Genomic DNA, 61056 nt, shown 5'->3' with positions numbered 1-61056 from the left:
TTTTTGTTCTTTCACTCTTTTTTTTTTCTCTTAGTCTGCTATTTAAATCATTAAAGCTCCGTTTGGTTTCGCAGTTAAAATTACAAAAATTTTAACTTTAACTTTAACTCAACACACTACATAACAAAAATACACATTTCCCAAGTCAAAAATTTTAACTTTAACTTTAACTTTAACTCAACACACTACACAATCATTTATCCTTTTTCACAATCAAAATCAAAATTACTTTAACTCTGGAACCAAACACACCATAAGGGTATCATTCATGAATCTTTTGAAGTTTGTTCCGTCGCTTCCTTCCCCGCCCCCGCCCCCACCTACTACAAACATTATTCCTTTTGACTTACTCTACTGGAGTAGCTATATATGGTATGATAGATCACTTCGGTTGATATATACTCCCCCTTTAGCAGATGAAAATAGTTTCCATCAGATTATGTGAAAATGAGCAAGTTGAGGTCCAGGTGCGAGGTAAAGAAAAAAGGGTAAATTGCACCAGTGGTCTAAAATGTTTTACAAATATTTCATGATGGTCCAAAAAGTTTTTTTCGTTACATGATAGTACAAAATGTTTCAAAGTTGTTTCATGATGGTACAAACCGTCAACTCGAGCTGACACCATTAACATTTTACTGACGTGGCGCGTCCTATGTGTCACTTTTGTTACGTGGAACCAATCATAGTGCGCCACGTCATTTAAGACAAAATAAAATTTTAAAAAGTCCAAAAAAATACAAAAAATAATTAAAAAAATACAAAAAAAGAGTAAAAAATTTTGAAAAAAAAAAAAAATATTTTAAAATTTTGAAAAAAAAATTTTTTAAATTTTAAATTTTTTTAAAAAAATAAAAAAAAATACAAAAAAGAGGAAAAAAGAAAAAGAAAAAAAAAAAAAAAAAATTATTTTAAAAGGGGAAAATTTTAAAATTATTTTAAAATTTTTAAATAATTTTTTTAAAAAGGGGAAAGGGGAAGACGAAAGGGGAAAGAAGGGGAAGAGGAAAGGGAAAAGGGAGAAAAGGAGGGAAAAGGAGGGGGAGAAAAAAAAAAGGAGGGAAAAAAAAAAAGGGAAAAAATTTAAAAAATTTTAAAAAATTAAAAAAAATTAAATTTTTTAAAAAGAATTTTAAAATTTTGAAAAAAAAATAATTTTTTTTTATTTTTTTTCTAAATTTTTACTCTTTTTTTTATTTTTAGATTTTTTAAAAAAATTTAAAAAATTTTAAATTTTTAAAAATAATTTTAAAATTTTCAAAATTTTAAAATTTTTATTTTTATTTTTTTTCAAAATTTTTACTCTTTTTTTTCAAAATTTTTACTCTTTTTTTAATTTTTTTTGTATTTTTTTGTACTTTTTAAAATTTTATTTTGTCTTAAATGACGTGGCGCACTATGATTGGTTCCACGTAACAAAAGTGACACATAGGACTCGCCACGTCAGCAAAATGTTAACGGTGTCAGCTCGAATTAACGGTTTGTACCATCATGAAACAATTTTGAAACATTTTGTACCATCATGTAGCGAAAAAATCTTTTTGAACCATCATGAAACATTTGTAAAATATTTTGGACCACCGATGCAATTTACCCGAGAAAAAAAGAAAAGTCTCTTTCACAATTCACTTTCCCAAAGGGCTGTGAAGGGAGAAGTTCCCAGTGAGCAGTAAACGGATTATAATATTTTATATATATATATATATATGTCAGACATTGACTTAATTAGCATGGTGAAAAAATTATCTTAGAACAAATACCGCTTTGTTTGGTTTTAAAATTTAAATTACTCTATTAAATTAATTCTATTTTTCTCTAAATTTAACTCTATAATAATTACTGTTTTTATCTTTTTCTTTATTTAATAATAATTTTTCAGTCATAATTTTTTAAATTAATTTTTTAATAATAAATTCGTCATTTACTTTCATATCCATATATACACATATATATATATATATTCTCACTTATCCATATATTTATTAATACTTGCAATCATTATACAAAATCAAGTTAAGTTAAATCACGATCCAATTCGAAAACCAAACACAAGCTAAGTAATATTAAAATAAAAAAAAAGTTTGTTTACAATATCAAATTTAACTTAACTTAACTTTTCTCTCAATTTAACAACACAATTATTATTATTTTATCTTTTTCTTTCTTTCTCGTACTTTTTCTTATATATATCATTATAATTAATTTTTTAATATTAAATTCTCTCAACTATTCAATATTTTTTTCTCAATACAATAATATATTTTTACTTTTTTATCTTATTCTTTAAATTCTTTCACATACTTTTTCCAACTACTTTTGTCTTTATTTTCTCAAATCAAATTAAATCAAACTTAATTTCGTTACCATACGTAATATAATAATTTAATTGAATTTGATTAATATGGAACATTTGATCCTACGAGTTAATTTTTTTCTATCCTTAATTAATAAAATTCTACATTATGCTCCATAAACTGTATTTAAAATTCAATTAAATATATATTATTATAGTTATGAAACAATTAATATGCTACCCATAATATATAAAATTTTCATTGAATAACCGGCATCAACTTGATGAAAAACTTTAATTGAATAAGATGAAGTAAAACATTAATAAATAAGTAAAAATATATTTTGCAAAAGAATTAGAAATAAAACTATAATTGTAAGTTTTTAACACAAAATAGTAAAATACATTAACAAAACAAGTTAAATGAAAAAACAGCACGACGTATAGGATAAATTTAAATTATTTTAAGTTGAAACAATTAAATCCAATTTATTGTTGTATAAAATATGTAAAGAAAATAAATCATTAAAGTATTATACAGATTTCGACATTTCAAATTAGAAATTCCTTTTAGAAACCACTATAAGTTTCAATAAGTTTCCCTAATTTTGATTATAATAACTTTATTGGTTTGATTTTACTAATTTTATTTATAAAATATAAACAATAAAATATTCAGTGTAGCTAACTCCAACACAATAACTTCAGCAGGATGTGATTTAGGACCATGTCAACGAGATAAGAAAATGAGTGCTCTCTGCCCCTCCCCCTTCTCCTTGTCTCTTCTCAGGAGCCCTTACCTTCTAAAGCTTGGGTTACTGAGATGGCTGCTTCCTCACGAAGTCACTCTTCTCCTCCTGTGCATTCTGTCTCCCCCGAAATCACTCCACCAACTGCTGAAGTTCCTCCTCTAAAACCCCCCTCCTTCCTACCATTTGAAGCTGATGGTGCATTTGAAAATGCCTGTTGCCTCAAAAGGGGACTAGATGATGATGACTCCGACGACGACGTCGATGACCCAATGGATGATGTGAAAGCCGGCGAACTGAGAGTCCTGCTGACTCGAGAAGAAAAGAGGCTATAAGGGCACCGTGGAGACACTATCTGACTGTGAAGTTGCTCGGTCGCGCTCTCGAACTGCAGATGGTTTACTCAGAGGCTCAATGACATCTGGAAAGGGTCCCTATCCTGTGTGGATTTGGGATATGGCTTCTTTTCAGTGACATTTGGTCTGAAGGATGGTCGTCAGGGATGGCCCCCGGTTTGTGGGCCGCCAGTTTCTTACCATTCGATTATGGGAGCCTTGTTTTCAACCGGCCGAAGCCACCCATTCCGAGGTGGCTGTTTGGGTGAGACTCCTTGAACTTCCGATGGAGTTCTACTCGGAGAGGGTGCTGCGTAAAGTTGGAGATCAAATCGGCCCTCTACTCAGGATTGGCAGTCGTACCTTCCTGGGAGAACGAGCAAAGTTCGCCCGATTGGGTGTTCAGGTGGACCTTACTCAACCTCTTCTTCCCCATGTCGTTTGGATTATGAGGGCGTTAAGAAAATCTACTTTCAATGTGGCATTGCTGGCCATGTCCAATCTCCCTGCCCCTCAAAGTTCTCGGACGTTCCACAAGACTCAACTCTGGCCTCTTCGAAGCCATCTTCGTCAATGACAACCTCTACTGAGGGAACGGATAGCCTTGGGCCCTGGATGCTGGTTTCTTACCACCGTAAGAGCAAACAACAGAATGCTCACCGTTCGGAGGGGTAGAAACGAAGTGAAGGTTCCCCAGAAAAGGTCCTCTGATGGTTACCGGTGGCCAAAGAACTGGGCCGGAAAAGACTAGTTCTTCATATATCCAGCTGCAAGGGGAGAAACCCGCCGGCGTCGAAACGGGGAAGAAGATGACGACTGACGTCAGCAAGACAACTGTCCACCATGTCCCGACACAAATTTTGTCCCGGGCGAAGGGGAAAGCGTCATTATCGGGAGGTATTCCCACTAAAGACAAGGCAGTTAGTAGTGGGCCCCCCTCTGCAAATTCTGCCCCTGTACGATGATCCACGTCGACCCCCATCACCCACATTGGCTAAGGAAGGAAAATGGTGTCCCCTCAGCGCAGACAAAATTTCATTACTATCTTCTCCAAAAGTGAGATGGTGAAAACTTCATCTCCGACCACCGCTAGCGGAAAGGGGGCAGAGATCTCAACGGAGGTACTGGGACCGACAACTACGCAACAGGACACTAGAATGGTGGACCGACAATTGCGAGGGACCTCTCCTCGTGGTAGAAAAGGAAATCGACGCCCTGCTAGGGGTACCAATAAGGCTTCAAGCTCTCACTCGCCAGATATCAATGATTCCAGTTGCTCGGGGAGAAGAAGGAGCAGAACACCAACAAACTCTCGGAGAATATGTGTGTCCAACTCTTGGCGCCGGCGGTAGCCCTCATGAACGACAATGTGCCCAATCTATGGAGGCCAGCGATATGCTGCAGGCTGCGCGGGGACTGGATGGATGCATAACACATGATGGCCAGACCCGCCCAGTGGGATCATCAAACTCAGTTGACGGATCAGGCGACTTCTGGAGGCACCCTATGTCAACTCGACAACCACCTCGAAGAACAATCTTGCAATGCTCCTTCCGACGATGTTGGTCGAGAAACTTCGAATCTTTGCCATGGATTGGCAGGTGCAGTGGTAGGAGGTGGAGACCTTCCTCAGAGTTGCCCCCATCCGTAGCTCTGTGGCCTCTCTCCCCCCATTATGATCAGGAATATGGGACGGAGAGGACCAACTTCTCTTTTAATGGATCTTTCCTTATTTCACATTAACATATTGGCATGGAACTGTAGAAGTGCTGCAAATGTTGCGTTTAGAAGGTCCTTGATGGACTTGATTCATCAACACTCCCCGGATATTGTGATGCTCACAGAAACAAGCATGTCCCGCGACAGTGTTCAGATAATTGCTAGTCTATTTCCTTTTTGGTAGTTTCAGTTGCTCCCCCACCCGTGGTTTATTTGGCAGAATTTGGATGCTCTGGCGCTCGGACCGGGTTCTCGTGGATCTACTGGAATCAACAGAGCAAGAGATTCATGCACTGGTCAAGGTTAACTCATCTGGTTTCTCTTGGTTAATTTCAGCTATTTATGGTAGTGCACGGTTAAATGAACGTGTGAACCTCTCGGATAATCTGCGTCAGGTGGCCTCTACTTATCAAATGCCATGAGTTGCATTAGGAGACTTTTAACGAAGTTGCTTCTAATCAGGAAAAATTAGGTTGTACTGCTTGCTTCGGCTAAACGTATATCTCTATTTAATTGCATGATGGACGACTATGCGCTATTGGACTTGGGTTGTACGGGATCGCGGTTTACATGGTCTAATCTCCGGGATTTTCCTGATTTAATCCAAGAAAGATTGGACCGGGTACTGGCTAATATCTCTTGGAAACTAATTTCCTGGAGGCACGGGTTACCCACCATCCTAAACCGCACTATTCTTCGGATCACTGCCCTATTCTTCTATCCTTGAATCCGGGTAATAACCCCAGTTTGCCCAGACCCTTCAGATTTGAATCCATTTGGTTATCCCACTGGGAGTTTCGACTTTCAAGGACGTGGTGCTTCATTCTTGGGCAGGGGAGGAACTTTGGGCTTTGAAAGCACGAATGAATTGGGTGTCGGAAGGAGATCGAAACACCAAGGCCCTGTTTGGTTTTAGGGTGTTATTTTAGAATCACAATTCTAACTTAACTCCACCCACTACAAAACAAAATAACTTATACAAACTCAAATAGTGAGCCCCATTTATATTACTTTTTTTCACAACAAAACAACATAACTCATACAAAGTCAAAGAGTGGGTCCCATTTACACCACTATTTTTCAAAATTAAAATTTGATTTTAAAATTCTACTATGAAACCAAATGCAACCCAAATTCTTCCATGCCTCGGCTATCCAAAATAGGAGACGAAACTAGATTTTGGCCATTAGGAATTCTGTTGGGGAATGGATTCACGACTCAATTACTACTCAAAATCTGATCAGAGATCACTTCTTCTCTTTTATATTATGCTGAATTTTTTTTTTCGATTACAATGGGAGGCTCATGGCTTAATACAAGGAAATAGAAATGAAATCTAAATAAAGGGGCACGGGTAGTCCCACTGATGAGAATCGAACTTGAAACCTCTATGTTAGCAGGTTAGGGTGTTAGTCACTGCACTACACCCCATTTCTCATATTATGCTGATCTTTGTCTCATCAGCTTGGGGTTATTCAGGTGGGCCTTATTGGCGCTGGGCCTTATCAGACAACTGGGCCTAACAAATCTCCTGACCTGTTAGTGCGGATGAGGTTAAGCGGGCCACCTTCTCCCTGAAGCCCTTTAAAGCTCCGGGCCCGGATGGGCTACATCCGTGTTTTTTTATCACAGATGCTGGGATATAATTCGGCTACATCCGCCTTTTTAGGTAGACTTTTATCTGGTTATGCTACAGAGATAGATTAGCCTCGGCCACTCTTCTTCCTAGCCGAGGAGTGCAAGTTCAACCGATATGTGTAGTCTGGAATGGAGCACCGGAGACGGTGAAGCATATCCGTCGGGAATGCCTAAATGCCAAGAACTTATAGGGGTAGCTTCGAGGTCCCACGAGTACTTTGGGGATCCTTTTCTCTACCTTTAAGTTCCTGGTCGCGGGCAAACTGTACAACCGGCATATTGGGTAATCAGAATATTTCCATGGGGCACCATCTTTTCTTATGCTATTCGGTCTCTATGGAAAGATCGAAACTCTCGAATATTTAATCGGAAGCCTCTTCATGGAAACTTGTGGCAATTTATTATTCAACTCGCAGCTGAATTTCATGCCACTAGACGCGCCCCCAACCCTACTAGCTCGATTTATATTCATGTCAGCTGGTCTCCCCCTCCTCCGGGGTACTTCAAGTTGAATACTGATGGGTCCAGCTAAGGCGGGAAATTGGAAGCTTGGGTGGTTCTCCATGAACCGCTAGCGTAGTTGCAGAACTAGTTGCTATTCGTCAAGGTCTCCTTTTGGCCAAATCCCATGGCACTCAAAAATTGATTATTGAAAACTGATGCCTCTTTGATTTGTGGATGGATTTGGGGTTTTGGTTCAGCTAATGTGCTCCTTGAAGCAATCATCCTTGATTGCAGGAAGCTATGTGCCTCCTTTGAAGAGATTCGACCAACGCATATCTACCGTGAGGCCAATTTCTGTGCAGACCACCTCGCTCGTACAGGCGGAGGATTTATCCATCTATAGTATTGCTCCTATGTCTCTAGGTCTTGATGTAATAAAAAGACAGAATGGGATCTCCATGCCCCGAGTTGTAAAATCTGTTCCTTAGTTATCAATACTATTTTCCCCGTTTCACCAAAAAAAAAAAAAAAAGGGAGCCAGTATACCATTCTTTGTTTGTTTTTTTAAAAATTTTCAACTCAATTTAACGTATTTTCAACTTAACTCAACGTATCTTTAATTCAACATCACAATCATTACTTTTTTTCATTTTTAAATTTTTTTCAACCATTCAATTCAATTTTTAATATTAAATTTTTTCAATTATTTATTACTTTTTCACAATTCAATAACACAATCATTACTTTTTCTCAATTATTTATTACTTTTTACATTTTTTTCATTATTCAACAATACGATCATTACAAACTAATTAAAATCAAAACTCATCTCAACTCAATTCTAAATCCAAACGCACTCCTAATCAGTCGGTCAGTCCTCGCTTTTGTTTTGCTTGACAGTCCACACCTCTGGAATGCTTCTCCCGAAAGTTGAACCGGAGGCAACTCGGTTTTCCCACTGACCGGTTTGTGAATCCAAACCGAACCGGCCGTCGACAGTCTTCCGCGAGACGTCTCGGCAAACCCCCCAATTTTCTTCAGCCACGGGGCGGGAACTCTCCTACGAAAGCCTTCTTCCTCCATCCGTTTGCGCTCTGGGAAGACGAAACATCGCTCTGGGGAAACAAGAACAGTAGCCCTTTTAGCTTCGGCGAGCTCTCCGTCTGAAGAAGCTTCTCGGAGAAGCTCCTCTGGCCAGTAATGGCTCGAAACAGGGTACCGTCATCTCATCTTGACCCCCTTTCTCTCTTACGCTTGTTCTTTGCTTTGTGAGCAATTTGCGTTGAGGAGCCTTGTCACTGCCACCGTTTGCTTCGCTTTCCTGTCGGGTTGCTTTGGAGGGCTCTCTGCTTTCTGCAGTAATTTCAGGGTCAGTGGTTGGTTTTTAGCTCGTTTCCATTTCATGCAGCTGTGGAGATGCAGCCATCCCATCATATCTGAAGTAATGGAAAGCTTAGAGCCAAAAAGTTTGGATTTTGGAAACTGGTTGCGAGGAGTTCATATTTTTCTTGATGCCCAAAACGGGGAATAACGTGCATTGTCGTATTCTTGAGTTTGTGACAAGTTACTGTTTGTAGTGGTAGAATGTGTTACCTTCTCTTCCATATTGCTCCAGTTGATACCTTCATGGTTTGCTCGTCGGAAAGAATTCTCATGGCATATGTGGATAAATTATTGTAGAAAGGATAAAGCTTTTTCTTATTCATGTGTCAATGTGTGTGTGCTCATAATACATATTTATGTATGCATAGCTTGAGTTTGTTCTCTTCTTCTATTGGGAGCAGGAAGGCTTGGTGTTGTTGCTTGATGTTGGCCCGTCGATGCACCATATTTTACCTGATGTCGAGAAACTCTGCTCGATGCTTGTACAAAAGAAGGTAAGTCTAGTAATAGATGTCTTGCACCCTCTGTCACTTCCTCGCGGTCAATGGCAATAGGATGATTTCCTTCTTAAAGGAGTAAGTGGATCAATATTGGGAACCTTCTTCATTGTGGCATTAAAAAATGATGTGGTGTCTTCTCTTGCTTCTTGGCTGCAGCTAATTTACAGCAAGTCCGATGAAGTTGGGGTTATTCTGTTCGGAACTGAAGGTAATTTGATCTTTATGTATAAATATCCTGGCAAAAAAGTTTTTGAACTACTTTATTTTTATTTTACTTAAAAAAAAGGAACTCTGTCTTTGGCGGATGTACTAAAGTTGTTTTGTGGCATCCTGTCGAATCCATTACTTCTGTCTGAAGTAGCTATGCTGCTTTTCTTGTTTTTCTATCCAGCCCCTTGATTTCTGTTTAAGATAAATCTCTTGCAATTGACATGTTACTAGGGAAAATTTGCCCCCAAGTTTTTTGATAGTTTTTTTTCCCTGGTTAGCTGGTTCTCTTAGAATTGCTGTTTATAATCTCTTTCTCATATTTGAAATGTTGTTCCCTTTAATATTTTATTATTTATTATAAGAAGATGGTAATCTCCCTTTGCATTGTTCAGAGACTGAAAATGAGTTGACGAAGGAAGTGGGAGGATACGAACATGTGGTCGTTATACAAAATATCAAAGTCGTTGATAGAGATGCTGTTCAAACTGTCAAGAAACTTGCTCGGGGGACTGTTTCTGGTGATTGTATCCTCGTATAATATTTCCTTATATATATATATATATAGATATATTCCTTGAAAAACTAAATTTCCGTGCTTTCTTACTGCTCTCTCTCTCTTTTTTTTAATTCCACCCACTCTCTGAACATCAGAATAGAAAGTGATGATTCGCTTAGGAGAGTTTATGTTGCCTTTCCAATGTTGATCAGGTGTTAACTTGCTCTAGATTTTCTTGGAAAGGAAATTAAGTCATAATTGTAAGATAAAGTATTTGAGTAACCTGATCCATTCCTAGGATGGTGAACCCTTAGAAAACTTCTTACGCGAATTAGTTTCTTCATGTATTTTGTTTGTCCAACATGCTGGTTTTATTTTTATTTTTCATTCCTTGACTATCTATAGTTCTTGATGCTATTGTTGTTGGGATGGATATGCTTATAAAGAAATATGGAGCAACTAACAAAGGAAAGAAACGGATGTGTCTTATAACTGATGGTCTCTCTCCAATTAAGGATCCTTATGAAGGAAGCAAAGAAGATCAGGTTCACACCATTGCTGGACAGTTCACTAAACATGGATTGAAGTTGGAATGCATAGTTTTTCGGGGGAATCTTCCCCCTGATGCTGATGAGAAAATAATGGCTGAGAACGACCGCATCTTGAATTTATTTCCGAGGGAAACACGTGCGAAGATAATTCATGTTGAGAGTCCAACTTCACTATTGGGTGCAATTAGGACTCGGAATATAACTCCTGTCACAATATTCAGAGGTGATCTTGAAATCACTTCCGAGTTGAAAATTAAGGTGATATTTTTATTTAGTAGTTTCTCTTTTTTATTCATTTACAATGGTGAAATTAGATAACCCTTACTTCCCAGCTGCATTATGGGGTTGAGAAATGCTTTGAATAGAACATGAAATTTGTTAAACACTATCTTTGAAACTGATAGTGTTAAAATTTATGGCGACTTTGTCTAGACTGAATCAAATAAAAATTAAAAACTTGGAACGATTTTGAGGATTGGTGATGATCAATCTCTAAGAGATAACAGGTAGATAGTTGCTTGAATTACTTCCCCATTTCTTGCTTCATCTCTCTCTCTCTCTCTCCCGCTTCTGCCTTTTTACATTGATATTTATCGTTATACTTAACCCTTCTTCCCCTCTAATATCCTTCAATTAGCAAATTATGATTTTCAAGTTATTGTTATATATAATTATGATTTTCAAGGTATTGTTTGCTTCAGTATGTGACATGTATTTAGTGGACTTTTATAGCCATTGTGAAGCCTCAACGATTACCCAACTAAAGATATGAGAGATTTATTTAGTTAGAGATAACAATTTTCAGGTTTGGGTTTACAAAAAGACGTCAGAAGAGAAGTTCCCCACTTTGAAAAAGTATTCCGATAAAGCACCTCAATTCGACAAGTTTGCTAAGCATGAAGTCAAGGTAGACTATGAATACAAAAGCTATGATGGAAGCAGCAAAGTTGTGCCCCCAGATCAAAGAATTAAAGGTTACCAATATGGACCTCATGTAGTTCCTATATCTTCTGATGAATGGGATGCGGTCAAGTTCAAACCGGAAAAGGGTGTAAAGCTTTTAGGATTCACAGATGCGTCAAATATCATGAGGTAAGCATGTATTGGACTATTTCAACATTTGTAACTTAACTTGAATGATGGTAAAATTTTCAATCTTTGAGCCTGTGTATATGTCAAGGTATCATTACATGAAGGATGTGAACATATTCATCGCTGAACCCGGCAACATGGGGGCAACTGTTGCAATTTCCGCTTTAGCTCGAGCAATGAAGGAAATGGATAAGGTTGCCATCTTGCGCTGTGCTTGGAGACAAGGTCAAAGAAATGTAGTAATTGGGGTGCTAACACCAAATGTCTCTGACAGTGATATCATTGTGAGTTCTTATTTTAATGTTCTAACACGCTAAAGTTTGTATGCTGACTATTTCACCTCTTTATCTTCACCTGCGTCAATTGACATTTATTGTTTTGTTTTGCAGCCCGATTCATTCTATTTCAATGTACTTCCATTTAATGAGGACATTAGAGAATTTCAATTTCCTTCCTTCGGCAATCTTCCAACTTCTTTGCAGCCCAATGAAGATCAGCAGAAGGCTGCAGATAACTTTGTAATGATGCTTGATCTTGGACCATCTGATGATCATCAGGAAATATTGTCACCTGATTTTACTCCAAATCCTGTCCTTGAGGTACAGATTTGCGAAGCTGGTGCTTTTCGAGCTCTAACTGCTATCCATTCATGTCATAGCATCTCAGTTTCCTTGTTCTTTTGGAAGTAGCATTTCTCTATGTCTATATGGGCTAATTGTGAGATACTTGAAAATTTATGAGAGTGAAGGAAGGTATTTTTATTTGATTCTGAAACACATGAAGTTCTCCAATTTCTACAGATCTTGTTTCATGAACTAGTGAAACGGGCCGCCGGGGGGGGGGGGGGGGGGGGAGCAGCACCACTATTATTTTGAAATGTATCTTGAAGTGTGTTCTGTTGCGTTCGTTTTCTAGCTTTGTTTTACAAGATTTAGAAAATGGGAAACTGGAAAACTAAGCCAAATCCGAATATGTCATCATATGCTCTGCCCTGTTGGATGTGCCTCTTGTAGGGCCAATCCACTTGATATTGAATTTTTCTTGCAACCAACCAACTTAACAGTCTGCTGGCCCCTGACACTAAGACCCTGGCTACGATGTATTTATTGGCAGCGATTCTACAACTGCCTTGATTTGAAGGCACAGAACCCAGATGCAAAGGTGCCTCCGCTCGATAAAACCCTCAAGAAAATAACTGAACCTGACCCTGAACTTTTTGTGCGCAACAAGTCTGTTATCAATGCGTTCAGGAGGCACTTTGAAGTCAAGCCTAATCCCAAGGTCATCCTTTACCCAAAATTTCCATGCTTAAAGTCTTAATATTGTTTTAAATTTCATATTCGGTTTGGTGAGCATTGTCTGTACTTGCAGCTGAAGAAGTCATCCAGGAGATTCGTGCGAGAGAAACCATCTGGTTCAGATGATGAAAAGGAATATAATGGCATTTCAGCATCAACTGCAGCGGATGCCACCGACAGCAAAACTGCAGTTAAGGTTGAGAAAATTGGGAACTTGACCCCTGTCCAAGATTTTGAAGCGATGATGTCATGCAGAGACAGCCCTGAGTGGGTCAACAAAGCCATCAAAGATATGAGTAATAAAATTTATGACCTAGTTGAGGATTCCTTAAATGGGGATAATTATCCTAAAGCCATGGAGATGCTGATGGCCCTTCGCAAGGGTTGTATCCGTGAGCAAGTATGTATTTCCTTCTCCCTTTGACATTCACCGTGCAATTTACTGTCAATTTTGTTATGTCTGCTTGTCAAAAATATAGCCCCAACTCCTTAGAGAGCTTTCTCGGAATGTCTTCATATAATAACAACAGAAATCACATTGATTTGCAAAACTATGCATCTTATTGGGATACGTAAGTTTTAGCAGCACCACTTCATTGACAACTAATCCTCCTGAACATTTACTTAGGCTTTATTTATCATCTTTGCATCCTGTTGCTGAAATCTTCAGGAAATGGTATGGCATGAATAAGTTACCTGTCCTGTCTAGTGCATGTCGATGAAGCTGGGCTGTCTTCTCAGCTTTTTTAGCCTTCATGACTTCAAGAATAGTCTTGGTCTCTCGGTCCTTTTTGTCTCCAAAAATGGAGAACAGTTGCTTGACTCGTGAAAGTTGCACCATTCAGGAGCCTAAACAGTTCAACGATTTCATGCGCCTTCTTTGCGGATTCTGCCAGAAGAATGATCTCCAAAGTTTCTGTGATATGCTTGCTTCGGAAGGGCTTACACTTATCTCCAAGACAGAAGCCGCAGACAGGTAAGAGTAGTATCTCTTACATATTTTCCTGTCCTGCGACCTGTTGAGATAACATCCTTTTCTCATCTCTCTTTAACTGCCTTTTCTATTGTATATGCATATGTTTCTCTGATCAGTGACGTCTCGGATGAAGAAGCTCGCTGCTTTCTCGTTAAGAAAGAACCCAAGACTGAATGAGCATGTGATCTGTGTTAGGTGTCCCTTTTTGCTCTTTTGCAATGATGTACATAAGCAACTGGCTGTTCATGGAGGATTGAGTGGAATTCTCTTGGGCGAGCAGGCCTGGGTATTTTGGTTTTGGCAGGCTTGTCTCGGGTTGATTGACCTAGTCATATAGTACATAGGGTGGTATTTCGATATGTTCAATCGCTATAAAATCGAAAACCTTCTGTCCCTTTTTGAGATGGGATTTGGGCTGTTGATGCTCGACTATGTTTCTCCTCCTGATCTCAATGGATTTTATTTTTATATGGTGAAGAAGCTGGTGAATGAGAAGTTACTCGAAGGTTTTGATTTCATGCTCTGAAACTGAAAGGCTTTGTTAGCAACGATCTACCTGTCTTTGTGGCAGGCATTGATCTTCAAGAATGACTACTTTTTTTTTTTTGGTTAAATTAGTTTACTATTTATTTATCAATTTATTATTTTCACAAGTAGATGATTTAAGCAATCAATTGGTTCTTTCTGTTAACTGTTGGAAATGGTAATATAAAGAGATGGGCTTGATTAAGGTTTTGGACAATTTTGTTGATCTTATTTTGGGGCTTTTGTCATTTTTTACTATGGACTCTGAATGTTGGAAAATGATTGCAAGTCTTGGAATGGTGGTAAATTGAGATAAGATGTAGACTTTTAAATTAATCTACTAGGATGCAATCCGCGATTGTGCGGTCGAAAAGACTTTCATCAATTTGTATGGTAATTGATAGAGTAAAACGAATGATGCTCGTGTGCAAATTATGAATTCTTGATTGTTAGTAAATTAGCTATATTTTCTAAAATATTATACTAATCAGTACTTTATATTGTATAAAAATTAATATTTTTCCTTGTGATCTCATTTTTTAAATTTAAATTTTATTTAGAAAATTACGAGGATTATATAATTAGCCTTAAGTGGTCTTGCTAATTTTAAGTGGAGGGCATTGTAATTCATTTAGAGCATTCTTGATTATGATTAAGTTAATGCCCATGTGAGGACTGAGGATTAATGAATAGGCTAGCATAAATGCGAGGTTCTCCTTAAAAATAATAAAAGACATAACAAATAAAAAGATGCTATTAAAATGGTGACCAATTGAAATAGATTTTTTTTTTATCTATATCTATATATTAGGCATAACAAAGATTTCCAAGGAGATTTCTCTTTTAGCCATGTGTTATTCGATGAGGACCTTTATAATAATATATTTTGACTCCCGTATCTCTTCTTTAATCACAATAAATAAAATGAATTTTTATTCAAAGGGGCATACATGCAATAAAAGGATCTACTCTTAATAAGCTGAAGGAGGGTTTTTAGAACCTCTAATAAGGTGTCCATGTGTAAAGATATTTATTAAAGTTTCTTTCTTTGTTACTATTTTTAACAAAGAGAGAAGTGAAGAGCAAGTCTCCTTCTTATAAGGAATCAACCAAAAAAAAAAAAAACTCATTGTATCAAGGAAGAAAATCTACATCTAAGAGAAATACCTCGACCTGAGCTGGAACAATTTTTCTTACACCAAAATTCCTGAATTCCTAGGTTCACTCTCTATTAATTTGGTCTATCTTAACCTTTCCAATGCATGCTTCGCCGGGAATGTCCCACTTCACCTAGGGAACCTCTCCTATCTGCAGTACCTTGATCTCAATAACTTTCTTCTGTATTTCGGCCGTAGCGCTGGTTACTTAAACGGTGGATAAACTTGAATCGATATCGAGTATTCCTGCTTTGAAACACCTCGACTTGTCCGGCGTCGTTGTTCGGGATGCCCAAGGTTGGTTGCGGTCAATATCCATGCTTACTTCTCGTCGATTCTTGGGATTAGCAGACTGTTTGCTGCCAAACACTGACCCAAGCCTTGCATGTCAACTTCACTTCTCTTGAGTTTCTTGATCTGAGGGATAATACTTTAGGCTCTGTGATTCCAAATTGGTAGCTCAATCTAAGCTCCATCAGTCATGTGGATCTTTCTTCTAGTTTTGATGGAGCCGTCTCCTTTCCCGCTGAGATTATCGATAATAACAAACAGCTTGCCTTCCTTGATCTTGGATTCAATTCCATGGGAGGTGAACTGCCAAAGAATATCAGCAATCTCTGCCACTAGTTTGCATTGAGATTGGCCTTCAACAGCTTCAACGGAGATATATTTCTGCCGTATTAGGTATTCCTTGCTGCTTCCAGCATAAATTGAGATATTTAGATCTCGGCTTGAATAAAATCCCTGGTCATTTGGGGTATGAAATCAGGCATTTTAAGAATCTAGAGCATATCAACCTTATAGTTCGAACTTGCTCGAGGGTCCAATTCCAGAGTCGGGCATAATAGATTCACAGGTCGCATTTTAGAAAGAATCGGGTAATTGTCGAATCTAATCATCTTAAACTTGGACGACAATCTCTTGAAAGGAGTGGCGAGTGAACTTCACTTGGCTAATCTCATGAGCTTGACTGTGTTGGACATTTCATCAAATGAGTTGGCAGTCGAATTAATCGGTCCTCGCCCTCAACAACTTACCTCGAGCCGGTCTCTCATCTCTTCCGAACTTGGGCCTTAACTACTTCGAGGTGGGATTCTTCTTCCACACTCGAGCGAGGGGATCAAATAGTACGGGCCGGGCTTTTACTTTCGGACTCGGACTTCATTGGCGTGGTGTGAGCTCTTGTGCAGACGTGCCCGGGGATCATTACCATGGGACTCTGATACCATCTTAAATTTTACCGGGCTTACATGGGTTTGAACTCAACTTTCAACTCAAAAGTTTGAGCTAATAAGTTGCGAGACTCAATCCTATATAAACCATCATATTTTCTTTTATGTTTCCGATGTGAGATTAACTTTTCTCAATTGACTTTTATATTTCCAATAGACCGCCTGGAACACTTGCTCACTGTTGGAAAAGCTTACGGCAACTAAAAGCATTAAACTTGGGAAACAACCAATTCAACGGCCAGATTCCAGCATCCATGTGCTACCTAGAGCAGCTCTCTTTTCTTGGGCTACACAGCAATAACTTTAATGGGAATCTTCCCGAATGCTTAAGCAGTATGACTTCTCTGGCAGTGCTTGATCTGAGCCGAAATAGAATTCGCTGGTCAGATACCCTCCCGGATTACTCTGATAGATAAGCTCAGTGCGTTGAATCTTGAGTCGAATTTCTTCAGCAGAGAAATTCCAACAGGTATATGCAAAGTGGCACAACGTCCATGTGTTTTAATCATGATCAGCCTGTTACTCACGAACAACATGGTCATGATTCAGAAGGTGAAGATGAGTTTGATATTCTTTGGTTTTATGCGGGCTTTGCACCAGGTTTCGCCATGGGAATTATAGGGGTTTGTAGCTCTTTATCCTGGATCCCCTCATGGAGGCAGTCCTTCATTCTTTGGTCGGACGGAATTCTCACCAAACTGCTAGTGATTCGAAAATAAGCTTAGCTCAAAGATCTCGACTTGATAAGCTTCTGCCCGCTTTTCTCCTGTGAAATCGTCACCAATTTCTGACCATAAGATTTTCGCAATGCTATTGCAGGTGAAAATTGCCTGCTCTTGAGATCAGAAGCAAGCAGTATAGCTATATGTACAAGGTATGTGCAACCATTAATGATTAGAGAGTTTGAATCCTCGCGTGTGATTATAGTGTGTTTCTCAGATGAATTCTATGTAGAGCTTAAAATTTGTTTCTCATTTCTGACCGAGCAATGAAGGCATGCATGACAGTTGCTATACAACAACTAATAGATGTTGTGTAATGTGAACGGAAAATGGGATTCATGTCCTCATTAAGCTTTCGTTGTCCTGTACCCTGAGATATATATCAAACATGGTTTTTCTCTTCTAATTGGGGCTCTAGAACATCAAGATTATCTTAAGTCATCTGAAATGGTTATCATGGTTAATATCAGGTAAACAGAGATAAAATGAAGCTCTGTCATGAGAAGAATCGGGCAATGGCTGTTGCATCCATCGTGGCTTGGAGTTATGGCTGGCGAGTGATGAGCTTTTTCTTCTTTGGGATTTCTGTTGCTGAGTTATTTGCGTTGATGCTGTTGTTGATCTTTTGTCGGGAGTGAGGCTAATGAGCTTCGTAAAAAGCAGACCTACTTATAGTCTGGTCTGGTGCTGCTTTCTGCTTGTTGTCTAATAATATCGACTACTAGTATCAGTTGGCAAAAATTACCCGAGGCATGCCATTTTCTGAGCGCTACGATCACTTCGCACACGAAAAACTTCCTCGAGTCGATACGGAAAAATGTCATGGAAAACAGTCTTTTTGACTTGCGGCAGCCCATCTCTATCAGCCTCACTGGGATATTTAGCCCTGGTTACTCGGAGAAACTCGCGTTTCATAGTGCAAAAGAAAAAGAAACTCAATAAGTTTGTACTTCAGACACACACTATATCATAGCGAATATTTCTCTGTTTTCCCGATTGAAATTGGTGTAGCAGTCTATATATTGAGATTTCATTTCGAAGTGACAAGAATGTTAAGTTGTTTTTTCACTTAGCATCAACAAATTTATTCTTTCTCTTCACGATAAATTCATTCTAAATTCATGAACACCTTACAAGTTCATGAATCCAACGAAGATAGTGTGCAAGCACCCTTTGATGGCATCTTCCTAGGTTAGGGATGCTTCCCCAAGGCTTCACATTATAACCTTGTGGACCATTCACAAATCACAAGGCATATACACATTCGATCTAAAAAATTAAAAACATTACAATGTTTTCTTATATATTCGATTATATAACATAAAAGTAGTTTATCATCCTTGAGTAGAAGTGTTACTAATTTCCATATTAGTTCATTACATTGCAACTACACACAGATATCTACACACACACACACACATATTTTCTAAACTCCTAGCGAAAAGGGCACTCCGGTCTTTGGAATCCATGAGTCCCCTTGTATGAATCTGCTCACAGAGTAAGGATGAGCCTCTTCCGGACTCCTCAGGACATGGAACCCAGCCCACCTCACCCTGCTCTTGGTCAAAGCACCATTGCCCGTGTTCATGTATTCACCGTAGAACAGGGTCGAGAGAGCAAAGTCGCCGCTCCATTCCATCCATCCCTTCGGGTCGATCAGGCCATCCAAATCCGTCTTCATTATCACCGTCCTCGAGTACCTCTTCCAGGGCCGTCCTAGATAACTTTTGAAAGAACCCTTGACTGACATAAACTCGCGTGCAGGGGCTACCCGGCATCCGTGTATTGAGATCCCGGTGTTCGAGTTGGGGTCATCCCGGCCCTGGGCTGCAATCATGTTGGCCTGGTGGCTCATCGGTTTCCGAACAAAGATGTCACAGTTCTGGAGCACCACTGCAGCGTCCCCAAAGATGAAGTCGATCGTGCCATAGATGTGGCAGTCACGGTAGAACTGCCTTAGGGAGTGGGTGAAGAGGGTGTCTTGATAGGCCTTAAAGCTGCAGCGGTAAAACACGGAACGGTCCGAGTTGACCCTCAGGGCGACTGCCTGGTGCTTCGAGGGACCAGCCGTGTTCTCGAATGTCATGTCCCTTGCCCAAAACCCATCCGCAGAGACCCCTGAAAGTGGGTATGAGATTCAAAACCATTGCTCACATTTTTCTTATATTAATTGTGCAAGAAATTCCTATACACGCCCAAATTTTATTTTTTTTTATACCAATTGTGGCTGAGCTAAAAGTGGTGGAACCATCCGGAACATTTCTGCTACCAGTCACAATGGTTCGGTCCATTCCGTCGCCCACAAACATTACATCCTGCATATTCTTTTCAATTTCAACTTTTTCACTGTACACTCCCGCCTTCACGTAGATGACCACTCGACTAGGACGGTTGCTGCCCATTCTGCCCAGTGCAGCCAGCGCTTCATTTATGGTTCCATGAGTCCCGGAACCATCCTTTGCCACCTCGAAGTCGGCCTTCGAGGTCGCTGCATTCCATGAAGCCAGAAGGCCCTCGTATTGGCTAGGCTTTGGCCTTGGTTGACCAAACCCTATGAAAAGCATATTATGAGGACGTCATGATTGTTCTCTACGACAGAAAAGAAGGAGGAGAAGATATATATATACGCCCGCACACAAGTAAACAAATAGTGCATACCACATGCACACGTCACTTTTGTCCCTAATCGACGTCAGTTACTCTTTACTTCCTCTTCTATCTTTTCCTCTCGTTTTCGGTTCTTTAATAAAATTTTCTGGAGTTTTTGAACTTTTTATTTAAAGGAAACTTCAAAATTTTAAAACATAAAGAGATTTATTTATACATTCGTAGGATGAATTGTTATTTTCTCTTTTTTTTTTACTTTTAAAAAGAGAATTCGTCTGATTTTAAATTTTAATTTCTTAGGTGAAATTACTCTTGTAATTCTTAGAGATCGAATATTAAAGGCATGGTGACACAAGGGAAACGGTGGCCTAAAACGACATCGTAAAATGAGGTCCTTCATTTAATCAATAAAATTATTATATAGTTTTTGAGATGCAGTATTACGTATTAAATTTTTATAATAAATTTAATCTATCATTTCTTCTCAACAATACACCCAAATGTTTGCTTTCTTTTTTGCCAGTAATAACTTAGAAATTTAGAAATTTAGAATGAAAAGATTAAAGAAAAGGAAGAAATGGCTTTTTTTATAATGATGCAAATGTAACCGTTGAAGAAGAGTGTTTTTTTTTTCAACGAAAACCATTGGAGAAATCCGGAAATCGGAAAGGATGAATTTGGCTGACTAAATTAATTGAGTAATAATGTTAGAATGATAATCCGAAAATAGAGCAATCAATAAATTAGCTAACTTAAGTTGGTCGGGAAACTACTGAAAGGTAATTAAGTCAACTACTATAGATAGACGTTAGAACGAATTCATACCAACATCAATTAAGTAATTTAACGAGAAATTTTAGGAGATCGTTGAGTCATTAAGGAAATTAATGCAGCATTATGGGAAAGTTTGATTTAAATTTGTAGGATATAAATATAATTTGATGTACTTTACTTGGGCCATGTATAGAGGCCTTAGTGGGCCTAAAATTGAGGTTCCCCAAGTAGAATGGTCTTCCTTAAAGGCTTTGGTAGGCCATGTATACCGTTATTTCTTGTTTTTGAGCTTTTTTTTAGAAAAAGAAATGTAAATTTTTAAAATTGTTCGAAACATATAAATAGTCGATTTATTGTACCAATGGTTGTTTTCTCGATTTTTTTAGTTTCTTTTGGACAATGAATTTTTAAATTTTTCAAAACATATATAGATATAAATATATAGGACATGTCATTATTTTCTCAATTTCTAAATTTTTGAAAAAATATAATAAGTTTTTTATAAGAAACTCCAAATAAAACAAATCACATTATATATTTTTTCGAACCTAAATTTTGGGAGGGACATGATTTTTCCACAGGCAGGTCATTTGAGTCAACGGTTCAGTTAGATCTCGTAGGTTGAAGGAATATTGTAGCCGAATGCGTCTTTTGTATACCAGGCCATGGCCCCAGGCCGGCTGGGCAACTAGTCTCAGTTCAACCCGAGTGGCCAATGCAAACCGAATTTGAAAAATTGCTCTCTAAATAATTAAAGATATATATATTTTTTCGATGGGTACCTAATATCTGGAAATCAATGGGCCCTACTTAAAAAAATATAGTTCGATATCTAGAAACCAATGGGCTCAACTTAAAACTTAAAAAATATAGTTCGAGCCAGTGAGCTCACTAAGAGGGTAAAGCTCTTCTATTATGAATTTGTTTCATTAACAAGACTCGAATCGAAACCTTGTTTAAGGAGAATAAACATCGAATTGTGCGAACCAACCCATGTTGGTAAAGATAATTTTGTTTTTCTCTCCTCCCCTCTCCTCACTGTAAAGCTCCTAACCAGATTAGCATATATTAAGGTCACAGTATGCTTGAACAAGATTATGCTAGTCGTTCTTCAACTTATCCTATCGGATATTCGGAAGTCCGGTGTGAATCGAGGATGCTAGTTTAATAAAACCTGCCGGTACTCTAGCGTTGAATTGGAAAGGGAAAAAAGTGCAAATTAACGGACGTGAGACCTGCATGGATATATTTAATATTACCCTTCCTTATGCCTGTCGCGCCATTCCTTTTCTCATGCGAATAAGCCAAGGCTTCACTTATCAAACTTGTCAAGTTCCGAGACCCCGCGGATGGTATTGACCCTCTGTCGTGGCCCTCGTTCAAGCCATCCAAGCAACTCCAATGGTTCGCGAGCACGCTGCTCAGCCACGTGGTGGCGTCGTCCCAAGCGTGAGTGCTCTCTAGCCCACCATGGAGCAACTGCTCGAGCCGGAACTTGCTCATTTCGTAGAGCCTCTCACAGTCACTAAGGGCCAAGCTGAGGTTGCGAGGGTGATTGGGCATCCTCCGGTGTTGGTGGTCTTGATCCGACCGGTAACGATAGAGCGCTGAGGCCGAGGTTCGGGCAGCCCATGCCTTGGCTTGGGAGACAAGTGCTTTGGCCTTGAGGATGGCATCGGAGCTTGCTTGAGAGTAGGAGGAGGCGGTGGCGGCGGCCGTGGTAAGGAGGAGCAGTGAAATGACAAAGGTGGCGGTGGTACATGACATGATCTTTGCCCTGTCTAAGGATAATAATAAAGATTATATATATATATATATATGTTGCAAAATCATACATATATAAAATTATGTATATGCATGTAATATATGCATGGCTAGGGATTGTGTGGCAATTGTTATAGCTAAGGGTAGCGGATGGAGCATACAGATGGCCACGTTTGTGTCCAAATGTCACCGAACAAGGTTTTTTTACTCACGCCTAATATTTTCTTTCTTCATTTATTTCCAGACTAGATAGATAGAAGCAACTAAGTTTCAACATTAATGATAATGATGATATTAATGGTGAGATCATTTCATCCCCTTAATTTTTAAGCACACGTGCGAGGTCCTGGTTTGAAACATCGAAATCAAAAGGTTCTGAATTCAATCATCACCAGTGATACTTATGGGTATGATTCTCTTATGATCCGAAAAAGGAAAATGAAGTACAGGTCCGAGAGATTCTGGATTCGGTTCCCATAATATGTCAAATTTTCCTATCGCAACCCACAAGAGTCCTTTGTACTGAAAAAAAAAAAAAGGAAGTACACGAGCGAAACAGAAACTCTTTCACGGTTTGAAAATCTTTGGTGAAATCTGGCACGCGTGAAGAAAATCTTCACCGCACGGGCTCGCAATTCTCCTCGCTGAGGCCCAAATCAGGAGACAGAAGAAGCCCACTGGGCCTGGTTGGTGGCCCACACCGCAAGGTCGCGCTCAGCCCAATGTAATCATAAGCGTCCAAAATTACTCTATCCCTTTAAGGAATCGTTCGTTGTGTACTGTATATGCTGTTAGATTTTCTGTGATACGGGGTTCCCCATTTGAAATCCTGTCTGAGTATGAAACTATTTCCGACCAAGCACCAGACGAGACGAATGAGGCATTCGTTAGCAGGACGCATGCACCGTTGAATCACTTTAATCGAATGGACATTGATATAGTTGGTCACTGAACAGGGAGCATGATGGCACAAATAGGAGCTATCACGATTAAGTGTTGAAACTCGAAAAGCCAAAATTCCCATATCTGGAGTTTATATTGAACGACTTGATCTCACATGTGCATTTCAATAGCATAATATGATATATCATAACTCCAATGGGCTGCCTCCTTTACCGTATCTTCTCTTTCACCATGATGTAATTCCATGTTAAAGCGATAAAAAATCTTTCGTACCATATGCATCTCAAGTGATGAGGATCGTTTCATGGAATCGATGCTGCGCACCATTATCTGAGTATATTTGACAGGGTTGCAGAGAATCATTCAGTAAGACAGGCCTCTCACAGTATATATGTAATTGAATCATTTGACTATTGGCATTTTTAAGTTCGGTAGAGAGGTTGAAGCATAATAAATAATGACCACATCAAATCTCGAATTCATCGAGATCACTGACCTGTAGCCGATCTATAACTGAAGCACTAAACCGCTTCTTGTGGATAAGAAGTTTAAAATCTGAGCCCATGTTGCATATCCATTGACAGATCAACTTCTCCAAATAGCTTCAGTTTCTGTAGTGATCAAAGCAATGACAGGCTTAATAAGGCCGGAAGACTCGGAAAGAAAAAAATATGCAAGGAGTTCGACAATCCAGCTTATTTGATTTTGATCTTTTGTTGATCTTGCTGCAAACGTCGAGTTAAGCTTCTCTAGATGACGGACGCATGAGTTTTGGCTAGATATATGAACGCTCTAATATAGTGGTCAGCAAAAACATCAATCTAACAAGAGAGGCTGAGAGGAAGCATTACCGTAATATACTGTGGAGGATCATCACAGCTTGTCGAACCGAGGACGACTTCTCGCCTTAACTTCGCTGTCAGCTTATGACAAACTCTGAGCTGAAAGCAGGAAATTCAAATTTCAACCGTTAGACGTCGCAAGATAATGATAATCATGCAGTCAAAAACGCATAAACGAGGAGAAGGTTAGGAAATACTAACCTCAGATCGAGTTGCTCCACCTATGATGAATACAAAAATACGCTGCCCCATCTTCCTAAAGTCGTTTTTCAAGACCGATTCACTGCAGAGCCAGCAAAAAAAAAATTTTAAACACTAGATACATAAGAATTCGGGCAAAGTCACTGCCTTGTTTCTTGCGATTAAAAGCATGCTCCGCTTTCCCGGAAAAAGTTCCGAAAAAAGAGGATATAAGGAAAGGAACATGTTGGATTGCACTTTTGTGGCACGTTGGATCAAAAGACGTCTTGTGAAGCAAGATGTAACAATTTCTTTTTTCCTCATTTATCTCTATCTAGTTTTGATCTTGAGAAGAGAAACATGAAAAATGGGGGGAAAAAAAAATAGGGAACATGTGACCACAATCATATATGCCTTTGGAAACTCTTCACATGAACGCCTTGGGACACCATGGGACAAGTCGAAATAGAAATTGACATTCACAAAATCCTCAGCATTCCAACATCTAATTCCAATCAATGTCAATTTTGCAAGGAGCAGAAAACCCAGCATGCATACATTCAAATGTGATCTTGTGGAGTACCTAGAACTTCCATCATCGGAATGGTGAGATCGGGCCCACGTAGCAGTCCTCCTTGATCTCCTTGACTGAGCTGGAACCTTCCTCTCTGGTACTGGAAGTGGAGCTTGGCTTGACCGTACTGATTTGCTCTCACTCTCTCCACCCCGACCAAAACTCGAAGTCTGATCAGACATACAAGAATACTCACCCTTTGGCAACTCGCCTTTGTTTAGATTTTCTATCAGTTCCTGAAGATATGCTTACAATTAGAAACAGGAGCTTGACCGTGGGATTATATACTAGCAAATGAAACTTTGAAAAATGAGAAGAAAAAAAAAATTCCATTTATCGAATTATAGTGTCTCTGGTTTCTTCTTCATGCTCAAGAATATGGTGCATGTTTTATGTGGGAAAACTGTAACATTAGATACTGTAAACCTATGCTCCTGTTGTCAATGTGACCAAGCAGATATGAAACTTAATCTGGAGGAGTCAAAGAAGGAAATTTGAGTACTTCTTAATAGAAAAATCTTGCCTCTATCATGGGGTAAAACCGTGATAGTGCCCATGCTTCCTCCTCCTCCTCAGTTCGATCTTTCCTTGCTGCTCCTTTGGTCTGACCTTGTTCGATGAAAATAAAGTTGTGAAAACTGGACTCTGCATTTGTTTCTCTAAACAATTTCTCAGAAGCAGATATAATTTTACCTTCTGACCATCAAACTTGAGGGAGAAACTACCCGACTGATTCTTCTTATTTTGGGATGATCCAGCAAGCAATTGCATGTTATGAACAACCTTCATATCGTCAGGTGATAGTCTCGCCAACTGCAACGATAAAGTAAAGACTTGTGATAATCACTAGAAGGAGCATTTCATCACTGCTGCATATCATTATCTGCAAATGCTAGTGCAAATTAACCATCGCGCACGATTAGCATTTAATGTTACTCTCTGTCCTGCTTCTACATTTTCACATATAACTAAGAAACGTTCCGCACCTTAACTGTCAAATACACTAAAAAGATCATCTTCATATTTATTTCCTTATTGTACATCTGCATCTCATTCTGACTTCTCAGTCCCTCTTCTGAGTTAGTCTTCAGCACAAATTAGCCGTAGCACTCTATCCATTTGCCACTATCAATTAGAGGTAGGCCACCCAAAATTATATTATCACAGCAATAACATCCTCCACCAATATGGCATGGAACATCCAATAAAGGTAGAGTGATATTTTAGTTACCTGCATTAGCTTCGAAGCTTTGTCCCCTTCAAACTTCTCGGGATAGACCGATGCATAAATCATCAAAAGACGTAACTTATTCTCAGGAGATGCATCCTGCGAGTACAGAGGAGCTTTTAAGAACAACTAGCAACTAGTCAGTTGCCATAAAAAGAAAATAGGATCATCTCACTTCGAGTAATTAAAGCATTACCGTCTTTGTCCTCAGAAAGCTGATGACATCTTTAGCTCCTGCATCCCCAAAAACAAGATCCTGTTCTAGCTGCCCTAGATCCCGAAGGCCTGTTTCCCTGATAAGTGTGTTAATTTTTCCAGCTATCTGTTCGATAAAAGTCGGAAATAATCAGCATGACAGAGTTGTTCTTCAAGCTCATGGAACAATTACGCGAGGAAGCTACATAATACACTTTCTACATTCTGGAGAAAACTTACGTGAGGAAGCTCATGGGCCATTTTTTTTTTTATATCTTTATATGGGTATCATATATTTTTAGCGTAAAATTATGACTTCCTACACGTAAACTAATGTCGTACTTTATCATCAACAATAAATAAAACAATTGGATATTAAGACGATCAGTTTTCTTTCAGAAGATCAGATAAGCTTTCACATTCAACTACTAAAGGCAAAAAAGGAAAACAAACCTCCACATGGCTAGAAAGCTTGTCAACTTGGTCCCCGTACTGACCAAGAGACTGAACAATTTTCTGCAAATCACGCGTAGATAATTCACTTCCATCTCTGCAAGAGAATAACTATGGCATAAGAATGGCACGCTCCATACAAGCCGGAAATCCCTACAACTCCTGCATGCTTATGTATTATCTCTCATTATCTTTTTTTTTTTTCCTTTTCCTGGGATCCTCTCAAAGGTTCAACTGCATTAATAATGTCACCAAGAAGGTGAGAAGCACGCTGTGTACAGAAGGATATACAAAAGATTTGCAAAAATGAAACACAAAAGTCATGAGATGACATAAGTGTCGATTTGATCTAAAAGAACATAAACAACCCAAAACCAAGGACCATTTGTCCAAAAAAATAAAAACTTTAAATTATCCATCTAACAAAATTTTGAAGCCGAGTTTCTCTGTGTCGTAAAAAGCACAGTTTTTTCTTTCCCTTCATAGCAGATAATGATATACTCTTCATAATATTGACACAAAAAAAAAGAAAAAGAAAAAAAGAATCGAGTCACATGAATTCTAAACAATGGTTCAAGACGGACCAGCAGCAATTATGTTCCACTTTGACTAGCTACTCTGTTTTGATATATAAAGTTTTACCAGATCCTATAATGTCTCCCTTATCCATGTCAATGAACGCCATGCACTAAGTCACAATCAAGAAATAAAGTTCAACTTATGCAGTCTGGGCACCTAAACTCAAGCCAAGAAACAGCAAAGAATTTTTTTTAAAAAAAAAAAGAGGGTAAAGCTAGTCCTAAAATCCACATTCATGATTCAACGCATCTTTGTGAAGTCGAGAGGCAGTTGAGCACATGAGATAAATGAAACTAGTAGTGCTCAGAGCTTAAAAATACAGCACGACAATCTCAGAAGACGAGGGTAATTATATGTTCAAATGGAATTTATAGCAGCCTCAACATGCATGAGTAACTGAGTTTGACCTCTTGAGGCTACAAATACCTCTCCATCAAGAGACATTTCAATGATCCCCTTAAATTCTTAAATGGCTATTAAGAAACATAATTATGTCGAGATAAGAAAAAATCTAGACTAGAGGTTTTGCTTAATGACATTGACACCAATTCTCTATAGTGTCAGATCGGTGTACAAGAACAGGGAAATTAAAATTTGATGCTTAACGAGACCAGCAAAGCCAGCCGAATTATTAGTTAGTTGCGTCTCTAATTCTAGAGGCCGGAAAAGGAGAGGAATATAGTATGTACCTTGAAGACCTCTGAACCTGCGCAGCTTTGTTCTTATTCACAAAGTTGGTCATTTTGTCATGCAATCTTTCACTTGCCTGATATGACAGAGTATGTGATTAAGCACTTCGTAGGGGGATAAACCAAATGGTTAGAGTAACAAAAAGAAGAAACAGAAAAACTCAATCTAGCTGAAGAAACAGAAAAACTCAATCTAACTGATTGTATGTGAAGCATACGTCGGCTATATGAGCATGGCGAAGTTCTAACCAAACTGGATCATGGCTCTCCAGAAGCACTTCCTTCTTCTCTGGATCGCCACCAGTTTTGCTAGGAGCCTAGGCACAATATAAGTCACTCTGAACTGGTTACTTCAAAAGAAAGAAGAAAATATCAATAAAATTTTTCTGGGGCAGAGAAGCTGTACCTCATACACATATTTATTGCCATCCATGTTCAGCAAGTCATGGCACATCGCATCGTAGGTCCACTCATGTATAACTGGAGCGATCTGAATTGGCCAGTTCATGCAATTCGTTAAAAAGGAGCGAAGTATATGCAGATCATTACAAAGCAGTGGAACAGAAACTGACAAGATCGATGGATCTATCCACAATTAGCAGGTCGCACGTCTCCTTCTGTGGAAAGTTGGGTATGGACTTGTATTTCACAAGAATGTCAGAAATTGCAGCAGCAAGTTTTGAAGGAACAAATGCACGGAAATTAGATGAATCTTCTCCCTTCGAAGAACGATACCACACATTTGGAAGCTCCTGAAAGGATGTGTAAAAGAACTTTGTTGGCAAATCAACCCAATGAAAATCCCATAATGCAGATTTAAGTTCGTATAGCTCTTACTTTTCACTGTTCTATGTCAGACCAGTATGACAAATATGAAACTGAATCAACTCTACATTTCTCTATATCTCCCTAACTTGTTGAGAAGTATGAGAGAAAAACAGTTGTATTTATTGAAGATTGATGAAATCTTACTAAGCATCTACACATACACAATGAAAAGGTATATTGTTTATCTGGTAATTAAACTAATAGTAAAAATTACTTGAATGCAGATGTGAAAATCTATATCGGGTCCACTTTTCAAGAACTTATCATTATCAATGATGGAAAGGATATCCCAATGCATTCTGTTGAATCTAATATGGAGTCTAGTACGATAAGTAATGTTGACGAGAGAAGACTATTATGAAGGCAATGAGCGTTGCATAAAGTGAGACTCTCCGAAACAACATGAATTGCTATAAGCAGAAAACATTCTATTAACAAGAGAAAAACCTAAATCTCCTCGGCCATTTTTTCCAGCAACATGGTAAAAAAGGCCTATATCTAGCGGAATTCTAGGACTCGCTTGCAAGAGCACCATGAAATTATATTTGAATTTTGAAACACATACGTTGAGTGAAGCAAAAACTGTAGCAATTCGAGTCGCCATGGTGTTCAAACAAGCATCAAATTTCCGTGAGTTTGCAACATTTTCACCGAAGAGCTCCTCTAATGCTCTTTCCTGATCAGTGACAAAACCCTGCATTACATAGCATAAATAAAAGGTTGTCATGATGCTGGAACAAAGCAGCCTCTCAGATGCAAACAACACTCGGAAAGGAAAAACTAAATATATGGGCAAGTAAGAGAAACCAGTCCATGTGGATCCACCACTCTACAGCAGAAAAATTCAAGCATGGAGGCAGAGATGAAGAGTTTGCAAAATAATACTAGGAAAAATTTAACAATCTCACCATCCGTGAGATGGTATGAGAGATAGATAGACACAGAGACAGATAGAAACTGAGGGAGATTGAGTTAGAAAGAGAATGCGTGAGTGAGAGAGTATTCTTGCTGTGTCCGGATTGTTTTAACCATTATAAGCAAGAAACTATCAAATTTGCAAAGATGGATGACAATGTCCTAAGAAGTGGCTTCTTCCTGCAATCTAAAGAAGTGTAGCATCTCTACTAGTCTTCAACCAATAGGGCTGCTTACATAAATTAGCCCATATTTAACCAAAATAGCCCTTCGATGTTCTACTCCCAAGAATGCAGTTAGATTTTCTAGACAGTTGGGAGGATCAGATACCTGACTATCAATAGGAAAATACTCCAAATTCATCTGCAAATTGAATTAGAAACACAAAATCAATTTGAGAGCTTAAGTAGATAATTACATCACAATGAAGGCAGAAAATAAATCTTACCTCTCTCAATGCACCTATTCGGGGCAGCACACTGGTGTCGCACTTGATGTGATTAATCAATTCCTTCGGAACGGAAGAACAAAAAAATACAAATGCTCTACAAAAGAAGAAAGAAGAAGGGATATATAATCAGAACAAAGCAAGGAAGAATTCAGGATAAAAAAGGTAACAAATTTTTGCTTACTTCTTGTACAGAGGCACCCTCCCGGACATGTCAGACAAGAACATGATAACACTGCAATGCTAGCAAAAGAAAGGATTAATATAGATTCTTAGCTCAGATCCATGAAGTTGAAGTTGAAGAAAGACAAAAACAAAAAGAGAAAGCAGAAGAAGATGTACTTTCTACATATTATGAGCTCAAAATCGGTAGATGCTTTATACTATATGGAGTCTCTCCCTATCAATCACCTATAAGTAAAACATGTATTTGCAATTTTCATGTTGACTCTACCAAGAAATGTCATGATAAAAAAAACTGTGTCATGCGTCTGATACGAGACAAAATGGATATCAAAAAGTCAAATGATTTATTCATGAACTGTACATTATGGCTGGTTTGGTTTCAAAATAGGATTTTAAAATCCTATTTTAACTTAATTCTATCCACAACAAAATAAAATAATTTATACAAAGTCAAAGAATGAGCTCCATTTAGACCACTCTTTTTCTACAACAAAACAAAATAACTCATACAAAGTCAAAGGGTGGGCCCCATTTATATCACTCTTTTTCAAAATTAAAATCTGATTTTAAAATCCTACTTTGAAATCAAACGAAGCATTAAAATCTTCAAGACTGCAAGAGAAGAGGACATGTACATTCCTTGGACCGAAAATGACGGACTAAATCCTTAACACTGAAGATTTTAGTATGATGTCTAGATGATGAGAACATAGTGATAAGAGTGAGTCACAGATGCTGGGAACAAATTTGTGGCAGAATAGCAGAATTTATTAGCTGCATATGGAAACGAAAAGTACTTCTCTTTTGATGGTTGAACAAAATAGATTGCATCCATAGACGGAAGGGGCTGCCTTCGGCGGAAAAGATCTTCGACCACTGCAAGAACACAAGAATATCTAAATTCTTAGTCTAATTATGGCTTGATATGACAACCAGTTTGTAGTCAATAGGATTTAGAACCAAAAACGGAATGATCGATCATAGTTATAAATAATGTTGAATTATAAGCAACTTTAAAATGTTTACCTGAGCATCAACCGCACAAATGATATAAGAGTTCTTCTTAGAAGTTGCAAAAACAAAAGGCACATAAACAATTTCACACTCACAGGAAACGCCTTGGTCTGTGATATCTGCCATCTTACATGAGGACGACATCACCTTTACCGTAACCTTGTCCATAATGAGCACCTGTAAGAAGCAAGTTACATATGACCCTCCTATTTTTATGTCGTTCTAGATAAGTGACACTACTTCAAATTGCACCAAATTCCAGCTCAACGTGCTGATAAGTGATGACGGTATGGCATGATGTTATTATCACCTTCCCTATTTAATTTTAAGAACTCCCCACCATCAAATTCGTTTTACAACTCCAAATCAACAAGCTTACAATGCTTTGTCAATCATAGGACATTCTCAAAATGAAAGTTCAACTATAAATCTTAATGTACCATGCCCAGCATACTGAACTTGTACCAGTATGAAGTAGGGATCACATGCATTCTATTTGTAATCTGAAATGGAGCTGCAGAATTACATGATTTACACTTACATATGATCCTGAAGTTCTGGTTCAATCATCAATGCTGCTTATATTAAATGCTCCTTTAAAGAGAATTAGAAATAGAAGAAGAATCTATTTCCAGCGGCACCTAGATTCATCTCTTATGATCCTTTCGACATTTACACACGGCGAGATGGTGGTTCTATAATTGGAAATTTACGCAGGCACATACCTTCCATGTTTTTGAGTCCCCTGATTTTGCTGCCCCGAGCATGTCATTCAGTAAACCTATAATTCGAAAACCAAGATCATAAATTCACGCGTAACTCCTTTTCCAAATCAAATCATGCTAATGACCTCTCAATTTCAAGGTCAACAGAAACGAGGACAGCGCAGGTATTTCAAGATTAAAAGATTCAAAGTCTCATCCGGACCAAACTCTCCATTCTCGTCCTCTCTACCTAAAACTGATAAGCTTAGGGAGCTGCACTTAGTTCTCTGCATGAACATTCAATACTCAGCCAAGCCAACCAAGCTGAGCCTGACGCTTGGTTCCAGCTACTATCGTTATATTTGTTCATCAAAGCCATCGGAGGAGCTTGAAACGTTAAGACTTAAAAGCTGAGGAGGCTCATAGGATCAGCTCGTCTGAAACACAGCCATAACATGGCACTTGCCGTTGCTCATTGGAAACAGCACGTAGGAATTGAAATTGATTGATTGCAGGGGAAGAAGAGAAAGATAGAGGGAGCTCACGGTCGCGGGTGATTTGACCGAAGCTTTTGTACTCTGCGCCATGAGAAGAACATTCCGAATCGGAGAACGACATTGTCACCGCCGTGTCCAGGCCTCTGAGGGACGCGCATTCAATGAACTCCGATCAAACGAACAGCGAGAAAGAGAGAGGGAGAGAGAGGAGAATGGAGGAGGAGATGGGGAGGGAGAGAGGGAGCAATGAGGTGGTCGTTATGTTTATGGAGAGGACGTGAATTTCGCTCGCCCCTTTATAGTATTTTTGACGGACAAAAAAATAAAAAATGAAAAATAAAAAATAAAAAAACTTTTCCAAGGAAAAAGACCAGAAGAATAACGAGAAAAAACCCAAAATAAAATGAAAACACGGATTATTCATCAACCCCTAAGCTAAACTGCACGCAGAATCAAATTTGAATCTTATTTATGCAAAGCATTTTCGATGAGATCGTGAGAAGTTCTCAATTAACAGGTTGAGACTATTCTTATTCAAATGTCAATTTAATCCTGGTCATGAAAGTCTTCAAGCATGTGAAGTATAATTAAACGAGCTCGAGCGTTTGGCTTTGCTGGTAAAGTCCATTTATCTTAAGCGCAATTTGCTAGTTGCATTATATACTGCACGATTAATCTTTTCACATTTTATTCAAAATTTATTTATATAGCTATAACTATAAATCATACTTATTTAAATATTATTTAAAATAGCATATCAAATTACATTTACTTTTACATGCAACGCATATGATTATTTAATTAAATATATAAAGTTTACATATGAAAGTGGAGGAGTCATATAAACCAAAATGGGAAACCCCGAGCTCCATATTGCATGACCTAGAACTATTTCGGATAGATTAGATTAATGATACTGCATCTAAGTTTTGTTAGATCAATAATAATAAGTAGTCGTGGAGCCCGTGCATTGCACGGAAAAAAATGCAATATAATTAAAATTTCTTTTTGATAATTGAAAATCGTAAATTTATAATAAATAAACTATATTATTAAATATAATGTTACTTTTTTAATTTGAAAAACAAGGTAGGAAGAAACTATGTTGAAATACAAATTAAAAGATAAATAAAAAAAATTAAGAAAAGTAAAAAAAATATTAAAAATTTAAAGTTAAAAGCCAAAAACATACCAACGATAGGATGGTTAAAAATTAGAAGCATGGCATTGGAGGATGAAACTCTTTGATCATATTGATGACTCATGTGCTGTTGTTATGTTAACCACATACATATGGTACCAAGTTTTTATCAGAATTTTGACATGATATAAGCATAAAATTGGAGAACTCAAAAATTTCATAAAATTCATTTAGCGATGGTTGTTTGGTGAACATAAGTGGCAAAAAAATTGAAGAACTCACCTTTACGTCTATTGGTAAACGTACTTCTTGGGAGTCCAATAACTCTCATTTAGTAACTTCAATAACTTTTTGAGACGACACTATTTATGTGTGGTACTTTCTATTTATAACATATCATACATAATATTATATAAGTATCCAAATCAAATCAGCACCAAGTCTAATGAGTAATTTTGTCTGATCAAAATCTTTTGAAATACAAAAATCAAGTATGTTAATTCAAAATCCAATCAAAATCTATAACCGAGAAAATCAACTATTTTAACTCAAGTACAAAGCATTCCTTTTCTAACAAAACCTCAAAAAAGTCTGGTCCCAGAAAGCTACAAATCAACTATATCTGTGTCTATGTCTTAGAGAAAATATCTCTTTCTTAGAAAATTAATTCTCTATCGTTCTTTAACAATACATTATATAGCATAACTTTTACAAGTAAATAACTTCACATATACATAGAACTTATAAGGAGGTGGAATGGATAAAGACAATCATACAAATAAGTATGACAACTGGCACTTCTAATCCAATTTGGATTTGTCGCTCTTTCTTTGAAATTGTTAACTTTAATATAAATTGGTCTTCTATTTACTTGGATAACAACTCACGTCTCAATTCAAATTTGAGTTCTCTTCTCAATGGAGGTGACAAAAGATTCTGAAAGATACTACCGTAATAATTAAGTATATATTATTTATTTGCCCAAAAAGTATATATTACATTTAACTTCAAATCACTTTTCAACATAATGAAAAGTAATTATGGAAATTTGTAGAAAGTAAAGAACTGAAAAAGAAATGAATCCCTTGAAAATAAACAAAAAATTAAAAATAAACAAATGAGGCGCCAAATTCTTCCTCTGTTCCTACGGCTACTGCCTTGGTCGTGTTAGGTTTCACTCCGTCCACCGGCCTCCGCAGCCGCCTCCACCTCTGCCACTGCCGCCTCATGGCCACTTCTCTCTCTCTCTCTCTCTCTCTCTCTCTCTCTCTCTCTGTAATTGCCCTGCCCTGCCAGGAGATACGAATTCTTCATGTTTTTGTCATTCTGGTGAACTTGATCGTAATACCTAACTTTCTGAAGGAAAGGAAAGGAAAGCATTCAGAATCCCGAGAATTCTGTCCACTTGAATCTGTTGTCCTTAAGCTTTCTCTTGAGGGTCTTGGAGAACCCTTTGAATAGTTTTGATGATTTCAGAGTCGGCCTTCGATAGTCGCCATCCCGTGACAGGATTGGCGAGTGACACATGGTTAGGAATTCCACTTCAGGGGCTGGGAAGAATGTAGTTTGGGTTCAATACGATCGGCGGGAATTCAGAAGCTAAATCATCTGCCCATTGATCGGCCGAAGCCTTTGCTGTAGTCTCAAGCAGAGTCATTGGCAAGGAAGCTTCAAGGACCGACCTTTTCATGAATTGTGAGCGGCAGAATTTAATTTCGATAAGAAAATCAATTTTTTGATCATAGAAATCTAAAGTTTTATCATCAAAAGTGTGAGCCAACTAAGGTTGCTAATTTGGTTGCACTGATCCAGTTATATACCCGGGCGTTGGCGGAGAATGTGGGATTTATGATGAGCAAAGACGTGATGGGATTGGTTCTTGAGCCCTGTCTAGCTTTCAAGCTGTGGGAGCTGGTCTCTTCTTATTGTTTTCGGTATGGTTGAACGCTCATTTTACCTGAATTCGATCTTGAATCACATTTCCAAGAGGAGGTCTAATTTGATTGTTCTCTGTATTAAACATGCCTCGGATTTCATATCGATGGAACTGTGCTGCAATTTGAAGTGCTTCCTGAGGCACCTAGAGATGCACTCGCTGCCATGGACAGTGCGAGGCAAGCGCAGAAAGACCAGGGAATACTATCTATTAATTAGGAACGAGAAAGACACGAAACTTAGCAAGGAGAAGCTTTAATTTGCTCGCTAGGAATGCAGCAGGCAATGATTCCGAGCTCTATCTGCATTATCTGCTTGTATCTCCTAATGCCGATGAAGCGGTCCTAATGTCTGCTTGTTATCGGTTAATTAAATGGAGAAAGGTCGACGAGCTTGATTCGGTACTTGGGCAAGTAGTTGAGGAAGTACAAGAGATTTCCTCGAGAGATTCCATGCCCAAGAGCTGCTTCACTGTCAGTGTTGGTTGGCTGCAACTGGGTTTTCCTAAGCTCCATGATGTTATAAGATGCATTGGGCTGTTGGCGGATGAGAACTTCTCCTCTTTGGTTTTGCAGTCGGGGTTCCATGAAGAGCTGAGGTCGATGGAGAGAGTGGTCAGTTCTTTGACTGCTGAGGGGAGGCTATGCTTTACCAGTCTTCCATGGCTAATGTAGTTGAGAGACTTGTGAATGAAAATAAGCCCGTGGTTGTGTAGACTGTAGAGGGAAACAAGTAGCGAGGAATCAGTAGATGTGGATCAATTATTATCGGTTCATCAAAAGAGAGAAAAAATTTGTGCTTTACAAATTTGCGGAGTAATTGGTGCGATATAATTTGCTTAAGAATAGATTATTGTAACAAATAAAAATAAGAACATGCCCTGCAGATCCTTACAAAAGAGACCTTATTCACAAATCTGATGATTCTTCCAGATGGTCATGATGCCCAGGCCAGACCAATCCAATTTCCGTTATACGATAATTACGTTTCGCTTGCATACTGAAAATTTATTTTATTTCACTTACAAAATGTTCTCCAACGTAACGGTGGAACATTAAGACTGCGTAGCATCATTTCCTTAGCTATAAGCTTCTTATTATAGATATCCCTTCTGTCTGCAGCATTGGATTGCTCCATGAAATGTTTCCTCGAATCCGTGCTTAAATTCGAACCCAGAATCCAAAAGCTTATCTGCCGAGAGGATGGGGATTTCATACCCTTTAATTTGCTTCAGTTGACTGCATAATCACAGGATGGAGTAAATCATAACAATCTCTCTATGAGCTTTCTTGATTAATTCCAAAAAGCAAAACGTTTTTTCAGAATATGCAAGACTGATCAGGTTACTTCTTGGAAAGAAACTTACCATGGCACGGGAAATTGATTAGGGTACTTCTCTGTGAGAAACTTTGACATCTTCTCGGTTGTGATGACGTCCGAGGAGCAAATGTACCTTCCCTTTGGGCATGGGTGCTCGAAGAGGAAGATGTGTGCACTGGCCAAGTCATCCACATGAACTATGCATGTGTGACCAAGGTAGGGATAATCATCTTGGTTACCTGCAATCACACTACAATATATTATTTAGTTCGACCTTATAATTATCTTAGATGTCTGCTTTCTTATTCGTTTCATATATTCCGATTTCAGTTCTTCGTTCCGTTAGTAAGATCCCATCGTAAATTCATGATTATTTCATAGTGCTATAAACATGCATATATATGAGACTCAGAACATACCAAATATCATAGCCATTGAAATACGAACAGAATCCGGGAGCTTATCACACACAAATGGACCAGTGACAAAAGGGGGAACGATCGTGACGACATCCAGTCCATTCGATTCTCCAAACTCCAAAGCCGCCTTCTCTGACAAGGTCTTTGAGATCATGTATGACCCGTAATTCAGCTTTGCGGCCCTAATGTATTCCACATCACTCCAATAACTCTCGTCCATCGTAGCAGCCCCGGTGGTATTTACGCAGAGAGCATATGCACTCGAAGTGTATATTACTCGCTTTACAGTTTTGGATTTCAGGCTCGCCTTTAAGATGCCAAGAGTTCCATCTAAGGCACGTTGTGTCATGACTTGTTCGGGCTCCCTAAAGTCCAAGGGGGTCGCAACATGGAAGACACCTGTGCATCCTTCAATGGCTTCGCTGAAGCTCTCGGGGTCGCTGAGATCGGCAGTGAATATCTGGAGTTTTTCTGGTGCGCCGGGCAGGCTTTCCAGGAAGCTTAGGTCTCTCTTTCTGCCATCTGCTTGAGATTTAAAAGCAGATAAACATGATTATTTATAAACGCAAATTTACGTACACATACTACATATATGCCGGTTAACTTCATTCATCGGATCAATCTATCTTTTATAAAGTTCTTCCTTTAACAATCCCGACCATGTAATCAGGCAATCTCCGATGGGCTCATCTTCCGGAAATTTGCATCGACATAGTGGCGTTTGGCATGCATTTTCACTTGGTTCACATTTGGTGGGCATAAACGAAAAATCAAGGGTGTTTACATTCCATTCCTTCAGATTCATGCCTACCATAAAACTACGAAGAAAATCTCAATCTGACATATCCGAACTTACCCGTGGAAGGTCTGATAGTGGCTCGGACGGAGTAGCCACGTTCAAGGAGCCTCATGATCAACCACGAAGCCACAAACCCCGTCGCTCCCGTCACACACACCGTTCCAGCCATGTCGCCTTTGATCCTCTCTCTCTCTCTCTCTCTCTCTCTCTCACACACACACACACAGACACACACACACAAAAGATAAGCTCAGAAAGCTGAAAGAGAAGTTACGAAAACGAGGAACATTGAGAAGTCATAGAAACTGCCGGACCGATAAGGTGGGCCTTTACGAGGACAATTCTCACTTAAACTTGGCACACAATTACAGAAATTAGTTTTCTGTTTCCTCACTCTATTGTCATCATTTTATGCGGGAACGGGAAGCATATATTGTATAACACCTATCCGATATACACCAACCAAACATTATCCTGTTAGGTCCTTCGATCTATAATTGATAAATCTTATTCAAAGCTGCTATCATGAGTGCATCGAGTCCTATCAGGACCCCCTAACCAATAACCTGCCTTTGATATTGATGTAATGCCTTCCTAATAAGAAGTTAATCATTCGTTTGGGCTTCACAATCAGCTGTTGGACCACATGCTTTGGCCTCAAGTTTCTTAAACCATAAGGCAAAAGATGTGCACTCATTGTTATGCTGAGGGTTCAAGCTCTTAAACTGTTGGATAAATTTTTAAATAAAAATAGGCCTAATTCGGAATTAACCCATATGCAACCCAAAAACTTAAACTAATGGGTTACTAGGCCTTTGTCTTTTATAAACTTTCCCATTTTGTTCTTTTCATCCTGTGTGGGACATTTTGTCCTCTCACACTCCATAATTATCTCCAACATCTCGCCTTCACGTGGTATCGTGTCGTCTTTACACGTTCCATGTGACCTAAACCATTCGACAGGACCACTCGTATACACACACCCGCCCTCGCTACGAAGTCCCAACATCGGACACAACGGGGTACCTGCTCGAGGCATACTCTACACTTACACTCGAGCTAACAGGTCGTATAGACCAGCGCATACGCCCACTACACCGCACTAAGGCGGGCCTTACACGCCTAGGATTGTAACCATGGGCTCTGATACTAGTTGGATAAATTTTTAAATAAAAATGGGTCTAATTCGAATTTGAGCCTATATGCAACTCAAAAACTTAAGCCAACGAGTTACTGTGCCTTTGTCTTTTATAAACTTCCCCATTTTATTCTTTTCAACCGGTGTGGAATATTTTGTCCTCTCACACTCCATAATTATCTCCAATATAAACCATGAGATAAAAGATGTGTATTCATCGTCCAGGGTAAGTCCTCTCACACTCCATCGTACAGTTGGACCACGTGCTGAGGCGTAAGGCCTCAAGCTCTTAACCATAAAACAAAAGATGTGCACTCATTGTTCAGGGTATGGAAGTACGCCTTTAAAATCAACCCTTCCATCGAGTTTTATATTGTTGTTTCGTCATACGAGAAGTTGAGTTCGTCCTTAAAAGATTATTGATGGTCGTTTCCTTTTTGAGTTTGCCTTTTACTGTCACGACGAAAATGCAAAGAGCTCGTATTCCAATTTCTAATTCTAGGTGTTGTAATGAGCTAAGATTGTCAAAAACTGCGCAAAGACTATTAGACTTATATTACAGGAGAACGCAAGCATAGGTCGGGTTGGATGGCTTGTGTTCTGCAGGGAATGTACGATACATCAAAAGAGCGAATCATGACAATATGAAAAATAAAAAGTCTTTTCCAAGGAAAAAGACCCGAAGAACAACAAGAAAAACCCAAAATAAAATGAAAACACGGATTATTCATCAACCCGTAAGCTAAACTGCACGCCGAATCAAATTTGAATCTTATTTATGCAGAGCATTTTCGATGAGATGTGAGATGTTCTCTATCAATAGGTGGAGACTATTCTTATTCAAATGTCAATTTGATCCTGGTCATGAAGGTCTTCAAGCGTGTGAAATCTAATTAAACGAGCTCGAGCGTTGTTCTGGCTTTGCCGGTAAAGTCCATTTATCTTAAGCACAATTTGCCAGTTGCACTACATACTTCACGATTAATCTTTTCACATTTTATTCAAAATTTATTTATATAGCTATAACTATAAATCTTAAATATTATTTAAAATAGCATATCAAATTACATTTACTTTTACATGCAACACACATGATTATTATATAAAAGTTTATAAATGAAAGTGGACGAGTCATATAAACCAAAATGGGAAACCCCAAGCTCCATATTGCATGACTTAGAATTATTTCGGATAGATTAGATGAATGATACTGCATATAGGTTTTGTTCGATCAATAAAATATTAACCAGTCGTGAAACTCGTGCGTTACACTGAAAAACACAATATAATTTAAATTTTTTTTAATAATTGAAAATCGTCAATTTATAATCAACATACTATAGTATTAAATATAATGTTAATTTAATTTGAAAAACAAGGTAGGAAGAAACTATGTTGAAATACAGATTAAAAGATAAATAAAAAATTAAGAAAAGTAAAAAACATACTTAAAAATTAAAAGTTAAAAGCCAAAAACATACCAACGAAAGGATGATTAAAAAATTAGAAGCATGGCATTGGAGATGAAACTCTTTGATCATATTGATGTTGTTGTTAGGTTAAACACACACATATTGTTGAGATATGTTGTCCCACACTGAAAATTTGAGGAATAAACCATAAGCTTATATGAGGCTTGAGTCCAGTAACCTATCAAGTATCAACTTAAACTTTTGGGTTGCAAATGATCTTAAGTCCGTGTAAGTTCAATGAAAATTTAATATGATATCAAAGCCGGTTATGTTTCTGTGTGCCCGCGTAGGCTCACACTAGGCCGACCCAATATTGAGAGCAGCCAAAAGAGCGCATTGTATTAGTCCCCCCTCAACAATTGAAGCCTTTTGTGATTCGGATTGGGCAAGCTATCCCTTAATCCGTCATTCTATTACGAGATACTTTATTACGCTTGGAGGGTGTCCAGTTTCATGGAAGACGAAGAAACAAATCACAGTTTCTAGCTCATCTGCTGAAGCAGATTATCGAGCAATGGTAGCATCTATCAGTGAGATTATATGATTGCGAAATCTTCTTTCTTCTCTTGGAGTATAGATGAACACACCGACTCGACTATTCTGTGATAATCAAGCTGCGCTACACATTGCGGCTAATCCAGTATTTCACGAGCGAACTAAGCACATTGAAATCCATTGCCATTTCGTATGTGAGCACATAAATTCAGGAGTAGTGGTTACCGACCATTTGCCTACGAGACTTCAGTTGGCAGATATCTTCACAAAGGTGCTAGGTCGAAATCGCTTCCGCTTCATCCTATCCAAGTTAAGTATTTGTGACCCTCATGCTCCAACTTAAGGGAGAGTATTATAGATACTTCGGATTGTACAGTTGTATATTAGGAACTTATATTTAGTATTTGATATTTTCGGTAGTCATAGATACTAGGCATATAACATTAATTAGTTTCCTTCCATGTAAGACCACACGGTCTATTTACTGTGTCGATCGTTTCAATGAAATTTGAGTTGGATTGTAACAATCTTCACACATATGGCACCAAGTTTTTATCAGAATTTTGACATGATGTAGGCATAAAATTAGAGAACTCAAAAATTTCATAAAATTCATTTAGCGATGGTTGTTTGGTGTACATAAGTGGCAAAAAAACTGGAGAACTCACCTTTATGTCTATTGGTAAATATACTTCTTGGAAGTCCAATAACTCTCATTTAGTGACTTCAATAACTTTTTGAGACATGACACTATTTATGTGTGATACTTTCTATTTATAACATATCATACATAATATTAAATAAGTATCCAAAAAAATCCAAATCTAATCAGCACCAAGTCTAATGAGTAATTTTCTCTAATCAAAATCTTTTGAAATACAAAAATCAAGCATATTAATTCAAAATCCAATCAATATCTATAACCGAGAAAATTAACTATTTTAACTCAAGTATAAAGCATTCCTTTTTCTAACAAAACCTCAGAAACGTCTGGTCCCGGAAAGCTATATATCAACTATATTAGCTCAAGTACAAAAAAATCGCTTTTTAAAATAATCTAAAATTAGAGAAAATATCAACCAGTCTCGCAAAACTATATCTGTCTTAGAAAATTTAAAAATAAAAATTTTAAAAAGTTAATCTTTTATAAAAGTTCAAAAAATCGAGAAAATAAAAACCAGTCTCACTAATCTATATTTATAGGTTTTAAAAATTTTAGAAAGTAAAATTAAAATTTTTATAGAAAGCTAAATAAACATAGAAAATAATGATCGGTCTCACAAATCTATATCTATATATTTTAAAAATTTTAAAAGCTTCACAAAAAAGTTTCAAAAGAATTCCATTTGGAAACCGAGTGTTCTGAAACACTCTGGCGAGCCACCACAGACCCGCTTTATATTATATATTGATTCATCTATATTATTTGTATGTATCTCATATTTATTATAATTTTAGTTTGGAGATTTATAAGTAATATAAAGGAATGTACGTTCAATACCTTGATTGTTTGGCGCCAAATTTCAATCCACCTTACATGGATAATGTAATTTCATAAACATTCCACGTATGCATGTTTTACTTAATATTCCTTGATTACACAAAATACTGGACGACTATAGGTCAACAGTTTTACACCTATACCAACCAAAATTGTTTTAACGTACATACATATAGTATAATTTCGAACATGACTCCTTAGCGTCCTCAAGAAACAAATATAGCGATTCCTATATGTATACTAGTTTATAGCTGAATAAATAATTTATAAGTCCTTCAGCCAAAAAAAAAAACTAATTATAAGTATTTATGTTTTTAGTGATTCTAGGGATGTTTGTGTCGCATAACGAGATAGGATTACCAAACAATTAGGGTGGAATATTATGAGTCTCAAATAGAAGATAATTAAGGAGAAATGGTCTGAAAGTGAACTTCGGTTTTGGCCGGTCTTACCATACACACGCACTTCTCTTTAAGCCGAGACACTGATGTTATTCTATTGTAGGTGTTAAATTTAATAGGATAGCATGGAGAGGTTTGACGGTAGGGGTGTGGACTGTTTAGGGTTTATCCATTTAGCTTGCCTTCGAGGTCAGCTCATGCTCGAGCTCGCTCGTGTAAGAAACTACAGCTGGAGTTTGCTTGTCGAGCTCGAGCTGCTCCTCTATGTCTCGATCCGAGCTTGGATAATAAAGCTAGGTCAAGCTGAAGCTATTTGGACTCTATTCGGCTCAATTATATCCCTTCTTGATAATAAGAGGGTCTAATGTGTTGGAAATTTGATATTTTGATGCTAATAGTTGATGTGTGTTTATTGAATTTATGGAGACAATGAGGAAATAATTAGAAGCTACAAGAAGTAAAAAAAAATGTTTTCTTAAAAGAACCACCTAAATTATATGCTTTTGACATGGGCATTAGAACACATCCTAGGACTCACTTGAATTCTCTATCATTCTTTTATTTCTTCGGTTGAAAAATTCTCTATCATTCTTTAACTGTGCATTATATAACATAACTTTTACAGGTAAATAACTTCCATATACATAGAACTTATAAGGAGAGGGAACGGACAAAGACAGTCATACAAATAAGTATGACAACTAGCACTTTTAATCCAATTTGGATTTGTCATTCATTCTTTGAAATTGTTAAATTTAATATAAATTTATCTTCTATCTACTTAGATGACAACTGGCATATCAATTCAAATTTGAATTCTCTTTTCAATGGAAGTAACAAAAACTCTAAAAGATATTACTGTAATAATTAAGTATATATTATTTATTTTTCCAAAAAGTACATATTATATTTAACTTCAAATCACTTTTCAACGTAATGAAAAGTAATTATGGAAATTTGTAGATAGTAAAGAACTGAAAAAGAAATGAATCCCTTGAAATAAACAAAAAATTAAAAATAAAGAAATGGACGGGCGGCTCATTTTCCTTCCGACGCCCGCGAACTCATCAGTGAGGCGCCAAATTCTTCCTCTGTTCCTACGGCTACTGCCTTGGTCGTGTTAGGGTTCACTCCGTCCACCGCCCTCTGCAGCCGCCTCCGCCTGCGCCACTGCCGCCTCATGGCCACTTCTCTCTCTCTCTGTAATTGCCCTGCCCTGCCAGGAGATACGAATTCTTCATGTTTTTGTCTTTCTGGGGTACTTGATCGCGATACCAACTGTTTTAACTTTCTCAAGGAAAGGAAAGGATTCAGAATCCCGAGAAATTCTTTTCACTTGAATCTGTTGTCCTTAAGCTTTCTCTTGAGGGTCTTGGAGAACCCTTTGAATAGTTTCGATGATTTCAGAGTCGGCCTTCGATAGTCGCCATCCCGTGACAGGATTGGCGAGTGACACATGGTTAGGACTTCCACTTCAGGGGCTGGGAAGAATGTAGTTTGGGTTCAATACGATCGGCGGGAATTCAGAAGCTAAATCATCTGCCCATTGATCGGCCGAAGCCTTTGCTGTAGTCTCAAGCAGAGTCATTGGCAAGGAAGCTTCAAGGACTGACCTTTTCTTGAATTGTGAGCAGCAGAATTCATTTTTTATAAGAAAAGGTATTTTTTGATCATAGAAATCTGAAGTTTTATCATCAGTAAGTGTGAGCCAACTAAGGTTTCTAATTTGGTTGCAATGATCCAGTTATATACCCGGGCGTTGGTGGAGAATGTGGGGTTTATGATGAAGACGTGACGGGATTGGTTCTTGAGACCTGTCTAGCTTTCGAGCTGTGGGAGCTGGTCTCATCTTACTGTTTTCGGTATTGTTGAGCGCTCATTTTACCTGAATTCGGTCTTGAATCACATTAACAAGAGGAGGTCCAAGTTGATTGTTCTCTGTATTAAACATGCCTCGGATTTTGTGTCGATGGAACTGTGCTGCAGTTTGAAGTGCTTTCTGAGCCCACCTAGAGATGCACTTGCTACCATGGGCCGTGCGAGGCAAGTGCGGAAAGACCAGGGAATACTATCTATTAATTAGGATCGAGAAAGACACAGAAACTTAGCAAGGAGAAACTTTAATTCACCTGCTAGTGATGCAGCAGGCAATGATTCCGAGCTCTGTCTGCATTATCTGCTTGTATCTCCTAATGCCGATGAAGCGGTCCTAATGTCTGCTTGTTATCAGTTAATTGAATGGAGAAGAGTCGACGAGCTTGATTCGGTACTTGGGCAAGTAGTTGAGGAAGTACAAGAAATTTCCTCAAGCGATTCCATGCCCAGGAGTTGCTTCACTGTCAGTGTTGGTTGGCTGCAACTGGGTTTTCCTAAGCTCCATGATGTCATAAGATGCATCGGGCTGTTGGCAGATGAGAACTTCTCCTCTTTGGTTTTGCAGTCGGGGTTCCACAAGGAGCTGGGGTCGACGGAGAGAGTGGTCAGTTCTTTCACTTGCTGAGGGGAGGCTATGCACTACCAGTCTTCCATGGCTAATGTAGTTGAGAGACTTGTGAATGAAGATAAGCCCGTGATTGTGTAGAGGGAAACAAGTAGCGAGGAATCAGTAGATGTGGATCAATTATTATCAGTTCATCGAAGGAGAGAAAAAAAAATTGTGCTTTACCAATTTGCGGAGTAATTGGTGCGATATAATTTGCTTAAGAATAGAGTATTGTAATCAATAGAAATAAGAACATGCACTGCAGATCCTACAAAAGAGACCTTATTCACAAATCTGATGATTCTTCCAGACGGTCACGATGCCCAGGCCGGTCCAATTTGATTTCCATAATACAATAATAACATTTCGCTTGCATACTGAAAATTCATTTTATTTCACTTACAAAATGTTCTCCGACGGTAACGGTGGAACATTAAGACTGCGTAGCATCATTTCCTTAGCTATAAGCTTCTTATTATAGATATCCCTTCTGTCTGCAGCAATGGATTGCTCCATGAAATGTTTCCTCGAAGGTGTGCTTAAATTCGAAACCAGAATCCAAGAGCTTATCTGCCGAGAGGATGGGCACTTCATACTCTTTAATTTGCTTGAGTTGACTGCATAATCACAGGATGGAGTAAATCATAACAATCTCTCTATGAGCTTTCTTGATTAATTCCAAAAAGCAAAACGCTTTTTCAGAATATGCAAGACTGATCAGGTTACTTCTTGGAAAGAAACTTACCATGCCACGGGAAATTGATTAGGGTACTTCTCTGTGAGAAACTTTGACATCTTCTCAGGTGTGATGACGTCCGAGGAGCAAATGTACCTTCCCTTCGGGCACGGGTGCTCGAAGAGGAAGATGTGTGCACTGGCTAAGTCATCCACATGAACTATGCATGTGTGACCAAGGTAGGGATAATCATCTTGGTTACCTGCAATCACATTATAATATATTGTTTAGTTCGACCTTATAATTATCTTAGATGTCTGCTTTCTTATTCATTTCATATATTCTGATTTCAGTTCTTTGTTTCGTTCGTAAGATCCCATCATAAATTCACGATTAATGCATCACTATCCTAGTTTATGTCATAGTACTACAAACATGCATATATATGAGGCTCAGAACATACCAAAGATCATAGCCATTGAAATACGAACCGAATCCGGGAGCTTATCACACACAAACGGACCAGTGACAAAAGGGGGAATGATCGTGACAACATCCAGTCTGTTCGATTCTCCAAACTCCAAAGCCGCCTTCTCTGTCAAGGTCTTTGAGATCATGTATGACCCTCGATTCAGCTTCACGGCCCTAATGTATTCCACATCACTCCAATAACTCTCGTCCAGCATAGCAGCCCCCGTGGTATTCACGCAGAGAGCATATAGACTCGAAGTGTACATTACTCGCTTCCCAGTTTTGGACTTCAGGCTCGCCTTTAAGATGCCAAGAGTTCCATCTATGGCACGTTGTGTCACGACTTGTTCGGGCTCCCTGTCCTCAAAGTCCACAGGGGTCGCAACATGGAAGACACCTGTGCATCCTTCAATGGCTTCGCTGAAGCTCTCAGGGTCGTTGAGATCGGCAGTGAATATCTGGAGTTTTTCTGGTGCGCCGGGCAGGCTTTCCGGGAAGCTTAGGTCTCTCTTTCTGCCATCTGCTTGAGATTTAAAAGCACATAAACATGATTATTTATAAACGCAAATTTACGTAGACATACTACATATATGCCGGTTAACTTCATTAATCGGATCAAACTATCTTTCATAAACTTCATCGTTTAACAATCCCGACCATGTAATCGGGCAATCTCCAATGTTCTCATCTTCGGAAAATATGCAGCGACATAGTGGTGTTTGGCATGTATTTGCACTTGGTTCACATTTGGTGGGCATAAACGAAAATCAAGGTTGTTTACATTCCATTTCTTCAGATTCATGCCTACCATAAAACTACAAAGAAAATCTCAATCTGACATACCCGAACTTACCCGTGGAAGATCTGATAGTGGCTCGGACGGAGTAGCCACGTTCAAGGAGCCTCATGATCAACCACGAAGCCACAAACCCCGTCGCTCCTGTCACACACACTGTTCCAGCCATGTCGCCTTTGATCCTCTCTCTCTCTCTCTCTCTCTCTCTCTCTCTCTCTCTCACACACACACACACACACACACACACAAAGTAAGCTCAGAAATCTGAAAGAGAAGTTATGAAAACGAGGAACATTGAGAGGTCATAGAAACTGCCGGAATCACAGAAATTAGTTTTCTGTTTCCTCACTCTATTGTCGTCATTTTGTAACATCTATCCGATATACACCAACCAAACATCATCCTGTTAGGTTCTTCCATCTGTAATCGATAAATCTTACTCAAAGCTGTTATCACGAGTGCATTGAGTCCTATCAGGACCCCCTAACCAATTACCTACCTTTGAGATTGATGTAATACCTTCCTAATAAGATGTTAATTATTCGCCTAGGCTTCACAATCAGCTGTAGGACCACATGCTTTGGCCTCAAGTTTCTTAAACCATAAGGCAAAAGATGTGCACTCATTGTTCGGGGTACAGTTATGCTGAGGCTTCAAGCTCTTAAACCATGAGATAAAAGATGTGCATTCATTGTTCACAGTATGGAAGTACGCTTTTCAAATCAACTCTTCCACTGAGTTTTATATTGTTGTTTCATCTTATGAGAAGATGAGTTCGTCCTTAAAAAGATTATTGATGGTCGTTTCCCTTTTGAGTTTGCCTTTTACAGTAACGGGGAAAATGCAAAGAGCTCATATTCCAATTTCAAATGCCAGGTGTTGTAATGAGCTAAGATTGTCAAAAACTGCGCATAGACTATTAGACTTATAATACAGGAGAACGCAATCGTAGGTCGGCTTGGATGGCTTGTGTTCCGCAGGGAAAATACGATACATCAAAAGAGCAAATGGCAGCATGACGATATGAGGACACTACTGCAGTAATAAGATCCTGTCAGTGATGCACCGACCAAATCCCTAGAAATAAATTCACTCATCTCGACTTAACAAACCGAGAAATGATAGCACAGAAACAGCTACCACTGGCTACTTCGCCTGCATTATGTATAGGTTTTCATATCAAATGATAAAAGAAAAGAAATGATCTGAATGGAGTATAAACAACTCTCCCAAGCTCCAGAACCAGCAATATAAGAGGGGCACTGACTCCAATTGATTCGCTCTGTCTTAATTTACAGAGTATGATTATCACTCCTACCAACTCACACAGGATTGTGGACTCATGCGTGAATGCTAACTGACAACGACCGCAGCAGCAGCAGAAGCAGGCAATAACCAGACTCAATCGACTCCAGATGCAAAACATCTCATGCCTTCTTAATTCCGTTTTTTACTTTTGTTCTTTTTTTTTTTCTTTTTACATATTATTATAACGAAAAGAGTTAGATGCACGAGGGCCTGTCCTCCAAATCAATAGTACAGTTGATGGCAATCCATGGGGATAGGATCGTCAGAAAGCTATGACTAGATCCTGTGTCTTTGCTATAATTCTCAACAGCTGATCATAATTCATGCAGGAACATGCAAAGAGGAAATGAAATAAAAGCATGACCTGCTTAAAGTGCCATCTCTGCCTGTAAAGCAGCGAGCTCATCTTCCTCAGCTGTTTGCTTCCGAGCAGGACGAACAGGCCGTGGGCCAGCGGGAACGTGCACTGGATCTGCAGGGGCCATGGTTACAGGTCGAAGAAGCTGCTCTTCCAACTCAGCACCTTTATGTTCTTCAAGTTCTGCCTCCAATTCATCCTGAAAATGAAATTGCATAAGAAGTAGAACTCCTTTTTGTCTGGATAAGTGCAAGAAGTAGAACTTTCCTTTTCATAGTACATATCAGGCATAAATCCACTATTAGAAAGCCGAAGGCAACTAAAGCCAGAAGGGGTAGTAATAACCTCATCAAAATCTGCTGCAGCACCAAGAGGAGCTGATAATGCTTCCTGGATCTGTTTCATATTCTCGGTCTGCTCATTGATCTCATCCATCGTCGTGTCAACATCATCAATATTCCTGTTAAATAAAATATTACAATATTTAAACACTAGGTTACTATTATTAGCAACTGAAAATCACATGATTTAGCAAGTGGAACAAGTCGTTCATATAAGTAAAATGAAACAGACACAACACTGGTTCAAAAAAAGGGGAAAAAATAAATGAAAAAAAAAAGGAACATAAACAACATTTCTGCATTGCCTTCATTGTCGCCGCTCCAGTTCTTAAAGCATTGACTGTCTCGGTTTTAGCTTTTGCTCCTTCCAGCATTATCATCTAAAGAATTTGCATAACGAACGTGCCGTTTAAAATAGATCCTTGAAAACAATTGAAAATATGCACCTTGATTTATAGGAGATGACTAAATAAGAAAGCAAGACTCACCTGATCATGAATGCATAGCTGGAAATTTCCAAGTTGCTCGATTTGTTGTTCATATAATATCTTCCTCTTCAGACATTGTATAGCAGCTATTTGTTCATAAGAAAAAATCATAAACATGACAAGTAAGCACATAAGGAATCAAATTAATAATAATTATTATTATAAAGAACTCTAAAACCAATGAGGGCTTGTGTTGGCATATGGTAAGCAGGGACTGCAAAGGATTGATCAAAAGAAGATAAACAAGAATAGAAAAGTCTAACAGCAAACAAATTGAAAACGTGGAGTAAACAAGGATCATAGTGCTCTTCCAGCCAGGCCCCTAAAGGCGAGATGAGGATTAACCGAGGAAGATTTTTAATATTACAAGTCCAAACACACTTACTTATTGCCTAAGCATATTACAGGAAACTAAATATTACAAGTGACATTCCACAGTTATAAATGCTCGTGAATCTTGCAGATGCCCTTATCCACATATATCCATAAGCCCGAAAATTATAATACTAAAGAAGAAACTCTGGCTAAACAACTCACAGCTCAAAAATTAAGAAGGTCCTAGGGCTATGCGACTCCAAATTCAATGAGGCGCCAAATTCTTCCTCTGTTCCTACGGCTACTGCCTTGGTCGTGTTAGGATTCACTCCGTCGACCGCCTTCCGCAGCTGCCTCTGCCTCTGCCTCCGCCTCCGCCACTGCCGCCTGATGACCACTTCTCTCTTTCTCTCTCTCTGTAATTGCCTTCATTCGTGTTTTTGTCATTCGGGTGTACTTGATCGTGATACCAACTACTGGTTTAACTTCCTCAAGGAAAGGAAAGGATTCAGAATCCCGAGAAATTCTTTCCACTTGAATCTGTTGTCCTTAAGCTTTCTCTTGAGGGTCTTGGAGAACCCTTTGAATAGTTTTGATGATTTCAGAGTCAGCCTTCAATAGTCGCCATCCCCGTGACAGGATTGGCGAGTGACACATGGTAAGGACTTCCACTTCTAGGGTTGGGAAGAATGTAGTTCGGGTTCAATATGATCGGCGGGAATTCAGAAGCTAAATCATACGCCCGTTGATTGGCCGAAGCCTTTGCTGTAGTCTCAAGCAGAATCATTGGCAAGGAAGCTTCAAGGGCCGACCTTTTCATGAATTGTGAGCAGCAGAATTCAATTTCGATAAGAAAAGCAATTTTTTGATCATAGAAATCTAAAGTATTATCATCAAAAGTGTGAGCCAACTAAGGTTGCTACTTTGGTTGCAATGCCCAAGAGCTGCTTCACCGTCAGTGTTGGTTGGCTGCAACTGGGTTTTCCTAAGCTCCATGATGTCATAAGATGCATCGGGCTGTTGGCGGATGAAAACTTCTCCTCTCTGGTTTTGCAGTCGGGGTTCCACGAAGAGCTGAGGACGATGGAGAGAGTGGTCAGTTCTTTGACTGCTGAGGGGAGGCTATGCACTACCAGTATTCCATGGCTAATGGAGTTGAGAGACTTGTGAATGAAGATAAGCCCATGGTTGTGTAGAGGGTAACAATTAGCGAGAAATCAGTAGATGTGGATCAATTATTATCGGTTCATCGAAAGAGAGAAAAAAAATTGTGCTTTACCAATTTGCGGAGTAATTGGTGCGATATAATTTGCTTAAGAATAGAGTATTGTAATCAATAAAAATAAGAACATGCACTGCCGATCCTTACAAAAGAGACCTTATTCACAAATCTGATGATTCTTCCAGACGGTCACGATGCCCAGGCCGGTCCAATTTGATTTCCATAATACAATAATAACATTTCGCTTGCATACTGAAAATTTATTTCATTTCACTTACAAAATGTTCTCCGACGGTAACGGTGGAACATTAAGACTGCGTAGCATCATTTCCTTAGCTATAAGCTTCTTATTATAGATATCCCTTCTGTCTGCAGCATTGGATTGCTCCATGAAATGTTTCCTCGAATCCGTGCTTAAATTCGAACCCAGAATCCAAGAGCTTATCTGCCGAGAGGATGGGGATTTCATACCCTTTAATTTGCTTGAGTTGACTGCATAATCACAGGATGGAGTAAATCATAACAATCTCTCTATGAGCTTTCTTGATTAATTCCAAAAAGCAAAACGCTTTTTCAGAATATGCAAGACTGATCAGGTTACTTCTTGGAAAGAAACTTACCATGCCACGGGAAATTGATTAGGGTACTTCTCTGTGAGAAACTTTGACATCTTCTCAGGTGTGATGACGTCCGAGGAGCAAATGTACCTTCCCTTCGGGCACGGGTGCTCGAAGAGGAAGATGTGTGCACTGGCTAAGTCATCCACATGAACTATGCATGTGTGACCAAGGTAGGGATAATCATCTTGGTTACCTGCAATCACATAATAATATATTATTTAGTTCGACCTTATAATTATCTTAGATGTCTGCTTTCTTATTCATTTCATATATTCCGATTTCAGTTCTTCGTTCCGTTAGTAAGATCCCATCGTAAATTCACGATTATTTCATAGTGCTATAAACATGCATATATGTGAGGCTCAGAACATACCAAATATCATAGCCATTGAAATACGAACAGAATCCGGGAGCTTATCACACACAAACGGACCAGTGACAAAAGGGGGAACGATTGTGACAACATGCAGTCCATTCGATTCTCCAAACTCCAATGCAGCCTTTTCTGTCAAGGTCTTTGAGATCATGTATGACCCTCGATTCAGCTTCGCGGCCCTAATGTATTCCACATCACTCCAATGACTCTCGTCCATCGTAGCAGCCCCTGTGGTATTCACACAGAGAGCAGATGCACTCGAAGTGTATATTACTCGCTTTACAGTTTTGGACTTCAGGCTCGCCTTTAAGATGCCAAGAGTTCCATCTATGGCACGTTGTGTCACGACTTGTTCGGGCTCCCTGTCCTCAAAGTCCACAGGGGTCGCAACATGGAAGACACCTGTGCATCCTTCAATGGCTTCGCTGAAGCTCTCGGGGTCGTTGAGATCGGCAGTGAATATCTGGAGTTTTTCTGGTGCGCCGGGCAGGCTTTCCAGGAAGCTTAGGTCTCTCTTTCTGCCATCTGCTTGAGATTTAAAAGCACATAAACATGATTATTTATAAACGCAAATTTACGTAGACATACTACATATATGCCGGTTAACTTCATTAATCGGATCAAACTATCTTTCATAAACTTCATCGTTTAACAATCCCGACCATGTAATCGGGCAATCTCCAATGTTCTCATCTTCGGAAAATATGCAGCGACATAGTGGTGTTTGGCATGTATTTGCACTTGGTTCACATTTGGTGGGCATAAACGAAAATCAAGGTTGTTTACATTCCATTTCTTCAGATTCATGCCTACCATAAAACTACAAAGAAAATCTCAATCTGACATACCTGAACTTACCCGTGGAAGGTCTGATAGTGGCTCGGACAGAGTAGCCACGTTCAAGGAGCCTCATGATCAACCACGAAGCCACAAACCCCGTCGCTCCCGTCACACACACCGTTCTGGCCATGTCGCCTCTGATCCTCTCTCTCTCTCTCTCTCACACACACACACATACACACACAGCTCAGAAAGCTGAAAGAGAAGTTATAAAAACGAGGAACATTGAGAAATTACGGAAATTAGTTTTCTGTTTCCTCACCCTATTGTCGTCATTTTGTGTGGGAACAGGAAGCATATATTGTGTAACATCTATGCGATATACACCAACCAAACATCATCCTGTTAGGTCCTTCCATCTGTAATCAATAAATCTTACTCAAAGCTGCTATCACTAGTGCATGGAGTCCTATCAGGACGCCCTAACCAACAACCTACCTTTGGGATCGATGTGATGCCTTCCAAATAAGACGTTAAGTTTCTTAAACCATAAGACAAAAGATGTGCACTCATTGTTCAGGGTGCCGTTATGCTGAGGCTTCAAGCTCTTAAACCATGAGATAAAAGACGTATTCACCGTCCGGGGTACAGTTGGACCAAGTGCTGAGGCGTAAGCCTCAAGCTCTTAACCATAAAACAAAAGATGTGCATTCATTGTTCGTGGTATGGAAGTACGCTTTTAAAATCAACTCTTCCACTGAGTTTTATATTGTTGTTTCATCATATGAGAAGATGAGTTCGTCCTTAAAAGTTCATTGATGGTCGTTTCCTTTTTGAGTATGCCTTTTACTGTAACAACGAAAATGCAAAGAGCCCGTATTCCAATTTCTAATACTAGGTGTTGTAATGAGCTAAGATTGTCAAAAACTGCGCAGAGACTATTAGACTTATATTACAGGAGAACGCAAGCGTAGGTCGGGTTGGATGGCTTGTGTTCCACAGGGGAAATACGATATATCAAAAGAGCGAATGGCAGCACGACAATATGAGCACACCACTGCGGTAATAAGATCCCGACAGTGATACACAGACCAAATTCCTAGAAATAAATTCACCCATCTCGACATAACATACCGAGAAATGATAGCACAGAAACAGCTACCACTGGCTACTTCGCCTGCAGTACGTAAAGGTTTTCATATCAAATGATAAAAAAAATAAGAAATGATCTGAATGGAGTATAAACAACTCTCCCAAGCTCCAGAACCAGCAATATAAGAGGGGCACTGACTCCAATTGATTCATTCCGTCTTAATTTACAGAGTATGATTATCACTACTACCAACTCACACGGGATTGTGGACGCATGCGTGAATGCTAACTTACAACGACCACAGCAGCAGCAGCAGAAGCAGAAGCAGGCAATACCCAGGAATACAATTTAAGCCAGCTCTTTACAAATAAGAAATTACCTGCAACAGCATAACAAACTCAATCAATTCCAGATGCAGAACATCTCATGCCTTCTTAATTCCGTTTTCTGCTTTTGTTTTTTTTTTTCTTTAACATATTATTATAACAAAAAGAGTTAGATGCAAGAAGGCCTGTCCTCGAAATCAATAGTACAGTCGATGGCAATCCATGGGGATAGGATCATCAGAAAGCTATGACTAGATCCAGTGTCTTTGCTATAGTTCTCAACACCTTATCATAATTCCTGCAGGAACATGCAAAGAGGAAATGAAATAAAAGCATGACCTGCTTAAAGTGCCATCTCTGCCTGTAAAGCAGCGAGCTCATCTTCCTCAGCTGTTTGCTTCTGAGCAGGACGAACAGGCCGTGGGCCAGTGGGAACGTGCACTGGAGCTGCAGGGGCTGTGGTTGCAGGTTGAAGAAGCTGCTCTTCCAACTCAGCACCTTCAAGTTCTTCAAGTTCTGCCTCCAATTCATCCTGAAAATGAAATTGCATAAGTAGAAAAACTCCTTGTTTGAATAAGTGCAAGAAGTAGAACTTTCCTTTTTATAGTACATATCAGAAATAAATCCACTATTAGAAAGCTGAAGGCAACTGAAGCCAGAAGGAGTAGTAATAACCTCATCAAAATCAGCTGCAGCACCAAGAGGAGCTGATAATGCTTCCTGGATCTGTTTCATATTCTCGGTCTGCTCATTGATCTCATCCATCGTCTTGTCGACATCATCAATATTCCTGTTAAACAAAATATTACAATATTTAACCACTAGGTTGCTATTATTAGCAACTGAAAATTACATGATTTAGCAAGTGGAACAAGTTGATCATATAAGTAAAATGAAACAGAAACAACAATGGTTCAAAAGAAGGGGAAAAAATAAATGGAAAAAAAAAGAACATAAACAACATACGTTGCTTTCTGCATTGCCTTCATTGCCGATGCTCCAGTTCTTAAAGCATCGACCGTCTCTGTTGTAGCTTTTGCTCCTTCCAACATTATCATCTAAAGAATTTGCATAACGAATGTGCCATTTAAAATATATCCTTGAAAACAATTGAAAATATGCACCTTGATTTGTAGTAGAAGACTAAATAACAAAGCAAGACTCACCTGATCATGAATGCGTAGCTGGAAATTTCCAAGTTGTTCGATTTGCTGTTCATATAATCTCTTCCTCTTCAGACATTGTATAGCAGCTGTTTGTTCATAAGAAAAAATTATAAACATGACAAGTAAGCACATAAGGAATCAAATTAATAATAATTATTATTATAAAGAACTCTAAAACCAATGAGGGCTTGTGTTGGCATATGGTAAGCAGGGACTGCAAAGGATTAATCAAAAGAAGATAAACAAGAATAGAAAAGTCTAACAGCAAACAAATTGAAAACGCGGAGTAAACAAGGATCATAGTGCTCTTCCAGCCAGGCCCCTAAAGGTGAGATGAGGATTAACCGAGGAAAATTTAATATTACAAGTCCAAACACACTTCCAGATTCCCTAAGCATATTACAGGAAACTTAATATTACAAGTAACATTCCAAAGTTATAAATCCTAGTAAATCTTGCAAATGCCCTTATCCACTTATATACATAAGCCCGCAAATTATAATACTAAGGAAAAAACTCTGACTAAACAACTCACAGCTCAAAAATTAAGAAGGTCCTAAGGCTATGCAGCTCGAGTTCCAAAAACTTCAGAATTATGATTATTGGCTCTGAATCCGACATGAAAGGTTGAACAAATATTTCTAAACAACCGTTGCACAAGTTTATTATGGCAATCAGCAACATACCCCTCTTGTTCTTTGCTCTAGTGAACTCCCGGGCCTTCTCAACCTCTTGCGCAGCCTTCTTTATGAGTACCTTCTCCTTTTTCTCCAGCATTTCAAGCGTCTATGCAGTAAATATGAAAGAGGTTTCAGTTTTATCAGGTAATACAAAGCACCAATAACAACCAACAGATAAGCAACTGTCATGCACTAAAATGCAGATTGATTGTGGCAATCAGAATGTACAAACTGGAGATAATGAGCCCATCTCGCCATATAGACACAAAGGTATACGTGCTCTTTCTGAATCTCAACATAATACATTGGGAACATAGGAAAAGGATAGACTTGTGATGGCGAAAAGCAAATTAACGAGATAATCCACAGTAATTAACCAGGCATACTTTTTTTTTTTATTGGTGTCCATAACAAGCATGAATGTCACCCAAAAGAATATAAAGTATCGACTCTGCATATCGAAGATTGCACTTATAACCAGTAATCACTGAAAGAGGAGACAAAATCATTATCGGAATCATGAGAATAGTCTTCCCTCTACCAGAGAAAAGTTAAATTCTACCCAAATTCCCTAAATTAATCAAGAACTACAAAGTTAAACAATTTCTGTTATGCCCAGTCACATCTTCTTAAGAATCAAACAGAAATTCTGATATGCCCAGTCGCATCTTCTTAAGAATCAAACACCAACTTCTCACTTCCCAGATTAAAAAAGCTAACGTCTCAGAAGCACAGCAGAAAATAAAAAACTTTAGATCAAACTCAGAGCCCACAGTGAACAGAAGGATCAGAAAAGAGGAATCATACCTCGTTCAACTTGTCTAAGGTGGTGAGAGCATTGGTCTCCTGCTTAGGTTTCCCAAAAATCCGGCTAAACATGGTTACTTATTTATGATCAAGAACCCTCGATTTCCTGTGATTAATCAAGAGACAGAAAATCAAACTGCCACCATAAGTTCCAGGATTAAAAATACGAGGCACTCTGAAAAATATCAAAGCGAAATCATTAAATAAAACACATAAACTCCAACAAAGTAAATTCTACAATCATCAAATAATTGCCCTTCAATTAATCATTTTGAAACCAGTAAAACATTCAAAACTACGTAACCCCAATGCCAAAAAAGCAGATGGGTCTAAAGATTATTTTTTCTAAAATTATTATATCCACGACAATTCATTCAGCTAAAAAAGTTAGGCCAGATCAACTCGTTTAACTGTTCAATCATCAACGGATCAAATCAATACACAGAATTTTCGATAAACAAACCCAAAATACAAGGGACAATAAATCCAGAGACGCAGGATTTTGCTTCAAACCGATCCGGCGCATAATCAACCACCAAAATGATACCATCGATTACTTCAACTACATGGGACAATAGCTAGACTCTCTATCACACTATCAGAAAGCAGAACATCACGAGAAGAACAATTGATCGTCCTTTTCTCATATAGCTTGACCCTAACTCTCCTAATCGATCAGATACGATCGACGAAACAAGGCAACAGATGGATCAAGCTTCAGAGAAATCCAAGGAGGGATCAGAAGGGCTTACGGAATACAATTGGGGAGGGTTGAAATACTGTCCGGTGCCCGTCAAGTCGAGATTGGGAAATCAAGGGGGGAGAGAGAGGGGGAGGGAGGGAGAGAAGGGGATTGGGGTTGGGAAGACCCGCGGTCGAGTTTTTTTTTTTTTTGTTTTTTGGATTTTTTTAAGTTTTGTTTACATATATTTATTTGTTTATATTGTTAATATAGTTATCTGTCATTATACATTATTCATTATATTTATGTGATACAATGTCATATATATATATATATATATACACATATACATATATTCTCATATATATGTATCTTATATCTTCTTTATTTTATACTCACTATTATTCAGCGTTATCAAAACCGGACCGTGCCTTGAACCAATCGAGGCTTGAGTTTAAGATTTTTTGGATCGAACCACATGTTTAATTAAATTATAAATAATTGTGTTAAATTAATTTAATAAGTTTTTATGATATCAAATTAATATATTAAGTGATGGTTAATGTAAAATAAATTGAGTTTACAAAGAAATGAATAAAAATCTACATTTATGACACAAAGGAAGTGCTAGTAGAGTGGTTAGCAAGCATTTCCCTCATTAGGTGTCATTGGTCAGGAGTTTAATCCTCCTCGAATCAAGTTTATTTTCACTTATTTTATTAAAAAAGAAAAAAAAATTGGAATGAATCGACCCATTCATTGCCAGTTCGCTGTAAATTTGCCTAAAAGCCAGCCGATTCTATGGGTTCAATTATGCATATAGGGTCCAATTGCAGAACCGAACCGGTAAAGGTTTCGGCTCCCGATCGAACTGGCCGGTCTGATCCAATTCTGTAGCTACTTCCATATTTATAAGATGTAGTTGAAAAATGAGTGTCATTTATTTTTAATGATACACGTTAATATAAAGATGACAAGTTGAAGGATAATATTATTAACATGTTATCACATTTTTTTTTCCAAATTCTACCTCCAATTCTTATATTTTATTTTCTTATCGGTAATTTTTTTCTTTCTCATTCAAATTAATCCATTCATGAGTGGTAAGTTTCTAGTGTGTATATATATATATATAAAGAAATTATATACTTAACAATTTATTTACATAATTTGTTTAATTCACTTTCAATTTATTTTAGGGTAAAATACGCTAAAAATTTTGATTTTTCACGTTAGTCTCAAATTTAACTTCATTTTTAATTTGTCTCATAAAATATCAAGTTTTCAACTTTATCTCAATGATAACCCGCTGTGAATTGCAGATTGTCCTACTAATTGCTTACGCGGAGATGATGTGGTCACACACGTGTACAGCTCCATCAGTCTTCACGTAAGCACATGCGCTAATGACAATTCACAGCAGACTATATTTGAGACAAATAAAAAACTTGAGTATTTTAAGAGGGAAATTGGAGTGGGGCTAAATTTGAGATAAATATTAAAAATTCGAACTTGATGGGGGTAATTTACCCTTTTTATTTTATCATGTTTATCATGCATTTTCAGCTTTGGTTGCGTGTATATAGCTAATATTTGCAGTCAATTTCAAATCTATTCCATCAATCTTTGCGCAAAAGAGACAATAAGAACATGAGAGCCTAAAGTCGACCACCACCACCCCAAGCAAAATCTTCAATGATCCCATCCATGGTAGTTTTAGCCTGGTTACAACACCAGCCAAGATCGTCAGGGACGAAGCCATGAATATTTATCGCAGAAGAAGGGGGAATAGTTAACAAACATATTACTATAATAATTCACGAGGGATAAATCAGTCAGAAGTTCGTCAAAAACTTTGATTTCTAACGAATTTCCAATGAAAAATATTCATCGAAAGAACTCCCATCGAAAAATATTCCCATGACGTCCTAAGGGATTTATCTTTCGGAAATTTGAACTATTGTTATCTTTTATTTACTTTTTAAAATTTTCTATGAATAAAAATAAGTAAAGTGAATTGAGCTTGGCCAGATGTCCTTAAGAACCGTCTAATGATTGAGCAAGCTCGAGCTGGCAAGGGCCTTCTTGGTGCGTATGAATAATTCATGCAACCAGGAAGAATGAACCCGAGTGACCTTTGTCAAAGGCATGAGTGATACCTTCTAGATTTTGTGTAGTAATCACTTTCCCAGGCGAGGATACAAGGGGCTCGAGTAATCTCGCCTTCTCGCTCCGCCCCACAGGCTCAATGAAACTTGCCTCAAACGTCGACAATGCTTACGGGCTTGAGTAATTTTGCCTCTCACTCCGTTCTCACATGCTCGAGTAACCTCGCATCGGACGTCGACACCGCTTACTAGCTTGAGTAACCTCGCCCTCTCACTTCGACCTCACAGGCTTGAGTAGCATTGCCTTGGATGTCGGCACCGTTTAAGGGCCGACGTCCACATAGTCTCGAGTAAACTCGCCTTGGAAGTCGACACCGCTTACGGCTCGAGTAACCTCTCCCTCTCACTCCATCATCGCAAGCTCAACGAAACTTGCTTCGGACGTCGACATTGCTTACGGGCTCGAATAACCTTGCCCTCTCACTCCATCCCACAGGCTCAAGTAACCTTGCCTCGGACGTCGACATCATTTACAAGCTCGAGTAACCTCATTCCGTCCCTACAGGCTCAAGCAACCTCACCTCGGACGTCGACACCGTCTTATGGGCTCGAATAACCTCACCCTCTCACTCCGCCCCAACAG

The 61056-nt window shown here is 38.6% G+C and overlaps 8 protein-coding genes, 2 long non-coding RNA genes and 1 pseudogene across 18 annotated transcripts; 4 read left to right on the top strand and 7 right to left on the bottom strand.

The window, feature by feature from the left end:
- The first annotated feature begins 8118 nt into the window (after positions 1–8118).
- LOC116205820 (ATP-dependent DNA helicase 2 subunit KU80) lies at positions 8119–14199 on the top strand. The gene is made up of 12 exons (XM_031538492.1): positions 8119–8390; positions 8960–9052; positions 9215–9266; positions 9661–9792; positions 10170–10573; positions 11121–11407; positions 11496–11691; positions 11797–12006; positions 12521–12688; positions 12779–13105; positions 13551–13681; positions 13798–14199. Exons 1-12 carry the CDS (start codon positions 8376–8378, stop codon positions 13856–13858), a joined length of 2076 nt encoding a protein of 691 aa, XP_031394352.1. The 5' UTR covers positions 8119–8375; the 3' UTR covers positions 13859–14199.
- A 1035-nt stretch (positions 14200–15234) lies between these two features.
- LOC116202975 lies at positions 15235–18319 on the top strand. 4 transcript variants are annotated; one of them, XR_004156187.1, is made up of 3 exons: positions 15235–16617; positions 16753–17469; positions 17788–18319. It is a non-coding gene; the product is annotated as an uncharacterized LOC116202975 (long non-coding RNA). The 4 variants fall into 4 exon arrangements; XR_004156185.1 differs by having other exon boundaries at positions 15235–16657; XR_004156186.1 differs by having other exon boundaries at positions 15238–17064; positions 17196–17469.
- A 338-nt stretch (positions 18320–18657) lies between these two features.
- On the bottom strand, positions 18658–22505 carry LOC116202814 (probable pectinesterase/pectinesterase inhibitor 36). The gene is made up of 3 exons (XM_031534433.1): positions 21958–22505; positions 19536–19868; positions 18658–19435 (listed from the first exon to the last, which is right to left on the bottom strand). The coding sequence occupies exons 1-3, from the start codon at positions 22463–22465 to the stop codon at positions 18744–18746; spliced, it is 1533 nt and encodes a 510-aa protein (XP_031390293.1). The 5' UTR covers positions 22466–22505; the 3' UTR covers positions 18658–18743.
- Positions 22506–23753: 1248 nt separating this feature from the next.
- Positions 23754–33030, bottom strand: LOC116203275 (protein transport Sec1a). Its single transcript, XM_031534949.1, is given in 21 exon segments — positions 23754–23976; positions 24217–24306; positions 24409–24490; positions 24971–25197; positions 25485–25565; positions 25655–25774; positions 26193–26288; positions 26386–26511; positions 26838–26934; positions 28106–28182; positions 28324–28422; positions 28512–28595; positions 28678–28857; positions 29499–29627; positions 30179–30224; positions 30226–30393; positions 30481–30531; positions 31280–31358; positions 31592–31673; positions 32222–32277; positions 32746–33030. Coding segments are annotated over 21 exon segments (2106 nt in total). The 5' UTR covers positions 32819–33030; the 3' UTR covers positions 23754–23913.
- A 2333-nt stretch (positions 33031–35363) lies between these two features.
- LOC116204121 lies at positions 35364–36483 on the top strand (annotated as a pseudogene).
- LOC116202643 (vestitone reductase-like) lies at positions 35828–38723 on the bottom strand. Of its 3 annotated transcripts, none has more exons than XM_031534237.1 (5): positions 38369–38723; positions 37513–38037; positions 37140–37332; positions 36799–37011; positions 35828–36489 (listed from the first exon to the last, which is right to left on the bottom strand). In XM_031534237.1, the coding sequence occupies exons 1-4, from the start codon at positions 38478–38480 to the stop codon at positions 36870–36872; spliced, it is 972 nt and encodes a 323-aa protein (XP_031390097.1). In that variant the 5' UTR covers positions 38481–38723; the 3' UTR covers positions 35828–36489; positions 36799–36869. The 3 variants fall into 3 exon arrangements, with proteins under 3 accessions (XP_031390097.1, XP_031390099.1, XP_031390098.1); XM_031534239.1 differs by having other exon boundaries at positions 37513–38034; positions 38369–38559; XM_031534238.1 differs by lacking the exon at positions 35828–36489 and having other exon boundaries at positions 36771–37011.
- Positions 38724–44227: 5504 nt separating this feature from the next.
- Positions 44228–48165, bottom strand: LOC116202640 (vestitone reductase-like). Of its 4 annotated transcripts, none has more exons than XR_004156106.1 (6): positions 47801–48165; positions 46940–47467; positions 46546–46738; positions 46204–46417; positions 45448–45866; positions 44228–45342 (listed from the first exon to the last, which is right to left on the bottom strand). XR_004156106.1 is itself a non-coding variant. In XM_031534234.1 (4 exons), exons 1-4 carry the CDS (start codon positions 47910–47912, stop codon positions 46276–46278), a joined length of 975 nt encoding a protein of 324 aa, XP_031390094.1. In that variant the 5' UTR covers positions 47913–48165; the 3' UTR covers positions 46038–46275. The 4 variants fall into 4 exon arrangements, 1 of the variants encoding a protein (XP_031390094.1); XR_004156107.1 differs by having other exon boundaries at positions 44228–44534; XR_004156105.1 differs by lacking the exon at positions 44228–45342 and having other exon boundaries at positions 45375–45866.
- Positions 44533–46175, top strand: LOC116202642. Its single transcript, XR_004156108.1, has 2 exons — positions 44533–44977; positions 45063–46175. It is a non-coding gene; the product is annotated as an uncharacterized LOC116202642 (long non-coding RNA).
- A 779-nt stretch (positions 48166–48944) lies between the features above and the next one.
- On the bottom strand, positions 48945–51373 carry LOC116204120 (vacuolar protein sorting-associated protein 32 homolog 1-like). The gene is made up of 6 exons (XM_031536201.1): positions 51166–51373; positions 50239–50324; positions 50043–50130; positions 49985–49988; positions 49755–49869; positions 48945–49608 (listed from the first exon to the last, which is right to left on the bottom strand). The coding sequence occupies exons 1-6, from the start codon at positions 51371–51373 to the stop codon at positions 49420–49422; spliced, it is 690 nt and encodes a 229-aa protein (XP_031392061.1). The 3' UTR covers positions 48945–49419.
- Positions 51374–51835: 462 nt separating this feature from the next.
- Positions 51836–53936, bottom strand: LOC116202639 (vestitone reductase-like). Its single transcript, XM_031534233.1, has 4 exons — positions 53630–53936; positions 52769–53296; positions 52396–52588; positions 51836–52267 (listed from the first exon to the last, which is right to left on the bottom strand). Exons 1-4 carry the CDS (start codon positions 53739–53741, stop codon positions 52126–52128), a joined length of 975 nt encoding a protein of 324 aa, XP_031390093.1. The 5' UTR covers positions 53742–53936; the 3' UTR covers positions 51836–52125.
- A 711-nt stretch (positions 53937–54647) lies between these two features.
- On the bottom strand, positions 54648–58532 carry LOC116202641 (vacuolar protein sorting-associated protein 32 homolog 2-like). The gene is made up of 8 exons (XM_031534236.1): positions 58376–58532; positions 57624–57729; positions 56823–56922; positions 56137–56222; positions 55937–56028; positions 55646–55760; positions 55310–55502; positions 54648–55023 (listed from the first exon to the last, which is right to left on the bottom strand). Exons 2-7 carry the CDS (start codon positions 57693–57695, stop codon positions 55314–55316), a joined length of 654 nt encoding a protein of 217 aa, XP_031390096.1. The 5' UTR covers positions 57696–57729; positions 58376–58532; the 3' UTR covers positions 54648–55023; positions 55310–55313.
- Positions 58533–61056: the final 2524 nt, after the last annotated feature.

The sequence above is a fragment of the Punica granatum genome, chromosome 4 (assembly GCF_007655135.1).
Source record: "Punica granatum isolate Tunisia-2019 chromosome 4, ASM765513v2, whole genome shotgun sequence".
Classification (NCBI taxonomy): Eukaryota; Viridiplantae; Streptophyta; class Magnoliopsida; order Myrtales; family Lythraceae; genus Punica; species Punica granatum.
This window is presented reverse-complemented; position numbering and strand designations above follow the sequence as displayed.

What these genes read in the sequence shown, in the direction of transcription:
- LOC116202640 (XM_031534234.1), bottom strand. Translation starts at nt 47,912, where the DNA reads ATGGCTGGAACAGTGTGTGTGACAGGAGCGACGGGGTTTGTGGCTTCG. An exon ending in CACTATCAGATCTTCCACGG is followed by an intron (nt 47,468 to 47,800) that starts GTAAGTTCGGGT and finishes AATCTCAAGCAG; the next exon opens with ATGGCAGAAAGAGAGACCTA. An exon ending in AATCAATTTCCCGTGGCATG is followed by an intron (nt 46,418 to 46,545) that starts GTAAGTTTCTTT and finishes GTGATTATGCAG; the next exon opens with TCAACTCAAGCAAATTAAAG.
- LOC116202643 (XM_031534237.1), bottom strand. Translation starts at nt 38,480, where the DNA reads ATGGCTGGAACGGTGTGTGTGACGGGAGCGACGGGGTTTGTGGCTTCG. An exon ending in TTCAATGGCTATGATATTTG is followed by an intron (nt 37,333 to 37,512) that starts GTATGTTCTGAG and finishes GTGTGATTGCAG; the next exon opens with GTAACCAAGATGATTATCCC. An exon ending in AATCAATTTCCCGTGCCATG is followed by an intron (nt 37,012 to 37,139) that starts GTAAGTTTCTTT and finishes GTGATTATGCAG; the next exon opens with TCAACTGAAGCAAATTAAAG.
- LOC116202641 (XM_031534236.1), bottom strand. Translation starts at nt 57,695, where the DNA reads ATGTTTAGCCGGATTTTTGGGAAACCTAAGCAGGAGACCAATGCTCTC. An exon ending in AGCTACGCATTCATGATCAG is followed by an intron (nt 56,029 to 56,136) that starts GTGAGTCTTGCT and finishes CAAATTCTTTAG; the next exon opens with ATGATAATGTTGGAAGGAGC. An exon ending in CTGCAGCTGATTTTGATGAG is followed by an intron (nt 55,503 to 55,645) that starts GTTATTACTACT and finishes TTTCATTTTCAG; the next exon opens with GATGAATTGGAGGCAGAACT.
- LOC116202639 (XM_031534233.1), bottom strand. Translation starts at nt 53,741, where the DNA reads ATGGCCAGAACGGTGTGTGTGACGGGAGCGACGGGGTTTGTGGCTTCG. An exon ending in CACTATCAGACCTTCCACGG is followed by an intron (nt 53,297 to 53,629) that starts GTAAGTTCAGGT and finishes AATCTCAAGCAG; the next exon opens with ATGGCAGAAAGAGAGACCTA. An exon ending in AATCAATTTCCCGTGGCATG is followed by an intron (nt 52,268 to 52,395) that starts GTAAGTTTCTTT and finishes GTGATTATGCAG; the next exon opens with TCAACTCAAGCAAATTAAAG.
- LOC116202814 (XM_031534433.1), bottom strand. Translation starts at nt 22,465, where the DNA reads ATGTCATGTACCACCGCCACCTTTGTCATTTCACTGCTCCTCCTTACC. An exon ending in CGCGACAGGCATAAGGAAGG is followed by an intron (nt 19,869 to 21,957) that starts GTAATATTAAAT and finishes TGCTTTTCATAG; the next exon opens with GGTTTGGTCAACCAAGGCCA. An exon ending in TTTTAGCTCAGCCACAATTG is followed by an intron (nt 19,436 to 19,535) that starts GTATAAAAAAAA and finishes ACCCACTTTCAG; the next exon opens with GGGTCTCTGCGGATGGGTTT.
- LOC116204120 (XM_031536201.1), bottom strand. Translation starts at nt 51,373, where the DNA reads ATGAAAAGGTCGGCCCTTGAAGCTTCCTTGCCAATGATTCTGCTTGAG. An exon ending in GGGGATGGCGACTATTGAAG is followed by an intron (nt 50,325 to 51,165) that starts GCTGACTCTGAA and finishes ATGAACAAATAG; the next exon opens with CTGCTATACAATGTCTGAAG. An exon ending in CTGCAGCAGATTTTGATGAG is followed by an intron (nt 49,609 to 49,754) that starts GTTATTACTACC and finishes TTTCATTTTCAG; the next exon opens with GATGAATTGGAGGCAGAACT.
- LOC116205820 (XM_031538492.1), top strand. An exon ending in GATGCGTCAAATATCATGAG is followed by an intron (nt 11,408 to 11,495) that starts GTAAGCATGTAT and finishes GTATATGTCAAG; the next exon opens with GTATCATTACATGAAGGATG. An exon ending in TCTCTGACAGTGATATCATT is followed by an intron (nt 11,692 to 11,796) that starts GTGAGTTCTTAT and finishes TTTGTTTTGCAG; the next exon opens with CCCGATTCATTCTATTTCAA.